This window comes from Stenella coeruleoalba (genome assembly GCF_951394435.1).
Source record: "Stenella coeruleoalba genome assembly, chromosome: 17".
NCBI classification, from domain to species: Eukaryota; Metazoa; Chordata; class Mammalia; order Artiodactyla; family Delphinidae; genus Stenella; species Stenella coeruleoalba.
Genome location: NC_137163.1, coordinates 63,456,886 through 63,528,974, shown reverse-complemented (window position 1 = coordinate 63,528,974; position 72,089 = coordinate 63,456,886). Strand labels below are relative to the sequence as shown.

The following is a 72,089-nucleotide window of genomic DNA, read 5'->3' as shown; positions in this document are numbered from 1 at the left end:
CTAGCCAGAGCAATTAGAAAGAAAAGGCATCTAGATTGGAAAGAAAAAAGTAAAACTGTCCCTGTTTTCAAATGGCATAATCTTATATATATCAAAAACTCTAGACTCCACAAAAAAATGTTAGAACTAATAAAGGAATTCAGGAAAGCTAAGGGATACAAAATTAAGAAACAAAAGTCACTTGCATTTCTATACACTAACAACAAACTATCTGAAAAGGATATTAGGAAAACAATCCAATTTATAATAGCATCGAAAAGAGTAAACTACTTAGGAATAAGCTTAACTAAGGGAGTAAAAGATTTGTATGCTGAAAAACTATAAAGCATTGATAAAAGAAATTAAAGAAGACGCATACAAATGGAAAGACATCCCATGCTCATGGATTGGAAAACTTAATATTGTCAAAATATCCACATTACCCAAAATGATCTACAGATTGAAATGTAATCCTTATCAAAATGCCAATGTAAAAGAATTTAAAATTTTACTAAAAACAATTTAAAAATTCATATGGAATATAAATCAATGAATTTAGAACACTCCATCACACCATACACAAAAATAAACTCAAAATGGCTTAAAGACGTAAATATAAGACATGACACCATAAAACTCCTAGAAGAGAACATTGGCAAAACATTCTCTGACATAAATTGTAGGAGTATTTTCTTAGATCAGTCTCCCAAGGCAATAGAAATAAAAGCAAAAGTAAACAAATGGGACCTAATCAAACTTATAAACTTTTGCACAGCAAGGGAAACCATAAACAAAACAAAAAGACAACCTACAGATTGGGAGAAAATATTTGCAAATGATGCAACCGACAAGGCTTAATTTCCAAAATACACAAACAGCTCATACAGCTCAACATCAAAAAAACAAACAATCTGATTAAAAACTGGGCAGAAGACCTAAATTAAAAACTGGGCAGAAGACATTTCTCCAAAGAAGACATACAGATGGCCAACAGGCACATGAAAAGATGCTCAACATCCCTAATTATTAGAGAAATGCAAATCAAAACTACAATGAGGTATCACCTCACACCAGTCAGAATGGCCATTGTAAAACATGTCTACAAATAATAAATGCTGGAGAGGGTATGGAGAAAAGGGAACCCTCCTACACACTGTTGGTGGGAATGTAAATTGGTGCAGCCACTATGGAAAACAGTATGGAGGCTCCTTAAAAAACTAAAAATAGAGGTACCATGTGATCCAGCAATCCCACTCGTGGGCATATATCCAGAGAAAACTCTAATTAGAGAAGATACAGGCACTGCAATGTTCATAGCAGCACTATATACAATAGCCAAGACATGGAAGCAACCTAAATGTCCATTGACAGATGAATGGATAAAGAAAATGTGGTAAATATATATACAAGGGAATATTACGCAACCATAAAAAAGAATGAAATAATGCCATTTGCAGCAACATGTATGGACCTAGAGATTATCATACTAAGTGAAGTAAGTCAGACAAAGACAAATATTATACCATATCACATATGTGGAATCTAAAAAAAAGTACAGATGAACTTATTTACAAAACAGAAACAGACTCACAGACATAAAAAACAAACATATGGTTACCAAAGGGGAAGAGGGGGGAGGGATAAGTTGGGAGTATGGGATTAACAGATGCCCACTACCATATATAAAATAGATAAACAACAAGGATTTACTGTATAGCACAGGGAACTATGTTCAATATCTTGTAATAAACTATAATGGAAATGAATTGAAAAAAAAGAATACAGATATATACATTTACATGTATAACTGAGTCACTCTGCTGTACACCTGAGACTAATGCAGTATTGTAAATCAACTATACCTCAATTTAAATAAATAAATAAATAAAAATTAATATGGATCCCAAAGGACCCCAGATAACCAAAATAATCTTGAAAAAGATGAAAGTTGGAGGCATCAAACTTTTTGATTTCAAAATATGTCACAAAGCTAAAATAATTAAAACAATATAATACTGGCATAAAGACAGACATATAGGTCAATGGAACAGAATAGACTCCAGAAATAAATCCATACATATACAGTAAACAGATTTTTGCCGAGAGTGCCAAGAATACACAATAGGGGAAGGATAGTCCCTTTAACAAATGGTGTTGGAAAAACTGGATATCCACATGCAAAAGAATGAAGTTAACCCTTATCTTACACCATACACAAAAATCAACTCAAAATGAATTAAAGACATAAACCTAAGACCTGAAAGTGTAAAACTCCTAAAAGAAAACACAGGGATTAAAGAAGGTGTGGCCAAGATGGTGAAGTAAGAAGATCCTGAGCTCAGCCCCTCCCACTGACACACCAAAATCACAACTATTTACAGAGCAACTATAGATGAGAAAGAGCAGAAGATTAGCAGAAAAAGATCTACAACTAAAGATATAAAGAAGGAACCACAAGGCAGGTAGGAGGGGCAGAGATGTGGTACAGTTGAGACCACATAACACCAGGTGGGCAACCCACAAATAGGAGGATAATTACAGTTTGCAGAGGTTCTCTCCAGGGAGTGAGGAATCTGAGCCCCACATTGGGATCCCCAGTGTGGAGGACCTACACTAGGAAGATGAGCTCCCAGAATGTTTGGCTTTGAAGGCCAGTAGGGCTTAAGTTCAGGAGAACCAGAGGGCTGGGGGAAATAGACACCACTCTTAAAAATCTACACAAAATCTCACACACCCAGGACCCAGGGCAGAAGCAGTAATTTGAAAGGAGCCTGGGTCAGACACACCTGCTTATCTTGGAGAACTTCTAGAGAGGCAGGAGTCCCCTGGAGCTCACCCTGGGGACATAACTGATGGGAGCCATTCAGGGACTCTCGTTCTACCACAAGGACAGTGGTGCTGGCAAGTGCCCTTTTGGAGTCCTTCCTCTAGTTCATTAGCACTGGGAACCAGCCCTGCCCATCAGCCTTTTGACATCACTACTGGGACGCCTCAGGCCAAGCAACTGGCCAGGCAGGGAGGCAACCTCACCCATCAGCAGGCTGGCTGCCTTAAGAACCCCTGAGCCCACAGCTGCCCCAGGACCTGGCTGCACACACCAGTGTACCAGCATCAGCCCTGGGACCAGCCTCACCCACCAGTGGGCAGGCAACAGCCCCAGGACCCCAGGGCCCTGGTCCAACTCACCAGCAGGCCAACACACCAACCCTGGGACATGCAAGGCCCTACAGCCAGAGACCCCAGGACCCAGCTCTGCCCACCAGTGGGCCAGAACTAGGCCTAGGACCCAGACTCACCCACCAGTGGGTGGGCACCAGCCCCAGGATTCTGTGGGCCCCAGCCTGGCCCACCAATAATTCTAAAATGTATATGGAAGCACAAAAGGTCCAAAATAGCCAAAACAATCTTGAGAAAGAACAACAAAGCTGGAGGTATCATGCTCTCTGACTTCAGATTATACTACAAAGCTACAGTAATCAAAGCAGTATGGTACTGGCACAAAAACAGACATATAGCTCAATGGACCAGAACATAGAGGCCAGAAATGAGCCCACACTTATATGGGAAATATGCTATAAACATGTAGGTGAAAAGCCCAGAAGGTTGCTTTTTTTTTTTTTTTTTTTGCGGTACGTGGGCCTCTCATTGCTGTTCCCTCTCCCATTGTGGAGCACAGTCTCCGGACACACAGGCTCTGCGGCCATGGCTCACAGGGCCAGCCGCTCCACGGCACGTGGGATCTTCCTGGACTGGGGCACGAACCCATGTCCCCTGCATCGGCAGGGGGACTCTCAACCACTGCGTCACCAGGGAAGCCCCAGAAGGCTGCTTTTTAAAAAGACGATTCTTACCTCTTCACATATCTCTATTCGCCTGGAGAACAGAAGGGGGAGCAGAAGAGCTAAAACCTTTCAGCCAGTTCTTGCCTCAGTTAGTATCACTATAGAGTGGACAAGCAGCCTTCTGGGCTTTTCGGCTACATGTTAATAGCATCCTGTCATTCTCTTCACAGCACTTATCATAGTTTATAATAATGTATTTATATGTCATTATTGTCTGTCTCTGACACAGGTATTTGAATAAAACTCCAACTCTATTTTGCCAGCTCTTTCGTTTTGCAAACAGAATCCCCTAGGATCTGTTCCCGACCTACCTTTGCAATCTTGTCACTAGACAGTTCCCCCTCTCCCATACTCTAATTCAGGGGTCAGCAAACTGTCCCCAGGTCAAATCCAGCCTGCTACCTGTTTTAGTAAGTACCTTCGCATTGGAACACAGAAACAAATGTCCATTTGTACATATTTCCTATAGCTTCCTTTGGCCTTCAAGAGCAGAGTTAAGTAGTTGCAAATGAGACTCAATGGCCCACAAAGTCTAAAATACTTACTGTACATATTTTACTAAAGTTTGCCAGCCCCGGCTCTAATTCATTCAACAAGCATCTATTGAGTACTTACTAGGTGTTATGCTAGATGAAATTTCTGAAATTTAAAATATATATGTTACAGGAATTCTACTTTCTTTTTCAATGGATCATACCCTGAGGTGCATGCACCCTACTTTAGAGGCCACAGCTATAAACAGTGGGAGCTGGTGAAGGACTAGACCTAAGATTTTAAAATATTGCTTTAACTTTGGCAATATGAGAAGACAGATGGGAATGAGAAGGCCAATTAGGAAACTACTACAATTGTTTAGGGGAATGGTAGTGAGGGCCCAAACCAAGGAAAAAGCAGACTGAGACACAAGCTGGGTAGAGTTTAATGTGGTAGCATCTAGAGGACCTGGGAACTGCATATGACTGGCACCATTCACGATGTTAAGAGTGAGGGATGAGGAACCAGCTTGAATGAGAAGCGAAATTCAGCTGTGGATAAAATGAGCTCAAGGTACATGTGGTCCAGAGGTGGGAGTGGGTTTAGCCAAGAGATACAGATTTAGTAGTCATCAGCATAGTTAAAGTTCTGAGAACAGACAAGGCTGTCCAGGGCTAGTGGAGGGTACAAGTGAAAAGTTAAGAATAAGAGCAAGTCCAAGGGCACCAGTATTTGAGGGACAGGCAAAGAATAGGTTGACCACAAAGGAGACGGAAAAGGAAAGGTTAAAGAGACAGAAGAACCAAGATGGGGTGCCGATAAAAATCAAAGGCAAAGAGAGTTTTAAGAAAAAGGAAGCAGTGAACAATTTCACTGGAGAACGATAATGTCTAAAGAGCTATATTTAAACACGAGAGACTCTTGAGCATGGGTATAGTATTTTGAGGATGAAGACAATTAAAAGAGAGACACTGAAAACACAGAAGTTGAAAATAATTGATTAAGCATTTTCCTGGGGGAGATGAAAGAGTAAGGATCAAGAACATCTGCTTTTTAAAATCCAAGATAAAAAATAAAATGTCGGGCTTCCCTGGTGGTGCAGTGGTTGAGAGTCCGCCTACCGATGCAGGGGACACGGGTTCGTGCCCCGGTCCGGGAGGATCCCACATGCCGCGGAGCTGCTGGGTCCAGGAGCCATGGCCACTGGGCCTGCGCGTCCGGAGCCTGTGCTCCGCAGCGGGAGAGACCACGGTGGTGAGAGGCCCGCGTACCGCAAAAAAAAAAAAAACAAAAAAAAAACGAGGGAGGGGATATGGAGACATATGTATGCATATGGCTGTTCGCTTTGTTGTGCAACAGAAACTAACACAGTATGGTGAAGTAATTATACTCCAATAAAGATCTATAAAAAAAATAAAATGTCATCGTTAAACAGTAGCAGACAGAATAAGAAAACAGAACCAAGAAAACAATAAATATATATTACTTTGTTAGGCTACAATAACAAGTACCACAGGGTGGCTTAAAAAACCAGAAATTTATTGTCTTATGTTTCTGGAGGCTAGAAGTTCAAAATCAAGGCATCGACAGGGTTGGTTCCTTCTAAGGACTGTGAGTGAAGGATCTGTTCCAGGCCTCTCTCCTTTGTTTGCAGATGACTCCCTTCCCCCTGTGTCTTCACACTGTCTTCCCTCTGTACATATTTCTGTGTCCAAATTTCCCCTATTTATAAGGACACTGGTCATACTATATTAGGGCCCACTCTAATGACTTCATATTAATTTGATTACCTCTGTAAAGACCCTATCTCCAAATAAGGTTACATTCCAAGGTTGGGGTTAGGGCTTCAACATATGAATTTGGGGGGTGGGGGCAGAGGGGTACAATTTAACACATAACACATCACAGCCAATATAAAATATGTGTTGGAGACAATTAAGAAAAAAAACCACTACTTAAACAAGCAGACATAGGGAATTCCCTGGCGGTCCAGTGGTTAGGATGCAGCACTTTCACTGCTAGGGCCCGAGTTCAATCCCTGGTTGGGGAACTAAGATCCTGCAAGCCATGTGGCACAGCCAAAAAAAAAACAAGAAACAAGCTGACATAAGAATGTATTCACTCCTACCAAACCAATTTCTAAAGAAAAAAAAAGAAAGGATAATATAGCTATAATTGGGACCTTCACAATTCTACAGTGCAGTAATGACTACTGATATTCATAGCAATGTGAAGGAAAGATTCTTAGAGGTCTTTATCAATGAGAAGGCTAAGTTCAGTAATATTTTAGTGTTACATGCATTTACTATACATGAATCCTTTAAAAATTGGAAATCCATGGTAGCTCCTGTATTATTATATTTTTTCTTAACAGCTTCATTGAGATATAAATCACATACCATACAATTCACCCATTTAAAGTGTACAATTCAATGGTTTTTAGTATATTCACAGATGTGTACAACCATCACGATTTTATTTTATTTTTTTGTTTTTTTTAACATCTTTATTGGAGTATAATTGCTTTACAATGGTGTGTTAGTTTCTGCTGTATAACAAAGTGAGTCAGCTATACATATACATATATCCCCATATCCCCTCCCTCTTGCATCTCCCTCCCACCCTCCCTATCCCACCCCTCTATAGCTCCTGTATTATTTAGCTTCAAATGACAGAAAATCCAAAACAAGTGGCTTAAACAAGAAGATTTTCCCTTAAATAAAAGCCTAGACAGACCCCCCTCTCCCACAACAGGGATGGTGCCAAGGTATCAGGGACCCAGGCTCCTTTTATCTTATGGCTCCACCACCCTGAACATACAGTATCTACCTTCAGAGTTCAAGATGGCTGTTTGAATAAATGAACATTCATATCAGTGCTGATGTGAACAAGTATTATCGTGTGGTAGAAAAAGATACAGATCTAACATCAATATGATAAGTTAAAAACCCCAAAGTCCTAAATATGAATTGGAAGTATCAGTATAAGACTTCTATCTTAAAAGAAAAAAAAAAAAAAGTGTTTCTTAGCTCTGTCCACTGAAACTAGTAACTAGATTGTGGGCCCATTCCTGACTTAAAAAAAAAATCCAAAACTAAAAACAGCTAGGGCCCCTTGAAGAAATACTTAATTCCATGTCTGTGGCAGGAAATGTACAAGATGAACCTAGTACATCTTTTCACTCCAGAAATCTAGGAATCTAAGATGACTACGATCATGGTAGTCACCAACTTGAAGAGAATCCAACTAACCAAAGCTAAGAGTATAAATATTAATAAGATATTAACTGTAATGAATTGAAATATATTAAACATGTATATGTTATATGAAATATACTTGGAAGGTATACAAATATATTAAATGTTTATAATGATACTTTAAGAAAACAACACCTCACTCATCATCTTCGGAGGGCACTAAAGAATCAACTTGATTTGAAACCCGGGTCATGTAATAGAGGAATCAAGCATTTATCCACATGAATGATGATAGGGAAGTTTCTCTTCACAGAGTATCCCAGCTACTAAATGAAGAAATGATAGTATTACAGTGTTATAGTCTTGCAAACCTTAATTAATTAACGGATCTTGGCAATTGTGATGGTTAATTTTATGTGCCAACTTGGTTAGGCTCTAGAACCCAGCTATTGAATTAAACACTAATCTAGGTGTTGCTGTGAAGGTATTTTGTAGATGTGGGGAAGACCTACAGCCAGTTGATTTTAAGTAAAGGAGATTACCCTCAAAAACCTAGGTGGACCTTGTCTCACCAGTTGAAAGGCTTTAAAACAAAACTGAGTTTTCCCTGAGGAAGGAAATTCTACCTCAAAACTGCAATATTAATTCCTGCCTGAGAGTTTCCAGCCAGTCTGACCCCATAATCCCATAAGCCAGTTCCTTGAAATCCCTCTCTCTGTATATATATATATATATATATATATATATATATATATATATATATATACACACACACACACACACACACACACACGTATATGTGTGTGTGTGTGTGTGTGTATGTGTGTGTATATATTTCCGGACAGATACAGCAATGTTTATCAAAGGCAGTTCTTGCCAAAACAAACAAACGTGACGCTGACCAAGATTTTAGATCAATTTAGAAAAAAATATAGAGCACAAAGGAACATATTAAATGGCATCACAGGGATGCAATCAGCAATAACAGATTGTGGAGTTTCGACTTGTGACAAATAATCTTGTTCTTTCAACCAATAAATTGTTATAAATAAATAGAGAGATGGGAGGGATAATATATAGATTAACAGAGACGAGACATAGCAAACAGTTGCAATGTATGGACTTCATTTGGATAAACTGTTAAAAAAAAAAAAAAGAAGATCCTTTATGAGACCATCATGGAAATCTGAGCACTGACTGGATCTTTGGTAACGTTAAGGGATCACAATTAATGTTTTAAGGTGTAACAGTGGGTTTTGTTTTGAAAATAGTGGTTTGTGTTTTTAAAAGAATTCTTATCTTTAAAGAGACGTACTGAAATATTTATGGATAAAATGATAAAATGTTTGCGATTTGCTTCAATACAACGGGTGTGAGAGGGTGATGGTGGTGGTGAGAGTAGAGATGAAAGAAGGTCAGCCGTGAGCTGCTAACTGTCACAGCTCAGGGGCTGGGACGCTGGATTTTATTATCCACCACCTTCTACCTTTGGATACGCTGGGCACTCTCCACGGTTAAAAACTACCAAACTGAGCTCCAGCTTACAGAGAGAAGGAAGGGAAGAGAGAGAGGTACTCTCCGTCTCTTTAAAGTCACTTCTTGGAAGTCATACAATTCTGCTTACATCCCATTGGTCAGAACGTAGTCACGTGGCCACAGCGAGCTGTAAAAGGAAGTGATAAAATATCTTCCATTCTGGGCATCACGTACCCAGCTGAAAAATCAGGGGTCCTTTTACTAGAAAGACGAGGGAACAGACGCTGTGAGAAAACTTTAGCAGTCCTGCCACACTGGCTAAGGCAAAATATCTATTTAAACATGTGAACATGTCTTTCCCTCCCTCCATGTCTGATAACATAATACAGGACCTATTTAATAATGGTCCAGCAGAATTTGAGCAAAAGGTATCAGAGTATGACAGATTTTGGGTCGTTATGTCACAACTCTTTAAAAACAGACAATAAGGGCTTCCCTGGTGGCACAGTGGTTGAGAGTCCGCCTGCCGATGCAGGGGACACGAGTTCGTGCCCCGGTCCGGGAGGATCCCACATGCCGCGGAGTCGCTGGGCCCGTGAGCCACGGCCGCTGAGCCTGCGCGTCCGGAGCCTGTGCTCCGCAACGGGAGAGGCCACAACAGTGAGAGGCCCGCGTACCGCAAAAAACAAAAACAAAAACAAAACAGGCAATAAGTCGTTGCTCTCCTAAAATATAAAATCAAGATGAAAACTTATCAGTTAACTATAGGTCAAATACTACTACAATAACCCACATTGTAACGATAGTCTCTGTTATAATAGAGAATTTTTCCAAGCCCAATAGAAAAATTTGAATAATCAGTACAGTAGAATCTATATTGATGGTAAATAGTGGCAAAGCCACAACATCCCCCTCCATTAATGTGGGCCACAGACTCTTCCAGGGACCCTGTCACATGATAAATTCATCCATTCATCAGACCTTTCCGAGCACTTAATATATGTAAGTAGATTTAAAGAATGATCTACTAAGCGTTCCTCTGGACTCTGCCCGCATGTACTACTGCCTCTTTCAATGATGCAACATCAACAACCCAGCTCATTAAGGACATGATACAACCACTTAATACAGCACCTGGAACGGAGTAGGCATCAAAAAGCCTTAGCTTTCACTGGACTATTCTTTTAAGATCAGCACTACTCAGCATTTTAAACATACTGCTTTTTTAAAAAATTAAGAATGTATTATATTTTATTTATTGATTGACTGGCCACACCACACAACATGCAGGATCTTAGTTCCCCAATCAGGGATCGAACCCATGCCCTGTGCTTTGGAAGCTCAGAGTCTTAACCACTGGACTGCCAGGGAAGTCCGTTAAGCATATTGCTTTTAAAAGCAGAATCCTTAGCCAAAATGTGTTTTGTTTTGTTTTGCTTTGCAGTACGCGGGCCTCTCACTGTTGTGGCCTCTCCCGTTGCGGAGCACAGGCTCCAGACGCGCCGGCTCAGCAGCCATGGCTCACGGACCCAGCCGCTCCGCGGAATGCGGGATCCTCCCGGACCGGACTGGGGCACGAACCCGTGTCCCCTGCATCGGCAGGCGGACTCTCAACCACTGCGCCACCAGGGAAGCCCCCAAAATGTTTTAAATGTAATAAAAGGTGGCTTCAACAGAAATCTGGTTAGATCTATCTTTAGTTTTGAAAGTACTAAGAAGGTAAGAGGTACCTGTTAACAGAGACTGAACACACTGAAGTAACACTAGCATGTTAATGAAAAGTTGCTGAGGTTAATATAGGAACTTTCATTAAGAACCTATAGTATCAAGAAAATCTTTAATTTCTTAGTGATGGAGAATAAAATTGTTCAGTGAAATGAAAAACAACTATTTAAAACCTCTGTTTTTAAAAACAGCCTGGGCTGGGAATTCCCTGGCAGTCCAGTGGTTAGGACTCTGGGCTCTCACTGCCTGAGGCCCCGGGGAAGATCGCACAAGGCTCGGAGTGCAGCCTAAGTAAATAAACAAACAGAGAGAGAAAAAAATAAAAACAGCCTCGGTCATTGCAGTAAAAATTCATTCTTATGGAAGAATTCCTGGAATTAGAATTGTCCATACTCCCACATCCACAAGCCAAAATCTAAAGATGAGGAAGGAGATAAGTGAAAGTCATTGGAAATTTAGTAAGGTAAGCATAGGTTTTCAGTCAGGTCTATACATCTGTATAAAAAGAATATCTTACTGCTGTCTGAATTCCAATTTTACTTGAAAATTAAGGACTGGTTCAACAGAAATCACTGACTTACAGACCAGTAAGAGACCTAATCTTCTAATTTTTGAATTAAACAACTGAGGTTTGGGAGGGTTAAATGCTTTACCTCTAATGTGTATATAACAAGGAACAAAAAAAATAACTATTAATTTTATCAAATTCTTGCTCTTTATTTTTTTAGGAGGGAGGACAGATGGACAAAGGAAAGCAATTTAAAAAGTATTAAGATTAAGCTCTAGCAAAATTAAAAATAAGAAGCATGCAAAATACTAGGGAAAGTAACTGCTAAAACTGTATGCAAAGTTCTTATCTGGACACAAGTATTTCCCATTTCCCAAAATTCATAAGCAGTTAATTAGCCCATTTGTGTTTAAATATTCAACTCACCGGAAGAGTTACTTAAGCATTCTCTAAGTTAAGAACACACTAGCCTGTGATTTAAGAAATGAAGAAATAGGGACTGCCCTGGGGGTGCAGTGGTTAAGAATCCACCTGCCAATGCAGGGGACATGGGTTCGATCCCTGGTCTGGGAAGATCCCACATGCCGCGAAGCAACTAAGCCCATGCACCACAACTACTGAGCCTGTGCTCTAGAGCCCGCGAGCCACAACTACTGAAGCCCGCGCGCCTAGAGCCCGTGCTCCGCAACAAGAGAAACCACTGCAATGAGAAGCCCGCGCACCACAACGAAGAGTAGCCCCTGCTCACCACAACTAGAGAAAGCCCGCGCGCAGCAACGAAGACCCAAAGCAGCCAAATTAAAAAAAAAAAAAAAGAAATGAAGAAATAAAGAATCAATAGCTTCTACAATATATCCACACCCACCTATACACCCTAAAGCCCTCTGCTCCTTCCCCATGCCTGTCACCCAATCCTGGATGGAAAAAACCCACTTATTTTCTTGTTAACCTTTCTGTGCCTCAGTCTCCCTACCTAGGGAATAATAATCTCTGCCTTACAGAGTTATTGTGGAGTTTAAAGGGAATTTAAGAAAAGCACCTAGCTAAATGCCCAGTACACTGCTCTAATCTCAAAGAAGAATCTTCAGTTCAGACCACAGTAAGGTATTTTTATACACAGAAACAAACGACAGCTGCTATTATTATCATAGTCATCATGACTGTTATTGTTATAGGACAAGAGTCAACTAATACCTGGGGTCCAGGAGGTACTGGTTGACTCAGTGCTGCTTCTTTCCCTGTCAGGGTAAATATGCAGCCCTAGATCTCTCCTGTTCTTACTCATACTGTCCCATTCTTGCCTTACAGTTTCCATTCCTTCCTCTCCTTGAATAATATTAAATTTTTTTCCAAGATGTCTATTATTTTTAGTTTTCCCATTTGCTGCATTCACCAAGTCTCCTTCCTTGTGGTTCCATTTCCTTATATGATTTGTAATCTTTGACTGCGAGCTCATCTTTAGAGAGATTGCTATCTACAGGAGTCCAGTGTTCCCTGAGCTGTCGAAACTGTGCTATACATCTCTCTGTATACTTCCCATTGGTCTCTGCCTGGCCCTGGGTTTCAGAGGTGTCAGGCCAGTTAATATGCCAATTTCTTAGACTGTGGTCCCTGAGTCATATAGTAAAGTGAATTCAGACCTCAGACTTGAGCTGGTGCGGGGTATGATGCTCTAATGTCTAGCAGCTGACTCTTTCCTACCATAGTTCAAGTGGATGGCAAGCTTCCTTACAGTCTCCCTAGGCCAATTAGGGGTATTTTTCTAGTTATCATCACTTTGTCAAGGTACTTGTGTCAGGTTGTATTTTCCAAAGAAGGATGCACCAATACATATCATCTCTGCAAGTTCTTCCTTCAATGTCACATTGACACTCTTCCAATCAAGAGGTGAGGTCTGTGTTCCTTTCTCTGAAACTAACTTCCTTAGTCAATAAAATGCAGTAGAATTGACACTGTGATGGTCAAGGCTAGGTCATAAAAGATGATACGATTTCCACTAGCTAGCTCTCTCAGGACACTCACCTTTGAAACCCGGCCACCATTTTGTGAGGAAGCTAAGTGATAGGAAGGGGCCACCGTAGAAAGGGTCCATCTGACATCCACAGCTGAGGTCTCAGTCCACAGCCAGGATCAGCCACCAGACACAGGAGTGAGTGAGCAGGTGACTCCAGCCCTGAGCCTTCAAATCTTCCATCTGAGGCCCCAGACATGGTGAAACAGAGCCAAGCTGTCCCTGCCGTTCACTGTCCAAATTCCTGCACTGTCCCACAGAATCCATGAGGACAATAAAGGGTTGTTTTGCACCACTAAGTTTTGGAGAAGTTTGTGATGCATCCATGGCAACTGGAACAGTACTCCTTTGTGACTCCCAGCTCTCAGCAGATGCTCAACGCTGCCTTCCTGTGTGAGCATTCCCTCATTTCTGCCACCTGGGGGTTTCCTCCTCTTGGTTCCTAGCTCAGCCACATGGCCATAAATTATCTTAATATACTTTACCCCGCATTTGAAATATATGGAAGCAGTATGGAATTTCTTCATGTCGCCTTCCTCTGCCACACTGACCAGAAGTTCCCAGAATAGCTCTTCAAACGATGACATAAAGAACTGAAGAATTTAATTTCTCTTGTATGTAAAGATACTTAAAAATCAATAGGAAAGTGGACCCCAAGATAATGTGTTTATTAAAGAACAGATAACTCATTACAGAAAAAAAGGTCAATAAAAGTTTGCCCTCACTAATACTCAAAAAAAAAAGCAAAATAATACAATGAGCTACAACTTTTGCCCTGAAAATAGCAAAACTTTTTTTCTCTACTACTGGACAGTGTAAGATGGTGTTCAAGGAAACAGCTACTCTCATAAGGTTTCAGTGGAAGTATTAGTATATTTCCAGAGAGCAACCTAGCAATACATATGTCCTTATAATTTTATATACTTTTGACTCAGCAATTTCACTTCCAGGAGTTTATCCTAAAGGAACAATCAATGATACATCCAAATATTTACCTTCAAGGATGTCAAATCCTACATTTTCTATAATAGAAAAGCAAAAAAGCTGAAAATAGCCCAACATCAAAGAGCAGATGGTAAGATTATCTTTATTTTTAGCTTTGATTAAACCAAAATAATCATCAAGTGAACATAAAGAAAGGCAAGTTGTAGATTCATTGAGAAAGCTAGTTATTTATATATTTGCAATGCCAGTCATTGTGCTAGGAGGTGAAATACAAAAATGATTAGGATGCAAAAGCGTACAGTCTACTGGGGGAACAAAGTAACCAAACAATTACACTTCACTATGATACATATTGATGATAAATCTGTGTTTAGATTTTGTGGGACAACAGGGCCTTTGCTGACCTAACCAGACTGGGGAAGAAGGAGAGTTTTGCTGTTGTTTATGGGCAAGGGTTGTTCAAGCCAAGTCCCACGGGTTTTGATAAATAGAAATGGACTGTGGCAGAGAAGACTGGATGCCCAAAATTCTGGTGCCTCCGGAGAATACAGTTGTTCCTAGAAAGTGGTTACCTCCTTGTGGTTGGAATGGGAGTGAATGCAACGTGTGACACTTTGTGCAAGAAACTTCAGAAGCAGGTCTGCTTTTTTTTTTTTTTTTTCTTTTTTTGAGGTCACGCAGCTTGTGGGATTTTAGTTCCCCGACCAGGGACTGAACCCAGGCCCTACGACAGTGAGAGTCAGGATGCTAACAACTGGACCGCCAGGAAATTCCCCCAGGCCTGCTTTCTCCATACTTCCTCCTTCCCATCCTGCTGGCCGCAGTTAGCCGAGAGTGAAGCTAATGAATGGCAGAGTCTGGGTCCTACTATCAATGGGAAGAAAGCTGCCTGCTGACCAGGAACACCTGCCTTGGAACTGTTATGTGAGCAAGAACTAAAGTTCTGTATCCTAAATCACTAAAATGTTGGGGACTGTTTGTCGTTATAGCTATCAATACCCTAATACATGCAATTTTTTATTCCCAAGGGTGAATATATTAGCTCACTTACTCAAATATATTCACTAAGCATATACTATCTGCAAGTCTATGTGCCATGTGCATGACAAATACAAAGGCGAACTAGAGATTCTGCCTTCACAGATTTTCCAGTCCAAAAGGAAGAACTGTAGCCACTCATACAACTATAGTATAAGGCAAAGTGTCACATTACAGCCTTAGGGGAGCTAGATGGACAGATATACAGTATCTCACATCTGAGGAATTCAAAGGAGGGAGATATAACTTTCACAAGGGGGTTCAAAAAAGACTCGGAAGAAACTAGAAAATGACATTTAGATAGAAATGTGGGTAGAGGCCCTGCTGGAAAAGGTAAAGATGTGAAAGTTGCCCTGGAGAGTGCAGGAGGGGTTCAGCACTGAGGCAGGACCACAGACACATTTGAACGCCAGCCAAAGTGGCTTGTACTTTCTTTTTTAGCAATGAGAAGGCATGAGGGTTTTCGAACAGAGGTGTGGCATATTCACAGTCATGCTTTAGGAAGATTAAGATGGCAGAGACTGGAGCCAGGTTAAGAGACTACATATAATAGTTCAGAGTGCTTAAATTAGAGTAGTAGAGAGAATTTGACAACACTGACAATTGATTGAATATTGGAGGTTCAGGAAAGGAAAAAAAGAGTCAAAGAGGACTGAGGCTGTGAACTAGGGTGACCAAAAGAATTATGGAACCATGAATTAAATTCAGAGAAAGTGCGAGTCTGGGGGCAGAGGGCAACAAGCAGCTCAGTTTTAGATAAAATTAGCCTAGGACATTCAGGTGGAGATATATAACCTGGATCTAAGCTATAGGAATATTGAAGACGATAGGTTTGGTTGGGAGATGAAGCTTTTAAGAGTTATCGATTTACTGGTGAGAATTAAGGCCAGAGATTGGATAAAGTTGGCAAAGGAGATTTTCCAGGGAGAAGAAAACCAGATTCCCTTAAAATATATGCAAGCCAGGAAGATAAAGAAAAGGCAGAAAAGTGACAGGAAAGGCAAATGATCCAGAGGAACCAGAATCGTAGGAAGAACCGGACCATGTCCAATTCTACAGGAGTTAGTAGAGAAAGGAACCACATATTAATAATACTGTAACACCAAACGCGTCATCTCATTTAATCCTCAAACAACCCAATGAAACACAATGCCCAGTCAATTACTGACCAGGAATTCAGATCCGACAAAGAACATAAGCATTGCAATTAAATGAACCAGGATTCTAATCTTGCCTCTGCACTTCAATAGCTGCATAACCATGGGGTCATGAAGAAAATAATAGTGCCTCTGACTCTCATAGGGTTAGTGAGGATTAAATTTTAAAATGCATGAAGGATTTTGTGGCTTTGAAAATTACCACAAAAATTAAAAATGCTACTTTTGAAGTTAAAAAAATAAAATAAATAAATAAAATGCATGCAGGGGCTTCCCTGGTGGTGCAGTGGTTAAGAATCCGCCTGCCAATGCAGGGGACACAGGTTCGAGCCCTGGTCCAGGAAGATTCCACATGCCGCGGAGCAACTAAGCCCGTGCACCACAACTACTGAGCCTGCGCTCTAGAGCCCGCGAGCCACAACTACTGAAGCCCACGCGCCTAGAGCCTGTGCTCCACAACAAGAGAGGCCACCATTATGAGAAGCCCGCGCACCGCAACGAAGAGTAGCCCCCGCTCGCCGCAACTAGAGAAAGCCTGTACGCAGCAACAAAGACACAACACAGCCAAAAATAAATAAATATTTATAAAAGAAAAATAAAATGCATGCAAAATGTTCAGCACAGTGCTGGGCATGTAATAAACACTCAATTAGTGGGAGATATTGATTTGTTTTCTAGATGATAATAAATACAGGTTTTTTTCACCACAGCCTGTTGATGGACATGTTAATCAGTAAAGACTTTTTGGAAGGCAAGATCCCACCAAAAGTTTTTAACGTACATACATCTGACCCAGCAATTCTGCTTCAAGGAATTCACTTTATAGAACTGTTCCCATGTGTAAGAATGCTCACTGTTGCATTGTTTGTAATAAGGAAAAATTGGAACCGATCTTCAGGAGAAATGGTTACATAAATTATGATACATCTATACCATATAATCATACATCTATGTGACACATCTATGAAATATTCAACGAAGACCTAAGTAAACTGCTGTGAAAGGTAGTCTCCACATCTTAAGTAAAAAAAGCAATTTCTCAAAAGAAACCATATATTCCACTGATGACCAAAAACAAATGAAAAGAGAATAAATACTAAATTAACTGTAAGAAGTGTTAGAAAGTAAAGAAAGGACTAGAAACTAAAGAGGGCTTTCACCTCTTAAGTCTATATACTCCTGCACCCGAGCCGCCCGGAGCCTCCCCGTCAGGTCCTCAGCCCCGGCCTCCCCGCCAGCTCCCCTCCAAGAGCATCACAAGGATCCTTGGGGCGACCCGTGTGCGTTACTAGAATAAATGCCCTTCTTGGGAGGGGGCCCAGCCAGCTGACTTCAGGGGCCCACCTCCCTTTCAAGCCTGACCCGGCCACCCTCCGTCCCCTCCACCCCCGGCACGCCCCCGGCCGGGGTTCCCCGGGACCGGTCGCAGTCACTGTCCCCGCAGCTCCGCCGTGGAGGGGAGGGGCTTCTTCTCCGGCTTGGCCCGCAGCGGCGGCGCCCAGGTCTGGGGCGGGGGCACCGGGCAGCGCGGGAGCCATTGGCGGCCCGGAGCTGAGCCGAACCACCGACCCAGACCTGCAGAACCGCTGGGCTGACTGCGGCGGCGGGGCGGGCGGCCACGCGCTCGCTCGGGCGCCGCTCTCGGGACGATCATGCTCGGCGGGCTGCAGCCCGACGACGCTCGGGAGCGCGGCGCACCCCCGCCCCGCCCCGCCCGGCGAGAGGCTGCTGCGGCCGCCACCCCGCCAGCCCGATGCGCGCCCGTTGCTACGCGCCCGAAGCTTCCAGGATGCCTTCCGGGCGGTCACCCGGCGCCGTCCCGCAGGACTCCGGGCGGCAAGTCAGGTTGCCGCGCCAGGATGGTGCCTGGGCGTTGGGGAGACCGCTAGGACTCACTGAACTACTGTAGGGGGCCGCCGCAGTCGGAGTCACGGCTGCAGGGGGTGGGGTGGCAGAAGGCTGCGGAAACGAGCCTCAGTCGTGACACCAGGTCAGTGCGGCACGAAAGTGGCGCCACCCACTGTAGACAGGGTGGGTAGTGGGCAGTTGGACAAGGTTGGTGAGGTTCGGTTCTCTGGGTTGCATTTTTAAGATTCAAACTAACCAGGCTCTCCAGAGTACTGCTGAGAGTGGACCAGCAGTACCTGACTAGAGCAATCTTCGGCAAGAGACGTAGCCTTCCCGAGTTCCCTCATCGTGCGCTCCCGGATTCCGCGTTCTACGCCTCCACTGTCGAGGTTCTTTGGTGAAAGTCTCGGCGCACGTATCCTCCCTAGCTGGGAAGCCTAGCGGCCTAAGACAGTAGTGGCTTAGCCTATGTATATATACTCTTGCCAAGTTGTTCCAAACCCTGTCTTCATTTCTTGACCCCTCCACTAGGGCTGCAAACTTGGGCTGTGGTTTCGGATCCCACAGAACTCCTGAAACTGCTCTCAGCACACCACTTTTGTTTTCATTAAGTTTGATACTAACATTTCCTAGCTCCTCTGGTTAAGAAAACCAACTCACATTAGACCTGGAACCTAATCACTTAGTTGTGTGACCCTGGGAGACGGGAAAGTTAGCCCCTCGTCTAAAAAATGGGGACAGTGGTATACTTCCCTAATAGAATAGGCTGCACATTAAAAAATCACATGGTTCCTTAAAAAACTACAAATAGAACTACCATATGACTCAGCAATCCCACTACTGGGCATATACCCTGAGAAAACCATAATTCAAAAAGAGTCAAGTACCAAAATGTTCATTGCAGCTCTATTTACAATAGCCCGGAGATGGAAACAACCTAAGTGTTCATCATCTGATGAACGGATAAAGAAGATGTGGCACATATATACAATGGAATATTACTCAGCCATAAAAAGAAACGAAATTGAGCTATTTGTAATGAGGTGGATAGACCTAGAGTCTGTCATACAGAGTGAAGTAAGTCAGAAAGAGAGAGACAAATACCGTATGCTAACACATATATATGCAATTTAAGAAAAAAAATGTCATGAAGAACCTAGGGGTAAAACAGGAATAAAGACACAGACCTACTCGAGAATGGACTTGAGGATATGGGGACGGGGAAGGGTGAGCTGTGACAAAGCGAGAGGAAGGCATGGACATATATACACTACCAAACGTAAGGTAGATAGCTAGTGGGAAGCGGCCGCATAGCACAGGGAGATCAGCTCGATGCTTTGTGACTGCCTGGAGGGCTCGGATAGGGAGGGTGGGAGGGAGGGAGACGCAAGCGGGAAGAGATATGGGAACATATGTATATATATAACTGATTCATTTTGTTGTGAAGCAGAAACTAACACACCATTGTAAAGCAATTATACTCCAATAAAGATGTTAAAAAAAAAAATCACATGGAGACTTTAAAGGGAAAAAGCCTGGGCCCATCCCCAAGCCAATTAAGAATTCAGTTCTGGAGTTGCACTCACAGTGGAGAACCACCCACCCAGGATAAGGTGGATTAAGTGTACACTAGCCCTCAATATATGACCAAATGTTTATTAAATCGGTCTGTTTTGAGTTTGCCGTCCCCTCCTCTTGGCTACCACACCCCTCACTGACACTTACCCAACTCTCTGCCTTGGCTCATGCTGTTCTACCAACAGGCGCCCAAATTCGACCTCCTCTGTGAAACTTCCTAATCCTCACAGCAGGAACCATCTCCTATATTCCTCTAACATATTTTCACATACTATTACCCCTACACGATAAAACTCATTTTCCCAAGTCCTCCTGAGTAAAACAATATCTATCTAATCTCCATAAGCTTCCACTCCTCCTCTCACCATTCCCCACCCAAACACCCAAGGACTAAAATGTGCTAACACTGGAGATGCAAAATTTTAAATGGCTATTGTCCATAAAAGGCTTGATTCACTCAATCAAAAAAGCAAAGGACCTGCAATGCACTAGGCATTGTTCTCTAACTGCTGGAATAGAGGAGGCTAAGACTCAAACCTGATACTCAAATCTTGAGTGGCTGGGAAAAGTAACAGATAACAAGTTAATGGAAAAATGATTTCTGATAGTAAAAGATACTATAAAAAAACAAAAAACAAGGTTACATGAAGAGATGTCAGAGATCTTTATCCAGAATGAAAAAGCCAAGTACACAGACCTCCTCAGGGCTGAGTGTTCCAGACACAAGATTTCAAGCGCCAAGACCGTACATTAGAAGCTTTTCATTTTTGAGGAACAAGAAAAAATATAGCTGAGAGCCATAAATTAGAGATCAAAGAACGGCCCTCTCAAATATCTCCCTGCCCTAATTTCTAGAACCTGTGAATATGCTACCTTATGTAGACTTTGCAGATGTACTTATATTCAGTATTAAGGAATTTGAGAGGGGGAATTATCCTGGATTATCTGGGTGGCCCAACGTAATCACAAAAGTCCATAAAAGAGGGAGGCAGGAGGATCAGAGCCAGAGATGATGGAAGGATGGAAACAGAGGTTACACTTTGAAGATGGAGAAGAGGCCACAAGCCAAGAATTGTAAGCAGCTTCTAGAAACTGGAAACTGCAAGGAAACGGATTCTCCCCTAGAGGCTTCGGAAGGCAGGAAGGCCTGATGACACCTTGATTTAGCACAGTGAAACTGATTTTGAACTTCTGACCTTCAAAGCTGTTAAACTTGTGTTTTAAGTCACCTAAGTTTGTGGTAATTTGTGACAGCAGTGATAGAAAACAAATACTTAGTGCCTACTATAAGTTATGTCAGGTACTGGGTAGGATGAATAAAAGCCCACCTTAAAAAGTTAACTGCTGAAGAGAAGGGAGCACTTGAATGAGGCACGTGTATGTTTCGGCTAGTTTGATACCAAACCTGTAAAGGAAAACAGCGGGAACAGAAAGTTGTCCATCTTCCCCTGCAGGTGGTCCCCAATGACACTTCAAGAATCTGTCCCATCCTAGACATCCTCGTGTAGCACTTATATTTGTGTTAAGTCTATCTTGCCCATTAACACAAGAAAGCAGAGGCTATTTTCCTTTGTACACCCCTGCTAAGTGCTCAAGTTACACAGCAGACAGCATTTACTAAGCACTTTGGGCCAGGCACTGCCCTAAGCATTTTCCATGACGTGACATATTTAATCTTCACTAAAATCCTATGAAAGTTAGGTACTATTATTTCCCCCATTTTGCTGGTAAGGAACCAGAGATGAAGTAATTTAATGGCTCAAACTATTAAGTGGAAGCTGGATATGAATTCATGCAGTTTGGCTCCAGAGCCAGCATTCTTAATCCAGTTTACCACAAAGGAAACTTCAAAGGTAAGCAAGACCAGGAAACACCGGCAACAACTAAACTAGGGTAGCTAGGGAAAGACCTAATAAAGCTGGAACTCTGAAGGGTACAAAAAGGCAATGTACTTATGTGAAGTGAATCTTTGTATAAGTAGAACCTGGGTGGCCCAGACTTTCATCAGAGGTTGGTTAGCCTTCTAGTGGATGTGGATATCTCCTGTAGAAAGTGACACCACTTTCAGGGGAGTTAAGTAAAATAAGATATTAAGGTGCATTTCAACAGGTTCTAATAGTTCACAAAATATTCTCATGTTCAGTTTTAATCCTTACAATCCTGTGAAGGCAAATGATTATCCCAATTTACTCCCTAGCAATCTGACAGCTGTAACTGTCACCTGACAGCATGCTTTTTTTGTTTATTCCCATTGCTTTAGTTATCTACCATATTCCCAGATGTCCTCCCCACTTCCAAACTCTCTCATACATCTCCCTATCCTCTGGTCCTCTAGCCACATTCGGAAACTATGTGGACAGTGAATTTCCAGGACTGAAAACAAACGTGTGCAGAGGACATGTACAGCCCAAACACTGTTTCTTTCCCCTCCATATACCTACAGATCTTCCTATCCCCCTCACCTGCTTCACCAGTATTTGCTATTTTGGGTAATGATGTGTCAACATCCATGGACTGCAAAAAATGTGCCACTCAATGCTGAGGGTGGGGGAGACGGGCTGTTTAGGGGCAGAAGGGTATAATGGAACTCTGTACTTTCCACTCAGCTTTGCTGTGAACCTAAAACTGCTCTTAAAAAGTTAATTCTTTTGAAAAAAACATTATTAAATACCACCATCCCATATATAGAATGCCATTTCTATTACTATTCCAAATCCTACATGCCTAGGTAGTTAGCAATATGCCACCTGATCAACTTTATTACAGTAATTACATGTTTTCTTCTGAGCCACTCCTACCGTTCAGAATACTGGTTGTGCAAAGACTCGTGGGCTATACTGTGTAGTTACCTACCAAAGCAGTAAAACAAAACAGGTAATTTCAAAACTTAAAGACTTTGAGGCTCCACCAAGAGATTAATGTATGATTTTGTTATACATCGATCCAACTGTTTACCAAGATATTAAATTTCTTGCAAAACACTATAGACATGTATACATGTAACATTGGTTTTATAAACTAATAACCTTGATTTCCCTCCAGGATTCACTGACCCTAAACTCACTAATCCAAATAGCTTCCAACATCCAAGAATTTAAATGTAGTTGTCTAGCAACTTTCAAATACTAAAGTGATGATTCTGGTGCAACAAAATCAAAAGAATAGGGCATCTATTTCATACGGCGTAATACCCTTGGCGCTATCAGTGAGAATCATAAACCCTTTTACTTTTATTTTATGTACTTCCTGTTACACTACACTTAAAACTTTCAGGTTTGCTAGCCTAGGTGAGATGATACATAAAAACATACAGGGAATGTTATTTATAAAAGCCTTTCTATTTCAAGTTTTTGCTCACTAGTATTCTCATGAGTTCTTTAGGTGCTCCAAATAAATTGCATCCATGGGCACATTTCATTTCTTCCTTCTTGATAGACACAATGCGTAGTGGAATTATTAGGAACTCACGTAAGTATGGGTAGAAGATGCAAAGCAAAAACATAAAAGTGAAATGCAAAAAGAAAATGACACATTTACTCACTACTTTATAGGCAAGCCAAAGCCTGAGAAAATGGAATTTCAGCAACGGATTTTTATTTGTAAACTGAACCTTTACTCATGCACAAAGGCCTGTGAAATGGGCTTTCTTAGAATAGACCCATTTTGGCCAACTCAAAAGTGAAAAATCAGGACTTCGTACAGGAAAATCTTCAATAAACCCCAGGAATGTTTTTCACAAGATACAAACTGGACCCTAAGTTTTACACGCAACAGGCTGTTGATGTGACTTAACTGTGTCACACCAAGATGTGCCACAATAGTTAGGGGACGGCTGAGAAAAGATAACAAAAAGTCACCAAGACAACAATACAGAGCAGAGAGCAGTCACTGTTTATTAACTGACCGGATTACAAAAATAATCATGGTAGATACCTGAAAGGAAGGGAAAAAAACCCATTAAACACCTTAATAACTAAGAATTAACATAAACCAGGAAGTTGTAAGAAACACCAATTCAGTTTCCACTATTAAGTAGGAAGGAAAAAAAGGCTTTTTCTTCCCTCCATAAATGTCCTCAAAAGGAGAAACCAAACCAACTGTGATCATATATGATGGTTGATCCCCCCCCCCCGCCCCACTAAATACTGCTTAGAACTCAAACCAAACCCTTACCACAATAGTCATTTTTCCTCCAGTATTAAGTAAACTTCTTTCAGGATGTAGCTGCTCACCTTAGTTCATCCTTCTTATAAGTCTGTTGATCTGGTCTTCCCTGTTGCCAGCATCTCCACCTTCTACAAAATGGGTAGTCTTTTTCTTCATTCCACCTCGTGGAGAAGACAATTTGAAGGGCCACAGGAAGTTGTTTGCTTCTTTGAAACGTTTTCCAACAGTATAGATCTCATGAATCAGATCCTCCATGCAGATAATACCGTATTTGCCTGAACATAAATCATCAAGATGATTTAAAGTTACTAAAACTGTTTATTTCGAGACTATTAAATTTTTAAGGCATTAAGATAGGCTGTGACATAAAGAATTAGAAGTAAATCAAGAGTAAAGTAACAAAGAAGGAAATACATGACTTTATTTACAAAGATACAGCTCAAGCCAACGAAATCATACCTCCATTTTTCATAAATATTGTAGGGAATAAAGGAAGATGCATAATAGTGAGAAAAATCAGGCCACAAGATGCCAAAAAATATCATTTTGTCTGATACAATAACTTTTATAATTAATAATAGTAACTTTTCCCCAAAGAGGTAGAACCTACCAAGAGATCGAGCAATCAACACGTTATCCGTCAGGGCAATTCTCTTCTTGTTGATTTTGCCATAACCACGCTTGTAGATCAATTCATTTACTGACTTCAGGTTTGGGTACCTAAATATGGAAATACAGATATAAATGACCCAATAAGACTATCACTGTCAAAACACCTGCCAGTTTACCAAACAGAAATCAAAGACACCTACCCCCATGCAATGTATGGTTCCACAATTCTCAGCATGTTAATTGAAGCCTTGTTGAGCTTCACAAAGGTGCCATTGAAAATCTGACGGAGGCGAAGAAGCTGCAACACCTTTCGAACCTTTGGGCTCACACCATTGATACTGCAATGAAAAAATACAAAAAATTCATTTAGCTTTTATCAGAATTTTTACTAGTAAAAGACAAGAAACTAATTATTACAATTTTGGGCAACACGTGTCACACCTAAATAAGAAGCCTCGCATGTTACAAAGACCACTTTTCCCTTTAGTTAGCTGTATTCTATTACCTCTGCCAGCTTGCCTCCCCTGCAAGTAAACTGTCTTTTGACACATACCTTTCACGTTTACAACTTTCCCTAACACTCTTATTACTGCTAGTTTTGCATACATCTTTGTCACAGCACTTATGAGGCTCCAATTTAACTGCTTTTGAAGGTAACCTCCAGGACACTGAACTCAAGTGCTCAATTCGAGAATGGATAGATGCTTAGGGCACAGGGCTTACAATCACTAAATTACTCTCCTCACCACCCAAATATTTTCATTCCAATGTTTTACAACCAAGGTCCCCACAAGTACTGTGAAATTTTACTGGGATTGTGTAGCTTTCCCTTGAAAACCAGAATGCAGTAAAAACTGAACTTACCCTCTGATCCTGATGACAAATGCCAATTTGGGTTCCGCGGGTACGTAGAAGTTGCCAGCTTTTCTTGCCATCCTAGCCATTCGAATCTCAGTTCTGTACATCTGCCGGTACTCCTTGTGATAGTGCTTAGCTTTTTCATAGATGAGCTTCCTCCTTGCCTTTCGAAGCTGAAAACCAACATCAGTTGTTCATCTGCTTTTTAGCTCCCAAACACAACTAGCAGTATCAGTTCTTTCCAAGAAAACCCTTCCCTTGAAGCTTTCTCACTACAGTATGCGTTAACATTGCAAGAGGGAGATAACTAACTTCACTTGGAAAGGTCGTTCTAAGTTAACCATGCTCACTGGTACAGCAGCTGAAGTAAACAAGCCTTGTTAAAAACATTCACCTCATTTTCAATCGTAGGGCCTTTTAACTTGGTGCCTCAAAAAAGTTTACTTACCATCTTCTGGGCAAATTTCTTTCTCAGGCGCTTGATCCTAAGCTCTGCGAAATTCTTTCGCTTTTTCTTAAGGGTTTCTGGCACAGCAGGAACCTTCTTTTTCTTCTCCCTAACATTAGCAGACAGAGCGTTAATTCAGAAAGCTCACAGCACTGCAGCACTCCCATTCTGTACTGAGCGCTCTCTTACTACTATCACCACTGACTTCAAACGTACCTTTCTTTAACCGCTGTAGCGTGCTATGATGTAAGAGGCAGATTTTAGAAAATTCCTATGCCAGTAATCTTTACCTTTAACACGGACCACTTTCTTTAAACGAGTCACAAAAATAACATATTCACATTTAATCTACCATCACTCCCGGGGTCCCACGACAACAAAAATGCCGAGAGCAAACCGTGCAGAGTAAAAGGCTGCCGCAAGACACTGATCCCTAGACTATTAGTGAGTGTGAGTCTAAGAGAACTTAAGAGTCTCAAGAGAAAAAAAAAACAAAAAACCTCAAACAAACCCCCAACGACAACCCTGGTTCAAGCCTCAAGCTCCATATGCTGTAAGCAGAGACCTGACGGCAGGGACGCTTCGGACAAATGCCAGCTAAGGAAAAAGAACCCCATTCAGAGATTCTGAGCCTCCTTCAAAAGACGAGAGACTGGACAACCTGTCGGTTCCGCACATATTCAGCTCTCACATCTCGTTCCCGGTAACTCCAAAACCTCGCCCCAAGGCCTCCTGAAGCCCATTTCAGCCTAAGACCACCAGGAGTTTCACACAACTTCACAAACACACAGGTAAGTCGACAAAGAGACAGGTTACAGATGGGACGAGAGAGAGTAAGACAAAAGCCTCTGGTTTCGGGGATGGAGGAGGATTCTCGAAAGGACGAGGAGAGACTTACTCAGCACCTTCCATGGTTCCAGCCGGGAAAGAGGAAGTTCGCGCATGCGCGCTGTTCCACTTAAAGACGGCGAGCGTGAAGCCCCAAGACTCATAGGTGTCCCAGGATAAGCCAGAAAAAAACTCAGAACTGAGAACTCGTATTGCAGAAGCAGAATTAAGAACTGCCTGATTCAGCCTCTTACGATCAAGTTTCAAGTAAAATCTGTATGGGAAAAATTAATGCATTGGTTAGACTCTTTAACCAATATGATGAGAGCAAAGAGTGCCGATACCTTGACTACTCGGGGTCCTAATCCCTGGGCTGCGTTGACAGGATACGGCTCGAATTCTACCCAGTAATATATACAAATGACGCGCGACCGGGGCGCGAACTACAAATCCCGGCATGCATCACTTTCACGGCCCGCCTGGCGGGAGGGCAACGCTTGACCGGGTCGGTAGGGAACCACGGCGGTGGTGAATCCAGCCGGGGAAATTGAGAGCCTTTGAGCCTACGTTCCAAAGCCTACGATTCGAAGTTGCTGCCGGCTTTTGACCGCCTTCTCGGCTCCTTGCCAACCCCAGTAGAAAACCGGCACGCCCGTTGCCGCGCTGCCGAGGTCCTTCTCTTCGTTCCTCCAGCCTGCAGGGCTGTCTTCCGCAGCGCCTGATCGCAGGCGGGGCCACCCAGAGCCCCCTGGTTAACGAAAGTGACGAGACGGGGACAAGCGAGGAGCGGACGGCCAAAAGAAGATGGCCAGGGCACTGCCGACCGTCCGGTCTGGCAGGCGGAGGCCGGGACACCCCACGGCAGGGGGCGTGAACCGCGAAGGGAGGTGCGAGGAGGGCTGGAGGCTGCGGCCACGGCCATGTGAGAGGGGCTGCCCGCCGCGGTTCGGCGGACGGCAAGCGGGCGGCGAGCGGGCGGGGGGCTGGGCCGGGGGCGGGGTGCGCCCGGGGGCGGGGAGGGCCGAGCCGAGGGAGGGCCGATGCCGCCGCCGGCTCGTCCCGGTCGCGGGTTATATAGCGCGGAGTGTGGAGCCTTCTCAGAGGCGGTCGGGAGCGCTCCGACTTGCAAGCGGCGCTGCGCTTCGGAGCCCGGTGCCCGAGTGACAGCCGCGGGGAGTGCAGGGCAGGGGGACACGAGACCGCGGAGGCAGCTGCAAGACGTTGGGGAGCGCTCTCCTGCACCGAGCGAGTCGCCCCTTCCTGGCGTTCCCGCTGCCCCGCACCCCACTCTTCTACCCTCTCGCAACTTGGATCAAGTTGACAACTCCCGCGGCGGCCGGCCGGCCCGTGCCGTCTCCGCTGCGCGCCCCTCCCCCGGAGTGAGAGGGAGCCGCCGCGCCGGCTCCGGGGACGCTCGGGCGGCGGCGGCGGCGGCTTGGCCATGAGAGCAGCGCGCGTCGCCTAACTCGCGGCTGTCACCGCCGCTGCAGCGGGACCGGCCTGCGGCGCGGGCGCTCCGGGACAGGCGGGCGGCAGCCGGCAGGAGGCGCCGAGCCGGGCGGCTGCCGCGGCGGGCACAGCCCGGGGCCACCGCGCCGAGCCCGGGCGGGAGTGGCCCCGCGCAAGCGGGGAGCGGCGCTGCGCACTCCATCCCGGCGGGCACCTCGGGGGCGGGCGCGGGGCGCAGCCTTCTGGTCCCAGCAGCTCTGACAAGCGCCCCCGGGCATCTCGGGGGCTGCGGGGCGCGGGGTGGGCGCGGACGCGGGCGCTGGGCTCGTGCGGGGCCCCGGACGTCGCGATGAACATCGTGGTGGAGTTCTTCGTGGTCACTTTTAAAGTGCTCTGGGCGTTCGTGCTGGCCGCGGCGCGCTGGCTGGTGCGGCCCAAGGAAAAGAGCGTGGCTGGCCAGGTGTGCCTCATTACGGGCGCCGGCAGCGGCCTGGGCCGCCTCTTCGCGCTCGAGTTCGCCCGGCGCCGGGCCCTGCTGGTGCTCTGGGACATCAACACTCAGAGCAACGAGGAGACGGCGGGCATGGTGCGCCACATCTACCGCGACCTGGAGGCGGCGGACGCCGCGGCGCTGCAAGGTAACTGGGACCTGCACCCGAGCATTGTTGGGTCAAGCCTCTTCCCACCCCCGCGCCCTACCCTGGAGGGCCCCGAAACCCCACTGTCACGGTCAACCCTGCTCTCGAGGAAGAGAACCCCCCACCCCCACCCCAGCCCGGTCCTCTGCGAGTAGAATTTGTCCCCTAATAAAGGAACACGATCACCTCTGTATTAGGAGGGAGAAAGTGCGCCAAAGCCTTGTCTTAACGGAGGTCCTGTCCCTTGGAGCACGACTGTGGGGTTTCCCAAGCCCTCGGAGGCTAAGGAAGGCGAGGGAACTTGTTACCACCGGTTTGAATCCTAAAGAAATGTCTCAGTCTCGTTTGCGAACGGGAAACTAGTGTCTTTGGGAAGTTGTTCTCAGACTCTACTGATGCATGTGTATATGTTACTGCGGTCTGAACCGCTGAGACTAGGGCAGCATTGATGATTTCACTATAACTTTAGCCACGGGAAAATAATTAACATTGTTTCACCAGAGACAAGTCAGTACTTTAGTTACATACTCAGCCTGATTGAAAGGTAACCTCCTCTCTTAAGGGAAAACGCTTGAAGGATTCAAGCCCTATTGTAAAATTCATTCCATGTTTTTGATAACCTTAGGAAATCTGCATTTCTGGATATTTATTAACTAACCTGAATCTGAGGTTTTTTTTTTAAAGCCAAAGCGGAGACCATAATTGACCATAAGTTTGGGTCTGGGAGATTTGGTAATGGCTCTTGCATTTTTGACAATTTTTTCATTTCCAGGGAAAACATTGAACTATATCTGGAAGATTAACTTGGGCACCACTCCTCCCCCATGTTGATCATTTGTCACCAAAATTATTGGCACTTGCCTTTTAGGTCAGAAAACTAGTATGTTTTCACCATTGGTAAGAGGGTAGCAAATAGAGATTTTTGTGCTCCCTGCCTAAACCTAAAAGGGAACAGTCGTTTTCCAGGGAAGGTTTTTTTGGTTTTTAAATTGAGTTCTTATATGGTAAAATTGCATATTTACCTGTAAACTTGGTTTATACAAGAATGCTTCTTTGGGGAGTTCAGCTACTCCAGTTAGACCAAACCAGTGTGAGTCCCACTTTTTTATCAGAAACTTGGTTGATTTCTTGGCTTTGGATGAATTCAGATCATTAATTACAATTTTGATTTGTGAACCTTGAGATGAGTTTCCATTTTGAGGGTGCACATACTAAAGAGTAAGAGCTGTTTCTGGCCACTGTTCCCCCAAAAAGAGGAGTGTGTAGTGCATGTGTTTGGGAGGAGGGGGTGTTACTCTCTGGGCTGAGATCAGTTCATTCCAGGTGTCTTTAGCTCCGGGAAGCCGATCCCATGAGGTCTGACTTGTATTGGGCTTGTCACAATTACATGATTTTCCCCTAAGCAGAGTTATCCAGTAAATTGCTGTAATTCCCAAAGACTTTTGGGGGAGGAAGGCAGCTGTAAGCTCCGTCATTGGCAAGGCTTACGGTGTTAGAAATTTGAAGCTCACTGTAGTGATTTTTGTTTTGTGTGATCTTTGTCCTACTGATGGCCACGTGACTCATGTTTTGCACCCCCCCCCCAATCCCTTCTCTGTTCCATTTTTTTTTCTTCATCTGGACTTCTGAGGACAGCTGGGAATGGTGAGGAAGAAATTCTGCCCCACTGTAACCTGCAGGTTTTTACCTACACCTGTGATGTGGGAAAGAGAGAGAATGTCTACCTGACAGCGGAGAGGGTCCGCAAGGAGGTTGGCGAGGTCTCAGTCCTGGTCAATAATGCTGGCGTGGTCTCTGGGCATCACCTTCTGGAATGTCCTGATGAGCTCATTGAGAGAACCATGATGGTCAATTGCCACGCACACTTCTGGGTAAATATAAACATGCTTGTTTTTATTACTGGGCCCTACTCAGCAGGAAGGCTGGGAGGGAGTGAGACTTCGGGACCAGCCTGAAAGCCACCTGCACTCTTTCACCACAAAGCTTACTTCCACTTCACTCCTCCCCCGGTGAATTACAACGTATACCGGTTACTATTAAATCGTTGTTTTCTTTTTTTTTTCCCCTCCAATTCAGTATTTCTGGAGAGAGTAGAGGACTGAACATTTTGAACTAGTTTGGAAGATTGCCATAAAAATAACAAGAGGGAGCATAAAACCCTGGGTTTGTTTATTTTACTTTCTGTTGAGTTTGTAAAACTTTGGTTGTTCTTATGAATTCCTAAAGTCAGAGTTTAGGCTTCCAAATTACTGCTCAGCCACATTTTAGAAAGTGCCAGGGATTCTGAGATCAGCATTTGTGGTCCCATGGGAGTGGTCAGGCCACCCTGGCAGTTCCTTTACCATCCATTGACTGTCCGCAGGGTCTGTGACATTGTCCTGTTGGGGTATATCTCAGCACTTTCTCAGCTTAGAGGATGCGTCTCTTTGGAGAACAGAAGTCACCCTGATAGGACCACAGAGTCCCTATGTAGAGGGCAGGGGTGTTGTGAGACCTGGCAAACCGGGGACATGCACCATGTCGGCTTTTAATCATCAGAGCTATTACATCATCTAAATAGATGAGAGGGGAGGGCCTTCTGCTCTGGGGGCAAAACTAACCCCAGTTTTGCAACTAAATTTATCTTCAGTAATGGTAGGTGTGAAGTTCTCCCCTATAACTGTACACTCTTGACCCACTTTCTGCTTTTCTTCCCCCATAGTATTTCTCCTTTTCTTTTGTAGGCAGGTAGGATCCAATAAAGAAAGGGTAAGGAAATAGGTTTGTTGTTTTTCTTTTTTTTTCTCTCCCATAGGCGGCTTAGCCTTCTAACAGAACACAACAAAGAACTGTTTCTCCTAAATAGGTCACATTAAACCTCATTAATTTTTTAGCAACTGTTTTAAAAACTTAATCTAGCTATAGAAGTACTTATTCAAATGTTGCTCCTTGAACATTAAACCATTTCTCTGCCCCTGGAAGAAGCTTATTTTAATGTTGTATTTTTAAACGTGAGCTTTATTTAATTCATTTCCAGAGCTCTAGAAATGAACATTTAAATGACATGAGCTAACTCATATCTATGTTTTAAACGCATAGGAGGTTACCAAATACAGTTTGGAGGGCTTTGAGTGTGCTTGTGTGTGTGTGCACCGGGGGTGGGGAACTGAATATAAGTCCTTGCTGCCGTGGGGTCCACAGGAACAGGCGGCAAGTGACAAAGGAGTGGATCAGGTGAGTAAAAGCCAGCACAACAGAATAAACTTGGCAATGCAGTGTATCAAGAATCTTGTGTGTTTATAATTCTGAGAAAAACAAACAGCCACCACTTGAAATAAAAGATGCACATAAATTGCAAGTAGACTGTAGTTTTCATATTTAAAGCCTGGTAAGGATGAGGCTGCCAGAGAAACACCAGCTGATTTCAGTCACGTTGTCATCCTTAAACAGATATCCAGCCGTCGGTCAGCTAGTTATGAACCACCAACACCAGGATTGTTTTTTTCCAATAACCTTTGACTGAGATGATGTATGGTTTCCAAAATATGAACTTTTACCTACACAAAATACTCTGAAGTTTAACCATCTTGCCTACCTTCTCTGCATGAATATTTTGCTGAATTGTACAATTTCAAACATAACCAGATTTTTTTCTTTTAATTTATTTTTGGCTGCATTAGGTCTTCGTTGCTGCGAGCGGGCTTTCTCTAGTTGCGGCGAGTGGCGGGCTACTCTCTTTGTTGCGGTGCGTGGGCTTCTTATCGTGGTTCTCTTGTTGCGGAGCGCGGGCTCTAGGTGCGTGGGCTTCAGTAGTTGTGGCACGTGGGCTCAGTAGTTGTGGCTCGTGGGCTCTAGAGTGCAAGCTCAGTGGTTGTGGCACACGGGCCTAGTTGCTCCTCAGCATGTGGGATCTTCCTGGACCTGGGATCAAACCTGTGTCCCCTGCATTGGCAGGTGGATTCTTAACCACTGTGCCACCAGGGAAGTCCCAAACATAACGAGATTTTTAAAGAAACTCCATACAATTGCTCTTACAAGCAGTTAGGTACTTGTAAGAGAAAAGAAGCTTCTTTTTGCTAGACATCCTATAAAAAGAGAGCTAATTAGAGTGTATTAAGCATAGAAAATCCATTGCTTTCGCTTTGAAGATGCACATCAGTTGATATACTTCGAAGTAGAAAATTAAATCAAATTTCCAACGAAATAAACTACTGTGGACCTGAATCTCTATACCAAGGAGGAACATACCACCTTCTCAGAGTCCTTACTTTGCTTAGAGATGTTGCTTAACGTCTCTTAACATCAATTTAGAGAGTTCTTGGAAGCTTTGACAGTAATGACGTCACTTCATATTAAAATCTGGGAGGCTCCTGAATTCTCCAGCTGTTTTTCCCCTAAGCATCTAAACTTAAGAATTTATTTTCTAAATTGAGTCAAAAAATTCATTTTAGAGTTGGAATTTCTGGCTTCTTGCCAAGACTTACAGACCTTTTAAGAAGAGCTCTAGCAACCAAAATTTAAAAGAAGACTTACTATAATTTTATAGTGATTTATTTTGTGTGTTTTGAGGGGCGAGGTTTAAGTGGTACAAGTTACCACCTGAATTCAGTTTCCCTTCCAGTAGTCCCCTTAGGTGAAAATGTTCACGGTAACTGTTCCCAGATGTATTGGCATGTGCTTTTTCCCTTCCAGAAAAAATAACCAGCATGTCTTTTTGCTGCATCTGGGTGGGGAAAAGAAGTTGCCCCGTACATTTTAAAGAGTGGATCAGCTGAGCAAAGACTTGTTCATCATTTGAGCAGATCATCTTTAACCAGCCTTTTAAGTAGCAGTTGGTGTCTGTGTTCATAACATAATAAAGAGCGTGTTGATCCTGACCCAGAGGTAAAGTCATAGGCAGCGAACTAGAAACCATGCGGACGTTCACTGAAGAGCTATGCGGGCTCCTCCTTTGAACCATGCCTCGTGCCACTCCCCCAGCCTGGAAGGCCCACTTCTCCGCTCCGCATATCTTTTGAGGCCTGGCTCAAGTTCTTCATGTAACCTCCATCCCCACTCCAGCCCTTTTCTGGCATTTTTGCTTATCAGAGCCGCAGGGATCCTTAGAGACCATCTTGTGCAACCCGTTGTTTTCTGGCGAAGCTGCCGTTCAATGACTTGCCTCTTCTTTCCCTTGATCTCTCGCAGTGTTTGTTGTCTCCCCCATCCTCTGCGCATAGTATGTGCTCTTTGGTGTAACTTCTGATTCGTTGTGCCCTGAGATCCCCAAGTAGATGGCAAGCTGGCTGTAGGCAGTTTGTTATGGCCGTCTGTTTGTTTTCCCCTGCCAGGAACAAAACTCTACTCCTAGTCACTCAGTAAATGTTTGATAGTATAGGCTAAGCTTCCGCTTAAATATTTAGAAGGTAACCTATTCAGAGAATGCTCACATGGGTCTGGCTTCTGAAGTTTCAAAGGGTAAGCCTTATGTTGGACTAATTCAAGCTGCATAAGATTGACGGGATCTCAAAGTGAGGCTGTCTCACATTCGTTATTGTGTCTGTCTCCTTTTGTTTCCCTCCACAACTTTTCCATTCTCCCTGCCCTACCTGTAAGCTTGCTTTTTACTGTAGTATATTGACTCTGCTCATTGGTGCGAGGCTAGCGACTTTGAGAAGGCAATCTGAATCAGCTCAATTTGACTATATGGCAGTCATTCATATTTGCCAGTGGCCGAGCCTCAAGGAGAGGATTCCTGCTGCAGTTCTTTCCTTGCTTCTTAACCTCGAACCTATTTGCATACACGTTAGAAGCTTTTGCAGTACTTGGCATTATTCTGCACAGCCCCCCAGTCTGCTGTGATACTTTACCATCCAGTGTTCTATCACCGGCAGCTCTCCTAGGAACCTTCCCTTGGTCACCAGTCAAGAAGTGATAGATTTGAGGTAGGTTCTAATCAGCATAATCTGTTGTGCAACATTCGCAGTTAGGACAAGAACGTGAGAATGTGTACAGTACAGTGCACTTGAATGTTGGCATAAGCCAGAGAAACAGTCCACTCAGGTTCTCTCTGTACCTGGGTGAGACGCAAAAGCTTGAAAATGCCTCTCTAGTGTCCTTTGAAATATGGAGAGTTGGCCTCTATATAGCAACTGCAAACATGTTTCGCCCAAAACATTAAGTATTGCTTCATTTGTTGTTTTTTAAGAGGAATCTTAAAAAAAAAAAAAATCATTGCTTGCCATTTCTAAAAGACAAAGTTTATCTGTAGATCCTTTTTGACCAAAGAGCTGCACTTGGCATTTATACGAGAGCAGCAAATTGATCCCCGATTAACCAAAAGGGGGAAGCAAAAGCATTTAACTCCAGGCCTTTTATGTTCTGAAGAAGTTTTGCATGGTAAAGGAAAGGACTAAATCTGTCAAATCGCTAGTCGGTAATTTACTTCTATTGATATGATAGTCAGACAAGATAATTGGTAGTTAATTAATAGACCACTTAACTTAAAAGGTTTCACAGTTTTAAAATACTAATTACTGAATTAGGCATTTATCTATATCCAAGTGTCTAAAGTCTATTTAGTTAAAATCCATCCAGGAAAAGTAAAAGCCCACCAGCTAGATCTGAGTAATGTAGCACTTAAAGACATTAGTGCTGTGGTTGTACCTAATATCTCATGAATGGTCCCTAATCATTAATGCTTAAGTTCTTACGTGATTTACTGGTTTTTAATCTCAAATACTATATTCCTCTGATCTCTGGTTAGAGAAATCTAGTTGTGGTCAAGGCTTCTTAGATTTAGAATTTTAAAAAAAAAACCTTTCTATTCTTATAAAATTATTTGACTGATACTTCCTACTCCGAAGCATAATATTAAGAATTCTATGGAGTATTGTTTTCCCTACTAAAAACTTGAAATTCGTGGTGTATTTTCAAGTCTGTACTAGAGCTGGCTTTTGTTATTAAATGAATTCACATGCATAAAAATCAAATGTTTGAGCTTCAGAAATAAACTTTTTGTGTCTTGAACCAAACTGTAAATTGACATAGGGTCAGCATACTTTATCTTATTAATTCTCACGGTCACAGTTAAAAACCGAGTAAAACATCTCTTTAGATAGCAACTGCGTGGATACTTGGAGCTCTATACCTATCAGGGTCATTTCACAGCCTTCTTTCCTAACGTAAAATAAGATCACATGCTCACTGAGCTTTAAGTTTCTATATTTGATATATTACATGCTGGACCCAAATCTAGGGCTACTAGAAATAAACATCTATGACATGATAAACTGTCACTTTACATAACTGGTGTGAGCAGGGAACCATCCTATAAAAATCTTCCCCACACCTTTGATAAATGTTGTAATCTGTGTCCGGTTATCTGAGTTGTTTAGAAAATATTGCTAAGTAACCAGTGTCATATGAAAAAATAGCAGGGGCTTGCTTAATCGCCACATCCAATGTGTGACGTGACCTTTCTACAGAACGTGAGCCTGTTGACCATCTCTTTGAAACGCTGGTGCTCTAGCTTCCATGATAAGCCCCCTTTCTCCTGCTTCTCTTCCTGTCTTCCCAATCCTCTTAGCCTCCCTACCTCCGAGATACGATGGTGGTTTAGTACGGCACGCGCAGACCTCTTCTCATTGTGCACCTCTAGTTGAGTAATCTGTTTACTTCGGTGGCTTCAACTGGGATTTCTAAGAGTTCCCAAGTTCATACAACTGTCTCAGCTCTTCCACGCATTCCCTAAAACCAGCAAGCCTCAAAACTGAACGAATTCCTCTTCGCCCCTTCTTGAACTCCCTGGTGTGGCCAGTACCAGGCTTGGAAACATCAGCAGTGTCTTTAATTCTCCATCCCGCACACATTCATGGGTCACCAAATCCTGACTGATCTGTTGCTATCATGTACTTTGATCCCCTCCTTTCCGTTCCCGCCTCCTCCTCCGTGCTTCTTTCACCTCTTGCCTGGCCTCTACAAAGAATCTCTGAACTTCTCTCCAGTTTCCAGCCTTTGCTCTCCAACCCAGGGTGATCTAAGCAGACTTGAGTTTGTTAGATGCCTGCTTAAAGATGATGCTGACTAGAACCTACCCCAAGCCCTGTGTGACCATATTGTCCACAGCGTGAAGTCCAGGCTTGTGAGCATGGCAGCTTAGGCCTTCCAGCGCTGCTTTCCACCTGCCTTCCAAGCTCATCACCTATTACACCCCCTGGCAGACTGTAAACACCAGGCAGGCTGGACACCACGCTGGGCCTGAAGGGGCCCGGCACACTCAGCTCTTCTGCCATTTGGGTCCTGTCTTACTGGGGAGACAAAAGTTGAATAGTTCAGACAAAATGTATCACTACTCCTGAGAAAGAAAAGCGAATACATTCAAAATCTTTTCACGTTGACTTCATAGTGTCTTTATATACTAAGGGGGCAGTCCTTGTAGAATAGTGTCAAGTTCCTGGTTCAGGGAATGGACCTCTCTTGTTTGATTATGTGCTGTTTATCTAGATTCCTGGAAGCAAACTTGGTATTCTTTTCTCCCTCATTATTTCTACATCCAGGGCTTTATCCAGTGTCTGCCCAGGTAGAAATTAATCTATACGGCACGTCAAAGTGGAAGCATCCGTTAGTCTGCGCTAAGGCTAACCCTGCTGGGACAGCTGTTTCAGAAAGACTGAGTGGAGAATGCCCGGTAGAGCCCTCAGCCACTGGATCCGATGCGTGATCGGGTCACTGCGGCCCCAGGAGGGCTACAGACCCTACGGTTAAATGCGTCACTGCTCACATTCTCAACTTATTCTCTTTCTTTTCGTTTGTTTTTACCCTAACCATTTTTCAGATTTTTCAAGATCTTTGGCAAATTCTAGTGAATTGACTTGAGTAACTTGAACATACCTAAGATGTGACAATCAGAAAACACTTTCCAAGCAGTTTAATAACCTCACTGGGAAGGTGGAATGATTTTTTTAAAGTAGGAAACCCCTTTTTATTTAGGTTTTTTTCTTGAGTTGAGGAATATTAATAGCAGATTCATCTAAAATTTCTGTTGTAGTTCTTTCAGAAACTAAAATTAAAGCCTATTTCAATTAAGATAAGTAGGCAAGTTGCCTCTGTCTAACCCCACTGTCTGCCTGCGTGGCTGGATGCAGAGGGGACGTGTGCGGTTTGCTAGCTTGTGTTGGAGCGCTCAGGGAAGGAAGCTCCTGACCTTGGCGCAGCTACAGACACTGCACTTGGAAAAGTGCGCTCGAGCCTGTGTGAAGTCCTAAATCCCCGGGATGGTTTTGGACCCCCAAGTTGTACTATGCTGAAATTCCACTAGGGGGTGTGCTGGCAGGGTGGATTTGTATCTTATTTCCTTCCGCACACAGCCAGTAATTGTCCCAAGATAAAGGGCCTTTTGTCGTTGATCTTTGGAGTATGACAAACTGATAGTCCTTAAGAAACAGGGACCTATTCCCTGCCTCAACTGAATGGGTTAAATCCAATGTTTTGAGCCTGTTACTCTAGGAATCAGATTAAAATGTGTGAATCTCTCTTGGTTTAATTAGTTGATTTCTTATCTCAGAAGTTACTATCGTAGTTAGCTATTCAAAGAACTAACCCCTTCTTATAGTTCTATTTACTGAGCTAAAAACTCCTTTTAGGCGGAGACCCCTTGTAAGCATAACCAGAAAATAACTTGGAGGATGGAGTCCTTTACTTCATTCTTTGAAAATATATGGTAGACAGATAAAGCATACAGCTGACCTAACCCTGTTCAGACACCATTGTTTAGAGTAGAGGTTGTCAGAGTACGGCCTTAGGACCTAATCTCATTTACCCTGACACACATGGCCAACCGCTTCCCATCACCTGGACCTCTGGGTTTACGCAGGCTTATACCATCACAGCACTGGCAGGCGTGCCTTCCAACAGAAGGATGCCAACATCTCTTACTTGCTCTTACCCAGCGTGGCCCGTTCTTGAGTTTCTTTTTCTTTTTTACTTTATTTGTCAATTCCCTCAAAACTCAAGTTCACACCTGTCAGGGACCATTTTCCTAAATGCTCTGAAGCTAAAATTAAGTGAACCACAGGGAAAAAAAAGAATATCCTCTCATAATGATGATAAAACTTTCAACACCGCAGCAAGTGCTGCTAGAATATTTAACAAGGAAGGGCAATTACTGCTGCAACCTTGAGTGCTGTCAAATGAGCCCAACTGACAAGCCACTTACAGTGAATTCACATTCGGAAACACAACGTGACTTGGTCTGTGAAACTTTCAAAGATCGTGCAAAGATGTGTGAAAGGTGACAACGGTGTTAACATCGTGAACATTGGCGTTTTGGGGGTTTGGGGAAACCACAGTGTTTCTCATTTGCTGCTTGCATAAAAATGTGAATTTCTTGCCTTTCCTTCAAATGGCTTAGTACTGGAATTTCTGAATATTAACACGGTTCAGCTTCTTAGTGTTATTCTAAACAATGGGGCTCAAAATAACACTTCCAAATCAGTGTAACTGGGAAAATATTTGTGGTGTAACTTATGTAAGCACATGGGTATTTTGAGGACAAGTGCAACTTAAAATTCAAAGCCTGAATTTTTTTCCCACCTGCAAATTGTAATTAACATACTGCCCCCTGCTGATTTCTCAAGGATTTTTTTTTTTTAATGGGGATAGTTCTACAATCTCTTGGGAAAGAGAAACATCAGGTGTAATAAATTATTTTTAAATAGTTCTGTACTAACTTTTAGTATTTTTACATTTGCTGGACTCTTCTCCGTCAAGCAGTGTAACTTGTATTTTTTAAGCGTTGATTTTCTGACCCCAGTAGAACTAAAGAAAAGGATTCGAGAAGTGGTGTTACTGGAAAGTGTCGGTTGTTTCCCAGCATCTCCCAGGATTCCGGAGGAAGGGGGCAGGCAGCTGAAGCGGCTGTTAGCCCTGTGTTTGTGAGGCTGCTTCTAGTGGTCAGGTCCTGGGTTTTTGCCGGAAGTGTGGTCTGACACTACGTGGAGGGCAGGGAGGCTTGCGAGCCGTACATAGTAAGAACCGGGAATTGCAGGAACTTGAAGAAACGACATAACCAAAAATAGATAGCACTTCTCACCCAAATAGCCTGCCTATAAATATATGCTTAATTAGCCTTGGGTACGTTTACTCTACTTTTACATAGCACTTAAATTTTACAAAGCCCTTTCATAAACACTTCTCTCTCATTTGCTCCTCACGGCAACTCTGAATTAAGTAGAGACAATATCCCCATTTTTATGGATGAGGAAACAAACCGAGAGAGGTTATGGGACTTGCCTAAGGTCACCACTGGGGAAGGAAGAAGCTAGGACCCAGACCCTCAGCCTAGGACTTAGTTTAGAAGCTCTACAAATACTTATCTGGGCTACATGTTCAAAGCTCCTGGTAGATTCTCCTAGGAGTCACTTATGCTTGTGCCCTGTGGTATAATGTAAGAATCCACCTTCAAATGTTGATTTTTTTTTTTATTAGCATGGTTAGTTTAGCAATGACTAATTAACCCTAGCTTAATATCCCCGGAAAGTTTGCTTCATAAATTAGACAAACATGTAAAATTCTAAAGACCCAATACCACACTAGAATTTTATTACCAAAGCCCAATTCATGTGTTCTTCTCTCCCTTTTCTGTAATTTTCCATGGTCTGTGTCTGAGATGGTTACTGCATTGACAAGAGTGTGGTGTATCCTTGGTCACTCAGCTTCCTTCTCTTCCTAGTTTGCATGTCAACATTGACAGGACAGACATAAAAAGTAATGAATAAAAAGGGCTCTTCTACAAAGACTGGCTGAACAAAGTTCTATAAATACTTGGAACTGAAATGGCAATAACAGTGTGGTTTTAGTTTAGACTTTTGTTTGTTTTAAGCTTATCTCCTGGAAAATATAAAACCTTTATTCTGTTACATAATATTCTTTTGAGAGCAGAATTCCAGGTAACTGTGTGAGATTTGCTTTGGAAATGCTAATCATGGATTCTCAAAATTGTGCAGTTTTGGCCAGCTGATGGTGTCCAAACTTGTGGCCCAAGTGTCTGACTTTTAAAGGGGTAACTTTTTCCTAGGTAGGGTTTTCTCACAGGCTTACCAAAGCGTGAAAGCTTCAGAAAGGTAAATGTGGAAAATTTAAAAGGTAAATAAATGCTGAGGCTAAAAGGGTCTAAATTCCGTGTCTTGAAAGCTAAGCCCTCAAAGCCTCTGTGAGTAAGGGGGAAGGATTTTGAAATCTTCTAGGTCTCTTTTTGAGAGCTTGTTCTAATGGGGTCAGGGGTGTCTTAGTCCATTTGGGCAGCTCTAGCAGATTACCATGGACTGAGTGGCTTATAAACTACAGGAATTTATTGCTCACAGTTCTGGAGGCTGAAAGTCGAAGGTCAAGGCTCCGGGAGATGTGGTGTCTGGTGAGGACCAACTCCCTGGTTAGTAGACAGCCGTCTTTGCTGTAACCTCACACGGTGGAAGGGGGTGAGGGATCTCTCTGGGGTCTCTTTTATAAGGGCACTTATCCCACTCATGAGGGCTCCAGCCTCCTGACCTAACAACACCACATTGGGCATTAGGTTTCAACATGAATTTTGGAGGGACACAAACATTCAAACCACAGCAGAGGGGCTTGCTAGTGCTAAAAATGGATCCAAGGCAAATATACATACAGTCAGTCTGTAAACTCCCATAGTTGCCCATACAAAGCTCCCAGGGATCTTGGCATCAATTTGAACTGGCATTTGTCTGATAAACATTACTGGGGAAAGGATGTGGGAAGTGGAGAATGGGGCCTCTCAACCCCTAATAAATACTGTGGTTCAGAGAACACAGGTAGGATAGAGGGCAGAGAAGTTAGTCTGCCTTTACTTGCTGAATTTCTAGGAGAAATTGATCTGAAGCCACTTGAGGTTTAGCGTAGACGTGACCTGGCTCAGGCTACAACCTTAGGCTCAGCCTGCGGTCCAGAATGGCAGCAACAGCATCACCCCATCAGGCTGCATGTTAGAAAAGCAAGCTCTCAGGCCCTCTCCTCTCCCAGACCTACTGGATCAGAGTCTGCATTTGATTCAGATCCCAGGTAATTCTTGTGCACATCAAAGTGTGAGGAGGAATGGCTCTTGAGCACATATTTCCCTTCCCACTTTCTCAAGATTCTCTGCTTTTTTTTTAATTTTATTTTATTCCCTGAGCTAATTAGCCCTTTAGGGATTTTGTAGACTAGGAAAATACTACACCATGCACTCTAGGGTCCGCCTTGTCTAGGTGGTGTTTTTGTTTTTTTATTTGGGTTCCAGGCCATTGTTAAAGGAGGAGCCCAGGTGCTCTCTTGCTCACTATCCCCCTTGGTTGCTGTGCCCAGGATGGAGTTTCCAAAGCCATAAACATCACGGTACAGAGTCAAGGCTATGCACTGAAGAGATATGTTCTTGCTGCCCAGGACCAAACAGCTGTCTGGAAATAGGTTGCAGGAGGGCAGAGACCTTGCCTCTCGTGCACCCCGCTTCTCTGCTCCTAGCCCCTGCAGACTGTCAGCATTATCTCCCTTCAGTGGTATTTCTGAATTCAGTGGTAGAGTGGTGGTTTGAAGGTATTGGCATGTAAACTACAATGGGCTTTTGAGCCCATATTTAAGACGTGAAATTTTTTTAAGCCTAGAATGTCTTGCAAAGCTAGAAAATGTCATTACGATATGAGACTTAGAGCTTAGAAAAAATCATCACGGGACTATATGGAACTTGATTTGCTAATGTTCACGTTCCTTCTAAAGAGTGGTTCTCATGGGGCTCTTTTCCCCTCAGGGGCATTTGGCCACATCTGAAGACATTTCCCCTTGTCAGAACTGGTGGGGTTATTACTGGCATCTAGAGGGTAGAGTCTGGGGATGCTGCTAAACACTGTACAACGCACAGGACAGTCCCCACAATGGAAAATTACCCAGCACAAAATGTCCATGGGGCTGAGGCTGAGATGCCCTCTTCTAGAACACTGGCTCTCAAACGTGGCTGCATAGTCAAGTCACCTGGGGAGTGTTGCCTTCCGCGGCCAGATTCCCTCCCGGGTATGCCTGGGCCTCAGAAGGAACACCTCCCCCGGATAATTCCAGTGTGTAGCATCGTTTGAGAACTGATTTCTAGAAAAGGTGGCTTTTTACAATCCTTAAGTGTCTTTAAGAGGTTTGCAAAGTTTTTGTTTGTTTGTTTTGTTTTTTTAACAATGCCTAGCACAATACAGGTATCTCATAGACCCCCTTACACAGTGAGTAAGTTCTAAGTTGTTACAGTGCGTGCCTAAGAATAAAGTGAGTTTTCAGGAGTAACCTCTTGATTTTATGTATCTGGAGTTTAGGTAAAGATGTAATTTTCTATAAAGCCTCCACAGTAAGCACCCTGGAAAGCAGAGAAGAATTTGAACCCTTTGCACGGATGAAATACGAAGGGTGACGGAAGGGGATCACGGCGGCCTTGCTGGGCTGTGGCCTTTGGGTTGGGCGCGGGCTGGGTCCTGCCACTTCAGATGGCCTAAGCAGGGGCTGAGCTCACATGCACGTGGTTATGCCTCATGGAAGTAGTTGCCAGTCACTCGAGCAGAACCGAAGCCTCTGCCCTGTGGAAGGTCTGTTTTCATTACAGTTTCGGCGATGTGATTTGAGTTCGGAGCAAAGCAGAGGGATTAATGACAACCTGTTGTTTAGCAGGCTATTTGGCTGCAATTTTGTGGGCTATTTTCACTATTCTGTAAAGAGTTACTAAATCGGGTCAGGGGCTTGGGGAACACTCCTTTGATCATCTAGGACTCAGCCAGGGGGAGGGTCAGGGAAAGCAGCCTTTCAGAACCAGTGTGCAGCATTCATCGTTCCTTTTAAAACATCGAGCTTCCATGGACTCAAGTAAAAGACAGAAAAACGATGATTGTAGTTTTTTTTAACATGTAAGAGGCATGGATTCACATTGCATTATTTGAAAAGGCACAGCCATGACAACATATAAGTGTTGAATGAATAGATATTTTTACTGCTCACCAGATGCCGGCAACTGCACTAATGGAGTTGATACCTTATTGAGTCATTTATGAAAGTCTTAGGCAGCTAATACCTCTGTGTTACGACTTGTGTATCGAACACGTGGTAAGAAAGAACGAATTATTTGATATAAGCTGTCGTAACATTTTTGAGCTGAGAAACCTCGGAGATCTCCTTTTTGTCTCACAAATGAGTTAAGCCAAGAGAGGTCAAGTAACGAGGAAGGTTAAGTGATTGACAGTCAGGACCATGTGGTTTCTGGACCCTGAAGGCCAGTGTACTTTCCAGACAGATTGAGTTTTAAGTCCCCTCCTTCCTGGTATTTCTGCACAGGGAACTCTGAAGTGTCAGGGAGTGTTGATATCTGAGTTGCTGCCTTGGGGTAGATTCATCCCATGTTTTAACAGTGGGAAGGCAAGTTAATGAAGCATTTATTTTTGCTGAATAACTAATGGCGTCATCATCTAGGTGTTCATTTGAAAAGCCTCGCTCTTTTATCAGCTCCTTGGTTGCAGGGCAACTGTAGGCGTGTACTCGTGCATGTGCGTTAAGTATTAACTGCTGATGCCCCTAAATGTTAAACCAATCCCTGTGGCCTCAAAATAATAACAAAAAGGACAGTAGATGTAACATTGATATGAATTTGACGTTTATGACAAATTCTTCTCTATAGCTAAAGAGAGAACATTTTGTGTCCAGCAGGTAGAGATTTTCATGAACATTTTAAGTCTGAGAGTCGTTCCAGGTTTCAGTACCTTGGGGCTCTGTTGCACAATTTGTCTGGAGACCTTTCTTGTCTCTACAAACACACCCACATAGGAAAGAAAAAAAAAAAGCTGTCATCGAATTACATGAATTTCAGAATTTGTGCTGTCAACTGCAACGAAAGTATTTAAAGTCAGTTTATTGCTAACAAATACAGATTTGGGTTTTACTCCCTAGTTGAAGACAGTTTTGTAATGAAAAATGTCAAGTTACACTTTCTGTGGTCAAAGTGAAGTTTCTGGAGTTTGGTGCTCAGTACGTTGATGAAGCAGATACCTGTAAATCTACTGGATTAAGAATACTTAGCCATGGGTTCCTTTCCCAGATTAGCTTGGGAGTATGTCACCCTTTCTTTAATCTTTGAGCACACTAATGATTAACCCTATTAAATCGCCTTTTAAGCCCAGTTCCCTGTATTTTCAGCACCTTCAATAGTTTGTACTCTTGAATCATCGTTTTCCAGGAGAAGTGACTGAATTTTCATAGAAGAGTGCCACCAGATGTCATTTTAGCCTTGTAAATAAGCAGTATGTTCCTCTGTGATCCCGACAAAGATAAGTTACTCTCACAGCGGCAGGCGGAAACAGCAAAACACCGAGGAGAGTCGCTGAACCATTTGGAGGGGTACCATAGGGATGTCCAGTTAAACGTTCTTTGTTCAATGGAGCCTTGATCGTATTTTTTCCAGATCATATATATTGCTGCTATTTGGAGACTCTGAAAATCCTTAAACATAAATACATCAGAAAACTGTACTGTACATGTGCTCATGGTGTTAAGCCTTTTCCCATTGTAATATGATTTTTGGTCCCCTTTAGAAATGAAAGTTTTCTGTTTCTTGGACATTCAACTGAGAGAAACACTTCAAAATGATTCTTTTAAAAAGATACCTTTTCTTGAATTGACCACAGGACAGTCATGCCAATGCACAAAAATAGAGTTTGAGGCCTTTTCCTAACTGTGAGGAATTAGCTTTGCTTTTCCCTTAGTATCCGTTATCCTTGAATAGCTTGCAAATATGGAAAACATTCTGAGTGTTTTACCTATACCTTTAAAGTGTCGTCAATCTTGCAATTTCAAAAGTCGGCCTTTGCCGGATACCACATTTCTTCGCGTTCTCTTTTGTTTAACTTTAGGTTAATTTGTCCTGACAGTGCAGCTGCGGGCTCTGCGTTGCAGTCTGTCATTAAGAGCACCAAGAAGGATCTGGAGGGTTGGAACTGTTGGGAGTTAATTTGGCGTAAACCTAACATTCAAAGATTTCTCAAGATATGACATGTCATGTCTGTGTCCAGTCACACTTCTGTTTAAGAAGTTCTTGTTTATATTATAAATATGACCTTTACAGTTATCTTTCAAAGTGCCCAGTGCTTTGAAGAGGAACCCCGAGGAGCTATGGAGATATTAAACTTGTGAAGCATGTTTCATAGGAATGTCAGTGTCTGTCTGAATATCCTCTTCCTTCATCCCTTCCTTCCTTCCTTTCTTTTTTTTCTTTTTAGTCACTTAGCAACCCTGTCAGCCTGGCAGCTTATGGTATTGGATATGGTCTTGTGATAAAATTAATCACAGGTAATCAAAGGTCTATCAGCATACTTTTTAGCCAGGATCCATTACTGAAAGAGTTTTCTCTTTTGCAGATAAAATAATCCCTGGGTCCCTTCCAATTCTAAATTGTCTCACTGAACATACAAATTGGTTGCTGACTCTGAGACTCCCCCGCCCCCAGGTCAAGAGTCAACCACATTTTCCTCGTGACGATCTAGATGTCCTCCCCTGTGTCTCAGACATTTGAATAAGAGGACAGAGCTCAGAGTGCGGTTCTCTGACTTAGACTAAACATCTAGCTAACCTTGCCACCCACTGTTGGCACCAGCTAACTCTGGTGACTGATCAAATGTACTTCCTTTAGCCATCCCTTTGCCAGCTGGTAACTCCCGATCTGGATAATTCGTCCTTACAGTAAGAGAACACAACGGTCCCGGTGTCCGGCGGAGCTGCCCCTCTCAGATTCACTGTCGGCAGCACGTGCGTGAATTTACACTCAAGCCATTCGGGTGTGTGCCGCAGCTTTGCTCGTTCTTCTAACGCGTCTCAGACAAAGATCACGAACCTGAGCTTGAACTGACTGGTGTCATGGCAACTAGCACTTCACCTCTTGCTGGTCCCCATTTCATACGTGCTACAATATTTGTGCACATTAATAATTCATCACAGAGCGCCAGAGTTCTTTGTGCTGCCAAACGGTGTCAAGGACAGACTGTGCTGTGCTCGCTCAGATGTCACCCACCAGACTGTTGAGGGCAAGAGTAATTAGAAAAGAAAACTCGTCGGGTTACTCGGGAAAGTTCCCGAGAGCGCGATGCTTTCTCACCACCCATTTACAGCACTTTTTCTCATAACGTAAGGACTAGACTTCGTGTTGATCAAAGTTCATTTGGTAATGTGCCCCAGACACAAGGCAGGGCTTTGGTTGTGGAAAGAAGGCCCGGGCGGTAATTGCTCGCCTCCACTCAGGCAGCAAAGGAAATGATTAACAGCCTCAGTGCTCGGTCACATGGATCAGGCTCCAGCCTGAGCCCTGCAAGCTCGGGTTTAAAAGGAAACCTGAGTGTCCCCGGTATGAACGCTCTTCCCCCAGGCTTGCCTTCACCCGGCATCCAGTAGGAGCTGAGTGGTGGCCACCAGCTTTGGAAGACAACCAGTCTGGGTCCCAAGGCCTCCCGGCCCTTGGATGGCTTTCCTCCCCTCCCAGTTTCCCCAGCACCTTGTCTGGTGTTTCCGACATTGCTAGTAGTTGTAATAACTGTAGCAGTAGACGTGTAAGTGGTGAGCCTTTCTAAATAAAGAGCATAGACCTTTGTCTCGGCATGTAGAAAGCACAGTGGCGCGCTGGTTTTGTTTCTACAGAAGGTCCCGGATGAGGCAGGAGGCACAGATTTTATAAGAAGTGTTGACCTGCCACAGCCCTTTTTTAAAAAAATCAACCCCTTCCTCTTAAAAGAAAGCTTCATACTAAAACAGACAGACCTGTGCCACACTTTACTAGCAGCTTAAAGTGAAGCCTATTTCCCTAAAAAATATGTTTACAACCCACAGTTGGAAAAGACTTTAGCCACATAGCTATATTTGGATTCTTTTGTTTCTCTCTTTTTTCTTATTTCCTTTAAGTGCAAAACCAGTAGCTTAAATGTCCCTCCAAACTACTTTGGTGGGGGGGTGAAGGGAGGGAAGCAGGCCCAAATCACAGGTTTTTTTTGTTTTTTTGTTTGTTTGTTTTTTCTTTTTTTTTTTTGCGGTATGCGGGCCTCTCACTGTTGCGGCCTCTCCCGTTGTGGACGACAGGCTCCGGATGCGCAGGCTCAGCGGCCATGGCTCACGGGCCCCGCCGCTCCGCAGCATGTGGGATCCTCCCGGACCGGGGCATGAACCCGTGTCCCCGGCATCGGCAGGCGGACTCTCAACCACTGCACCACCAGGGAAGCCCCCCAAATCACAGTTTTTAGCATATGTAGCTATAGCACCCTGCTTTTGTAAAGGATAAACTAAAACTTATATATTTGATGTACTGATGTAACACAGTTACATGCTGGTGAGGATAAATTCTGCTTAGAGACGGGAATGAGACCTGCTGCCATGTTACCTGTCATCGCTTGGCCAGATCATAATACAAGACCTGCATGTAGTAGGTGTTCAGGAAATACTTGTTGAATGAATAAGCTAATTCTGCCAGGTCAGGAGGGGACATGAATCCGCTTCAGAACTTTGCAAGAAATTAAACTTAAAAACAGTGAGGAGGGACTTCCCCGGCGGTCCTGTGGTTGAGACTTTGCCTTCCAATGCAGGGGGTGCGGGTTTGATCCCTGGTCCGGGGGCTAAGATCCCACGTGCCTTGCAGCCAAAAGACCAAAACATAAAACAGAAGCAATATTGTAACAAATTCAATGAAGGCTTAAAAAAATAAAATCAAAACAGTGAGGAATTTGGTAATCTTCTGTCACCTACCTTCATATGTGCTGGGGATCTGGATTAGTCATTTAACACCTGCAGGCACCAACATGGAACACGAACATGGAGAAGTCATTAGAGCCCGCCCACTGGGTGTCTGGGTTTCTAGTCAGGCCTGGCCACCGGGTAGAGTTAGTGTGGAAACAGGCTGGGAACGAGCACGGTCAGCGATCCGGATTTGTCAGGTAACCAAGTAGAAAATTCCTACTGGTATTCTGTACTGTGTGTAATTTCTTAGGATGTACTCTTGAGTCCTTCTACTTACTTAACTTAAAAATAAGACCTTCATACTAAATCTATCCCTGTCTTTCAAGACTAGAGCAAACTTTTAAAACTTAGACATGGTCTCTGGATAATGTCAAGACTAAATTTTATACCTTTTAGCTAATTGAGGAACAATTAATTATAATCAGATATCTAAAATAAGACTTATAGGCCTGATTACTTAAGGATGTGTTTTGTAGTTTAGATTGGAATAGATAAGCTTCCTTGTGATGTTACTATATTGGAATTCTATCCCCATATATAAGCTCTAAAGCCTGAAGTTTCCAGGTGCTGTAGACTGAAAGGACAAAACAAAACAAAGCACCGCAGAACATAATTATATGTTACAGTGAATGATACTGATTATATGTCTTAAAGAAATACGGACAAAGTCAAGGTGAATAGGATAATATTCGATAAAGGCTTAATACCATAACTACCTGTGATAGAGAATTATTGAGAGACTCTGGTGACATAATTAACATAAAGCACTTTGAAAAGCATGAGAGGCCATGTACATATGTGATGAATATTACACTTTGAATTATATAGCAGGGCATCGGGGTAGATTGTCAGAGAAGAGTTGAGATCATGGGTAAAACCTTACAGGTGAGAATAAGCGTGACACAGGTAACAGCAGTGAGGAGGCCCAGACACATGGATATAAGTGGGGACCAGGGGGTTATGTGATGATCAGGAGTCAGACTGGGGAAGACCTTGGGGTATTTCACAAAGATTCATCTGGCAACTGAACGCATCATGGATTGGGACATGGAAAAATTTCAAAACTAATGGAATGACTGTTTGATCTTGCACATGCAGAAGCTATCAAAACAGATAAGCTATGTATGCAAAAATTCAGCGATCTGTTAGCCGGGAAATCCTCTGAGAAGGGAATGCAACTCTCCTTTAAGTCCACTGGTCAGTGTTTGGGTTTCTTTAACTTCATAAATCATGGGAAGCTGTGTTGGCAGTGGGCTGTAACTCAGCAGTGGACAGATTGCTCTTTGCTGCTTTCTTTTAAGAAGCAGGTTATAAAACTGTTGGGAGCCTGGTGGAGTAGTTAATGGATCATGTTAAGCAATTTGAAGTAATTAAAAAAAAAAAAATACAACCTTGCATCTGGAAGGCAAGAAAGCTAGAGAGAAAAGAGAAGTTCAGTGAATGAGAAATCGACGCCGCCTTTTGGGTCCACTGCCCTGGAGCTTCTGCCACGTGCTCTGCCCCCTGAGTGGCCAGTCACCTGCCTCCGTGGGGAAGTCACCCCCCAGTATACCCCACAGTGGAGTGTGGTCATTCAAATGCTATAAATTGTCACAGCAGAGTTAGTGTTAGGACACATTTTTCATTAAAATGATTCTGTACCTTACCCTCCTTTTTTTACACCTAAAATACTTTACCTCCTGTGAGCATACTTGGATAATACAGCTTGGATGCTGGAAGATGCTTCTGGAATATCTCTTCATTCATGGGTCTGTTGCTGTGTAGACACAGCCATGAGGTAAACAGTACACGAGGCTTCTATTCGTGGGTAAGCGGGAGGTCCCTCACAGACCATGAGAGGCTGCACTGAAGTGTCAGAGCATGAAAAGATCTCTGACCTGGGAGTAGTTTAGATTAGCAGATAACTATCACTTGAAAGGTGATAAAGAGCCTTCTCCTAATGGCTTTCTTTTCATCTCTGGACATTGTCCCCGAAAGCTCTTGTGTTACAGTCTTGTTGGTCACGGCTTATAACAGGCCTGCCATGCCGATGATACGGTGCTAAGTGAACCAGACGCCTAAAGGATCTTCTCTTTTTGATAAATGTAAAATATTTTCAAACAGATTGGGAAATGTAACGTGTGGGTAAAACTTTGTTTCGTGATCTTGGGTTTGTGGGGTTTCTGTTTGTTTTTTGTTGCTGTTGTTTTTTAGGTGAAACCCATAACGTCAGTTCTAAAGCTTGAATCTTCCTTTTCTTTCAGACCACTAAGGCTTTTCTTCCTACCATGCTGGAGATTAATCATGGTCATATTGTGACCGTTGCAAGTTCCCTGGGATTGTTCAGTACTGCTGGAGTTGAGGTTTGTCATGATAAAGCATGTCCTTCTTTCAGTCGGTTTATCTCGAGAAGAATACACCAAAGTCCTAGGAAGGGTACCTGCTGCCCGCATGTTCCTGAAAGGCCATGGAAGCACGCTACCTGTGTGCTGCCTGTGGAATGCTCCCCAGCAACCCACGTGGCTCTACGTCTTCTGCCATAAAGTCACTTCTACTAGTTTGACAAAGCAGCAGCAGCAGCAGAAGTGGGTGGGCCCGTCCTCAGTATGGCCCCATTTTCATTAGCAGTTGTGCTTGACAATAGTGGGAAGGTGCAGGGTCAGGATGAAACTGGAGGGCAGTGGCAGTGCCACAGGGAACAGATAAATGAGGCCAAAGGTTGACATTCTGTTTTGGTCCACTTGCCAAAAGCGAGCTGTCTTGCGTTAGCTCATCAGATGAGATGCTTAGGGCTGATGCCAGGTGTCTGCATCCTAAGTCTGTAGAACTGGGCTTAATCAGACCCTGTTCTTCACCAAATTCAAGTTACAAAGCGTGTGTACGTATATTGCTCTGCGTGCTGTTCATCCCACGGGTGCCTGTAGCGGAAAACTGAAAACAGCATCCCATGCAAATATGCAAAAGGATGCAGAAGAGACAGCTTCTACATTCTACGTTTCAATTCCTAATTTTAAAGTTGGGTAATGGAGAAGAACTTTCTTCCTATACCGTGAGTCCTTGGGTTAAGTTCTAGTTTAACTTTACAAGGTAGAGTTATCATTTCCATTTTCACTTGGCCCTAAAAAGAAAATGGGATCATAACAGCTTATAACCCCAGCTAAACTCGCCTTTGTTCTCCTAGCATTAATTTAAACAAACTGGTTTTTCAGTCTCCTTTACTGAACAAGAGACCATTTGTAAATTTTCCAGACACTTCAAAGCGAGCCTCTCTCCATTTTTAACTCCAGCTCGTTCGCTTTCATAGAGTCCTTTGTGGTAACTTCCCCAAAGTAACCTGATACTTCGTTGATGTGGCAGAAAGTGTTCATCTGTTTCTGCTGTTACTTTGAAAATATTATTTCTGCACCAAACCACATCAGATATCTGTCTTTTAAAATGCTCTCCTTTTCTTTGCTTAGTCACCTGTAACCTTTTATATCAAACATGTAACCGGAGTAACGGGACCAGGGCAGCTTGGGATGGGTCAGGGATGTGGACACGTACTGAGGATTTCTGCTCTTTCCCCTCTGCCTCAGGATTACTGCGCCAGTAAATTTGGAGTCGTGGGTTTTCATGAATCCCTGAGCCATGAGTTAAAGGCTGCGGAGAAGGATGGAATTAAAACCACGCTGGTTTGCCCTTACCTTGTAGACACTGGCATGTTCAGGGGCTGCCGAATCAGGTCAGTAAGGACGCGCCTTAATACTGACAAGAAGCGGTTCTAACAAATCCTCTTTCCATCTTGGGAGAATATGTGGAATCAGTCAGATCTCCAGCCGTAACCCACCTCGCACTTCAGTATCTGTCGTTTGGCAGCTCACTTGTAGCTTTCGTTGGTCAAGGTCTGTAAAGTTGAGGCGTGTACGATTGATAAGCAAGGACTGGTATTAGCTCACAGAAGGTAGCCTATGAGCATCAGTGGGAAACGGCTTCTCTGCACCTTCAAGGAGCAAATACTCAGGATTTTCCTTAGAAGCTACTTCTTTAGGAGTGATTTTCTTTCTTTAATATTAACGTTAGTACATAAATGCGACTTTGGTTTGGATACGAAACAATGTCACTGCCATAGAAGAGGGTGGTCTTTCTTCCAAAAAGACCCTTGAATGAGACACCCCAGGTTTGGGAACTTCCTTTTTGCAGAGAGTGTATGTAGCTAGATTCACTCTGACAGAATGAGAAGAAACGTTGAGATTTTCTAAACATGAAATGAAATACCACCACACTTTGGAGGGAGGAGGCGTGTGGGAATAGCCATGTCAAGTCACATCTGACTTGAGCTAAGCGGAGCAAACAAAGCCGTGACTCATCAAGAGGACACTTGTAAAGACATGCTGACTGTGAGATCTCTGCTTGGACGAATCTGACAGGCAAAGCGAGAGAACCAAACGAGTTCCCCATGGGTCAGGGCCGATATGGACACATCCTGAGCCTGGCCACGCTCTGAGCAGGTGGAGGTGATTTGAGTCATTTCCATCTCAGGCTGACTCCAAGTCTGGACCAGGAACGGACTCAGCCCTGCCTCTTTTCCCGCGTGTGGGCGGGGTGTGTGTTGCTTTGCTTTTTGCCTCTTACGGATGGACCGGACGCTGGGGGTCTGAGGAGCTTAGACTGTTTAGCATCCTGTTTAGCATCACAGCAGGTGTCCAGCGCTGCGGAGGGGCGCGAGGGGGGGGGGACGATGAAAAGTCAAAAGAATAAATTGTATTAAGTTATTTCAGTGGGTGCCTGGATGAATTCAGCTGAAGGTAGGGTGTCTCTGTGCACTTCATTTCAGAGACCCCCGGAGAAAATGCCACGGCTTCCCCTCTCCAGGCACCCGGGAAAGCACACAGCTGACTTATACGTCACTCCGAAAGGTTATGTTGGTGTTTACACACCATCATTTGAACTACACTTAATACTTAAAAGTTTGGCATCTTGTTTGGGTTTAGTGTCTGTTATGCCAGACACCCTCTCCTTTTTCAATTGAAAGAAAAAAAAAAGTAATTGGAAATACATTTCAAGGCATGTTGAAAACACGACTTTCTCACTTTACAGAAAAGCAGACCAATTCTGCTTTTTTTTTAACTTGTTTTCCAGACTATGCAAATAAAATGTGTGCATAGTAGGAAAATTTAGAAAATACAGAAAAAGCACAACGAGGTAAACAAAACGAATTCCAAATTCTGTTGCTCAGATAACGTCATCCTTCGTGTTTTGATGTGTATTTCCAGTCTTCCCTATTTTGTGTTCATTCTTAATTTCGTCTTTTGAATTTGTAACTCTCAGGAAAGAAATTGAGCCTTTCCTGCCCCCTCTGAAGCCCGATTACTGCGTGAAGCAGGCTATGAAGGCCATCCTCACGGACCAGCCCATGATCTGCACCCCCCGCCTCATGTACATCGTGACTTTCATGAAGAGGTAAGTGTGAGGGGGCTCCCTCCTCGGCAGGTCTTCCCCAGTCCGCCCCGTAACGTAAGGAACACACCACGCCTCACGGGGGCTCACTGTGACTTTTCCTTTTCAGCATCCTCCCTTTCGAAGCAGTTGTGTGTATGTATCGGTTCCTAGGAGCGGACAAGTGTATGTACCCCTTTATCGCTCAGAGAAAACAAGCCACAAACAATAACGAAGCAAAAAACGGAATCTAAGGATCTTTTTTGTATGGAATATCACTTCTACCAGAAGACGATCAAGATATCTCATTCCGACCCACATCAGCATGACTGATACTCTCTGGATTCTAAATCCGCATTGACTTTTTTTTTTTCAAATCAACTTTTTAAAAAAATAAAGTGTAAATTAACCGACTAGAGTGCTTGGAAAATGTGATCAGCGTAAATGAGCTTAAGCTGTTGCCAGTGGGGTCCTTTTCCGGCAGAACCCTAAAACCAGTTTTATCTTTTAGACAAGCGCTGTGTGATGTCTCCAGGCTACCATTATTTTTTCTGAATGAGCAGGGAGTCTCGAGATGATAACGACAGTGTGTTTCATGTGTGTGGTTTTTCTTAATTCCCATAGAGTTTATTAATTCTTGTAATTAATCTCTAGCCAATCGACACCCTTGCAACTTCAAGGACTGATAGTGCTATATTTTCTCATGTTTTCGAAGTTTCAGTTTTGCAAAGCCTGTGTGGCTCTTTCATTGTGTTTGTATGTACAGCTCTTTGAAAATGGCATTTTGAAATCTCTATCAATTGGAAGTAGATGATGATGTCTGATTGTTACAGTAAAGGTGATCAGGTCTCTTTGTTAAAGTCATAACGACTACAGTGTTGGTCGAATTTTAAAATGAGTCTCTGAGATCTTTCCTTGAGTATCTCTTCCCCTGGAGACCTATTGATCCAAAAAAAGATCATACATTTTCTACCTATGAATTTTGCTGCATACAGAAAGTGCCCTTTCCTCAGGAAGTTGCTGTGTTTCATTTCTTTGGATGGACTTTGATCTAGAATACATAGCAGCTCTGCAAAGAAACAGTTTCTAAAAATGGGAACTTCTGCATTTAAAAACGTCCCCATTTTTGTGCCAACTATGATTAGCAAGGGGGAAAAAATCTTATACTGTGGAGTACATATGGAAGGGTGTAAAGATTCTTTTGAAAGTTTTATTCACATTGTAGAACAGCAAATGACATTTTTACAGTATTTTTTTGTAAAGCAAACTATTTTGTGCCTTGAATTTGGTAAATGTGTATTAGTGAAACGTTGTAAAAGTGAACTTCTACCTCTGTATCTAAATGTATACCATCCACTTGTAAATTACTATAAACTATTATGTGATTGCTTTTTTTTTTTTTAGAATGTCCTGTTTAAATAGTGACCAATGTTTTAGGCTATTAAAATAAGCCATCTTTTACTAATTAATTGGGAAATTTTATAAAGGACTGATTAAATTTAAAGAAAACTTACCTACAAATGACTGTGTGATTATTAGTTACCAGCATTGTTGCAGGGACATTGTGTTCTTTTTTTCCTCCGTGCCATATCACACCTCAAAGAGAGAGGTTTGAACGGGATAGTGTTCAGGAACAGACATTGATAGCTTTGGTTGCCCTACACTCAAATTTCCAATGTTACCATCTTCTTAGATTAGAGACTTTATCAGGAGCTTGTTGATAGTGAAAGTGAGAGGATAGAAAGAATCCCAATACCTGTGTGCTGTCTGGCTGCACCACAGTTCAAATCTGCACTGTATCCACATACAGGATAGTGCTGGCTCACTGCTAGTGTCCCCAACACTGGTCTTAACGAACAGCTTCATTCTGTGTTTGAATTTCTTTTTATAAATGACAACTAAACCTGAAGCCATTATAACACCTGAGGCACTGGCCGCCTCTTATTTTCCATTTTGGATTTTAAGAACAGTTGACCCTTGAACAACACGGGGGTTAGAGCCCCGACTTCCGTGTAGTCAAAAATCCATGTGTAACTTATAGTCAGCCCTCCGTATCCGTGGTTCCTCCTTAACCGCAATTCCCCATCAGCTGATTCAACCAACCTTGGATTGTGTAGTACTGCAGTATTCACTACTGAAAAAAATTCATGTACACGTGGACCTGTGCATTTCAAACCTGTGTTGTTCAAGGGTCAACTGTACTTTGAAGTAACCTCATAACAATGTGGGGTGGAGACTTATTTTCAGGGGTTCTCTGGGTCTGCCCATCAGTAAACCCCTAGCACCCTCCAACCATCCTACAGAGATCCGTTCTACTCTAACAACCCACTTAACAATCTTAAGACGAAGGAAAGTCGTCTTTACATTTAATTTTATTCTCATGTGTTATAACTTAAACCTATTTCTATTCTTGTTTGTTACTGCCCTTATAAGGTTGTCCATCTCTAAATTCAATAAACCAAATTCATTTAACTTTTTGGTAGAAGTCTTCAATTCCCATGTCCCAGCCTTAGTTGAATTACCTCTGTGGCTCTCCCTTGAATGTTGTCCAAATTCTCTTTCCCATCTTTAGCCGTGGAGTTTGGAAGGGGACCCAGTTAATGCAAATTTAGGACTGCAGGATTCCTACGTGTTATGTAGCTTCATACCAGTCTCCTGTTCTTAGCCTAAAGCTGTATTGATGATGTAGTTTTCCCCAAACATGAACTCTCTTCTAGTCAAGACTGCACACTTGTGTTGATCATTTAAGTAATTACCAGTGTTCCTTTTCTTGCTGATTATTCATCGAGACCCCCGACCCCACCTTGAGATTAATGCTGACTTTGAATATGTTCCCTTTTTCTGTCAGTTGGCCCTTTTAGGCGATATTCAGGACCACTGGGCTCAAGGCTGACCCCCTAAAGAGGCCACTTCTGTTCCCCAGCTAGAACTGGCTCTGTCTCATCTTGGGGCCCAGGAATCAAAAGTTTTGAAGGCAGCAAAGATAAATTCCAACTATTGTTTTCCCCCTTGATCTACCAGGTCTGTTGCTTTGTCACAAAAGATTAGATTAGCTTGACAGGATTGAACTACATAAAGCCAGGCTGGTGTTTTTTTGTTTTTTTTCTTTAAAGTATCCTGTTTCCTTGAAAGGCTATAGCTTTCAAATTTTTTCCCAAGTTGAAAAAAAAAAGTCACATGTATTTTTCAAAGTTTTCTTTTCCAACTGGCAGAAATAATTCGAAATTGGTATTGACTTGAATCTTGGAAATTTGCTTTTGCCTCCAACAAAACATAAAATTAGTGAGGGTTGGGGGAGGAGGGCAGTTCCTTCTGTGTCAAATTTATTGCCTGTGTCTGATTAAAAAGAGGAGAGGACTTCCCTTGTGACGCAGTGGTTAAGAATCCGCCTAACAATGCAGGGGACAAGGGTTCGAGCCCTGGTCCGGGAGGATCCCACACGCCGCAGAGCAACTGAGCCCGTGCGCCACAACTACTGAGCCCATGCACCGCAGCTACTGAAGCCCACGAGCCTAGAGCCCGTGCTCCACAACAAGAGAAGCCACCGCAACGAGAAGCCCGTGCACCGCAACAAAGAGTAGCCCCTGCTCACCGCAACTAGAGAAAGCCCGCACGCAGCAACAAAGACCCAATGCAGCCAAAAAATAAATAAATAAAAATTTTTAAAAAGGAGGAGAGAAAGCAAGGCTGTGATGGGCCAGAAGTGGCTGGGACATGGGGCCAGGGAGCATGGAGTCAGCCTTTGCCCACACTCAGTTTGATACACTAGGCATCTACGGGGCCCAGGGACTCAAGTAGCGTGCAAGTCACAAGTTCAAATACAAGTACCTTTCTGTGCATATACCACAGGTGAAGCCTCAGAAGTGTGATGAGGTTTCAGCAAGGTGGGGAGGCAACTGAGATAAGCCTTGAAGGTTGGTGATGAAACAGATGGAGATGAGGATGAGAGCTTGGGCATTGCAAAGAACGGATTATCAGGAAAGGCCCAGGGACTTCCCTGGCGGTCCAGTGGTTAAAACTCCATGCTTCCACTGCAGGGGGCACAGGTTCGATCCCTGGTCGGGGAACTAAGATCCCACATGCGGCGCGGTGTGGCGGGAAGAAAAAAAAGAGGGAAGGCCCAGAGGTTGAAAAAGGACGATGATAGTCATCGTGCCTGAAACAGAACACGCGAAGGGAATGCCATGCCTCCCTGACAAAAGGCCCGTTTTGAAAAGAGCCTTCATTCCAGGAGGAGGAATGGGTGCTTCACGTGATGAAGAAGCGGGGCGCCCTGGGAGGTTTCTTAGCAGGAAAGCGACAGGAGCACAGAGTTGCGAAGTTAAGAGCACCGATCAAGCTGCCGTAAGAATTTTGAGTCGCCGCGAGCCAGAGAGCGGTCAGGAGGGAAGCTCTTGCAGCTAAGCAGTGACAGGCCTGTGAGCCAGCCTGGCGGTGAGACAGGAAAAGAAGACAGTGAGAATTTAGGAGGGAGAAGAACCCTGCAAGGCCGAACAGGTGATTGCCCATGAGATCTAACTTAAGCTTGAGTGACTGAAGCCTCACTCGTCCCGGGCCAGGTCGTTAAGGGTTTTGTTTTTTGTTTTTTTTTAACTTAAAGTTTTTTAATTGAAGTATAGTTGATGTACAGTGTTGTGTTAGTTTCAGGCGTACAGCACAGTGATTCAGTTATACATACCTATATATATTCTTTTTCATGTTCTTTTCCATTATAGTTTATTACAAGATAGTGAATATAGGACCTAGAGATTATCATACTAAGTGAAGTAAGTCAGGCAGAGAGAGCCAGGTCGTTTCTAAGGGAGCCGCAGAACGAACAGTGACTGTAAGAAACGTTGCATTCGAGGTGATGATCGATCCCCGGCAGACACGGGGACATTAGACCTGGCCCTCAGGAGAGAGGTGGGTGCTAGGATTCTGGACTCAAGGAAACGGGGAGCGGGGACGTGCAGAATGCGAAGGTCCAGTGCTCAAAACCTGGGGAACAGGAGGGAGCAGCTGAAGGGAAATTCATAACGGGTGACGTCTCAGCGAAGTTCGGAGGGGAACTTCCTCCTCCCGAGGAAAAACCAGACTAGAAACAATTGTCTCCTCTGGCTGGGCCTAATCTTCAGTCTGAGTCACATTTAAGAGACCTCAGTCTGGCCCAAGAAAAAGAGCCTGTGTGGCCAGCCCTGGGGCAGAGGCCCAAAAGGTGAAGGGTAGTGTCAGCAGAGAGCCCAAGGGGTCTATCTACCCGGGCACCCGGGTTCCTAGTAACTGAAGCCATTGTTAAAATAACCAAAGTAGAATTTCTTCCTAAGTGAAGCCTGGAGACGTCAACATTTGACAGTGTTTTTTGCTTGGCCTCAGAAGCATGGCTTGCTTAGATGTTGGAGGCCATGCTTCATGAGAACCTGGGGAAAACCAAATGCTTCTCAAGCATCACCAGATGGATACACGTTAGCTCAGATGAACTCCTTCTGATGTGCCAGAAAGATGGGACAGAACCAGCTTCTATCAGTCTGCTCAGCGAGACAGGCTCCTATCTGGTTCCCGCAAGCACTAAACCCCCAGCCGAGAACTGCTCCGGGCAGATCCCCAGGTCAAGAGGGACATCCAAGCACTCCCCAGCTCTCCCAGGAAACGGCAAGGCAGAGCCGTGTGGGACCACCGTCCTAGGTACTATTTATTATGACCCTTCCTGGGCCTCACAGTTCCTACAATACAATAACACTTAACACATTTTCCCTACGCTCTCTTTGGGCAAGCATTGAGAATGTACGGTCATGAATCCTACTCGCTAGGTAATTATTTCTCATTTAACTTGCTCCGTTTCTGTAGAGTATTTCCAAGATGTCTTCCAGGAGCTTCTAACAAGCTTTTCAGCTGTCAAGTGTTGAAACCTTTCTAACCACTAGCCAAAAGCAAGAGAATTGATTAGCAAGAAAAACAAAGCATCTTCAGCCCAGACTCTAAGTTTGAGGTTTTCCTGTCCAGGTGATTTAAACCATGCTGCAGGGAGAGATGTGTGGTCATAGCAGCCATGAAAAATGCCCCCTTGCCTTGCCCACGCGTCCTGGGTGGTCCACCTGGACTGCACTTGGGAGGTCTCCCCTCCCCCGCAGAGGAGGAGCCTGGCCCCTCCCTCCCAGCCCTCTGCTGTCACCCCAGCTAGCCTGGCTCTGTGCGTAGGGCGTGCGAGGTCCAGGAGGCCAATGGGCATGTTGGGATCCTGGCCCCAACACAGGCACACAGCATCCTGAAGCCATAGATTTCCCATCTGACCCCAACATTTTGGGTCAAAATGTGTCCCTCCCCTCCCGAAAAGATAATGTCCTGAAGTCCTAACCCCCAGATCCTGTAAATGTGACGGTATTTGGAAATAGGGACTTCACAGATGTAGTCATGATAAGGTCATATTGCATGGGGGGTGGGGGACCCTAAGCCCAATCACTGGAGTCCTTAAAAGAAAGATGGAAATGGGCAGGGAATAAACCATGTGATGACAGAGGCAAAGAGGGGAGGGATGCAGCTACAAGCCAGGGAGTGTCAAGGATTGCCGGCAAGGACAGCAGCTAGGCAGAGGCCAGGAGCAGACTCTCCCTCAGAGCCTCCAAAAAGGAATCAACCCTGTCGACACCTTGATTTCTGATTTTTAGCCTCTGGAACTGTGAGAGAATACATTTATCAAAAAACTATATATAGGGCTTCCCTGGTGGCACAGTGGTTGAGAGTCCACCTGCCGATGCAGTGGACACGGGTTCATGCCCCGGTCCGGGAAGATCCCACGTGCCGCAGAGCGGCTGGGCCCGTGAGCCATGGCCGCTGAGCCTGCGCGTCCGGAGCCTGTGCTCCACAACGGGAGAGGCCACAGCAGTGAGAGGCCCGCGTACCACAAAAAACCCCCCAAAAAACTATATATAGCCTCTTTTATCCTATGATTTAATATAGAATATAAACCTCGTGATCACAAATGCACAAAAAATCACTTTGTATATGTATTATTTTCACCGCATTGTATATTTTTTCATTTGATACACAAAGAAATGTACTCATCAGGTTTATTCTTTTAACACGTGAACTATATTCAAATTTACTCTGGCTCCTAAGATTAAAAAAAAAAAAAGCGTCCAGTTTGTGATACTCTGTTAAGGCAGTCCTAGGAGAGGAACGCAGAGTCTGCTGACGCAGGGCCTCAGCTCAAACCCAGCTCTGCCCCTCCCTAGCCATTTATCCTCAGCCTTTTTCTTAACTTCTGGAAGTCTCAGTCTCCTCATGTATAAACTGGGAATAATGGCAGTACCTATCTCAAGAGTATTGTAAGGAATATTCAAGAGGACACACATAAAGCACTCGGTACTGTGCCTACTGTCAATTATAAATGCTGAAGAAAAGGCATTAGGTTGAATTATATGAACTCGCTGTGACTCAATTAGTTTTGACCTACATACAGCAAAAGGCAATTTCATAGGGTCCAGCCTAACAGTAATGATAGTGATGGTGGTGGTGGTGAGAACAGAGACCTTGTTTATAATACCGTTTGGTTTTTCCAACAACAGTTCTCACTCTCTGACCCCAACCGGGTGTCCTACAGTTCAATTTCAGTGCTGACACCATTCAGCATTAGCACAGACCCCACAGGTTAAGGGCTCAGTCTCCCAGGACTGCACCCACTTCAGATGCCAGCTGCAAGTGGGGGCCCCAGACTACCCACACATCTGTCCAGCTGACTCCAAATTTGGGGGTTCCCACAGTGCCGCCTCAGGTTTGCTAATCCTCTAGAACAACTCAGAACGTGGGTAAACCCTGTACTTAAGATGACAGTTCATTATAAAGGGTACGAATCAACAGCCAGATGAAGAGATACACAGATCAAGGAGGGGACGGGGCAGGTGGCATAGGGCTTCCGTGCCCTCTCCAGACACATTACCCTCCCAGCGCCTCACTGTGGGCACCCACCTGAAGACTCTCCAAATCTCATAGTTCAAGAATTTTTATGGTGCTTTGAAGAATTCCCTGGCAGTCCAGTGGTTAGGACTCTATCCTTCCACTGCATGGGGCACGGGTTCTATCCTGGTCAGGGAACTATAAGATCCCTCAAGATGCGAGGCGTGGCCAAAGGAAAAAATACTTTTTTATGATGGTTTTATTACGTAAGCAAGATTGACTACATCATGGGCCACTGATGAATGAACCCAATCTCTATCCCCTCTTCCTACCCTAGAGGTTGGAAGTGGGAGGTGACAGATGGTAGTTGAAAATTCCAATCCTCTAAGCAAGGCCAGGCCCCTCCTTGAAACTATCTAAATGCCAACCTCTGTCACCTCATTAGCAGAAACTCAGGTTTGGTTGAAAGGGGCTTGTTATGAATAACAAAAGACACTTCCTTCACTCTTGAAATTCCAAGGGTTTTAGGAACTCTATGCCAGGAACTGGGGGCAAAGGACAAATATACATATTATCTTTTTGTTCTACCACAAATTGTTTTGCAATTATTTGTACATCTGAGGACAAGAGTCCTGTTTATTCTTCTCAACCATCCTAGTCCTTGCACCTCAAATAGAGCCAAGCATACAGTTAGATGCTCAATCAATGTTGACCTGAATGACCTTTGTGCTTTACACATATTACCTGGTGGCCATCTCATCTGTGAAATAAAAAGGAACTTTCCCAAGTCTTCTGTGCACTAAAGGAATTTTTTTTCTGCTCTGTTGCTTCTAAAGGCACTATAAGGACAAAGGAATTTTCTATTCACATGCCCTTGTTGACGTTATTCCAATCAACCTCACCGGTATGCAAAGCACCTACAGATGCTGGCCCTTCCAACCCCTCTGGGTATCTCACCAGTCTTGGAAAGTCAAGAGAGAAAAACAAAAGTTAGCCACGTTTTGAAAAAGACAAGCATTGACACAGACACAGAGAAGTTGAATCGGACTCCTAATACACCATTTCTTCTGGCTTGAAGTGACAATGGAAAGCTTATCCTTTGAGGAAAAGAAGAAGAAGAAGAAAAAAAAAAAGAATAACTAGAAGCTTCTATCGTCCAGACGCTGCCTTTCATTTTCTACTTGCTTTGCTGTGACTTCGGCAATGGCATTGTCAGATTTTCTGGGCTTTACAGCAGGATGGATGCTAAAGGATCTTTGCAACATCCCCGGGAGGGGACCTAAAGATGCTTTTCTCATGACAGCCTCTGGAGCCCAACCCACTGCCCTCAACATTCCTGAAGCAGAGGGAGGCCCTCCAGCACTGCGATCAGGGAAACTCGGAACCTGGCCAGGGAGTGAAGAAATGAATCCGGCTGTCACGGAAAGAACTAGATGGAGCAAAACCTGTGGCCCTGGGGGAGATTCCCTAACCACAGTTCCTCCAGCTGCTCCGACTTCCTGCTCCACCACCACCTGGAGTCTGTCCCTGAAGACCTTCCCGCAGCCAGCTGAAAGCCCAGGAACCATTCCTCCTCACCTGCTCCAGATGCAACACAGCACATTCTGGAGAAGACAGACTGGCCCAATTCCCCTATCTGGGACAGAGCTTTGGGGAATGAGTTCCATTCGCACCTCTAGGTTTTAGCTCAATGAGCCACAGAATAAAAAGTGTGTGCAATTTGGGTACTTCTGGCCTATTCTCAATGAATAAATGTCCATTTGAAATGATTTGTCTTAGAAGAGAAGAAGTAGTATTTTATGGATGGATGAAAAAACTCGAGTAACTTCAAAGATCAGTTAAGTGTCACCTAAAGAGGAAACAGTGAAGTTACGACGGACTAGAGAAAAATGCACACAACTGCGGATCCCCCAGGCCAGTCTACTTGGCTCCTCTGGCAGTGGAGGCTCATAGGCTGAGATAGATTCTTTAATCAGCCTTAGGGTTTCTAGTATTTTCTCATTGCATCAGACCCCTAAAATCAGATTCATCTGCAGTCGAACCAGTTACAATTTGGGAGGCAGGAAGATGAAAAAGGAAAGGAGAAGAAAAAGTTTCTGTGTCCAACTTCAACAGACAGCTATTTAAAGAACACACTTCAGTCTTAGAAGAGCAGCTGTTTCAAAAGACAGAACCCTTGTGTGCTGTTGGTAGGAATGTAAAATGGTGCGGCCACTATGGAAGACATACGGTGGTCCCTCAGAAAATTAAAAATAGAATTTTCATGTAATCCAGCAATTCTACTTCTGGGTCTATATCCAAAACAATTAAAAGCAGGGTCCTAAAGAGGTATTTGTAACCCATGTTCGTAGCATCACTTATTCACGATAGCCAAAAGGTGGAGGACACCCACACGTCCACTGACAGATGAATGGATAAACAAAATGTGGTACAGACATACAATGAAATAGTATTCAGTCTTGGAAAGAAAAGAAATCCCGAGACATACTACAACAGGGATGAACCTTGAGATCATGGTGCTAAGTGAAATCAATCAGTCACAAAAGGACAAATACTGTATGATTCCACTCAAATGAGGTACCTAGGGTAGTCAAATTCATAGCAACAGGAAAGTAGAATGGCGGTTGTCAGGGGCTGGTTGAGGGGCCAGGAGTGGGGACGGGAAATGGGGAATTATTGTTTAATGGGTACAGAGTTTCAGTTTTGCAAGATGGAAAAGTTGTAGAGATTGATTGCACCACAATGTGAATATACTTAACCCTATGGAAGTGTAAACTTCAAATGGTCAAAATGGTAAATTGTACGTGTATTTTACTATGATTAAAAACAAAACAAACAAACCAACAAACAAAAAAACCACTTGAATGGCCTGGCCTTTGGGGCCACTATTGAGAAGGCAACATTCCATCCATAAGTAGCCATAGCAGATGGTCTCCTTACCTGACGTCCTCCTTACCTGTGACAAGACAGGGCGAACACTCTCTCGGCGTTTCAAATCACAGGGCGAACGCTACAAGCTGATGCCACATGCTGGACGCTTAGGATGCAGAGGTGACCAGGACACACATCCTCAGGGGATCGAAGGCCGGACACTCAGATGGAGTGATTTCCCTAGGAGCATTGCAAAAACTGTTGCCACGTGTACTTTCTAAATGACCAGCACTGCTGCTGGCTCTGGCTTTCTGCGGCTTCTCCAGCTCCCAGGCTGCACCCCACTCATAATGTCAAGCACGCCCACGGGAAATACAGCACCATTTCCCCACAAGTCTCCTGAGATGCTCCTAGAAAAGCGCTCCACTGCCAGAGACTGTTCCCAGCGCACCGTGAACACCCCTCAGTCCTGAGGGGTAGCCGCTTCTCAGCCACCCTGGGAATTGGGCTGCTGTTTACACCTCTGTGTGTTTGATCCTGGCTGGACCAGTGCTCTCCGTGCATCAGGCTTGAATCTTGGTTTCCTCTGAGTGTTTGGCAACCAGTAGGCCTTCAGGGCACATGAGCTATTGCTTTGCACACTTGTTTTCCTTTCCAAACTGAGGAAAGAGTTTACCCAGTTGGGAGCCAGTTCTCTGACTGGCCTGGGGTGGGAAGTAATGGGAGCCACAACGACTTTTCCCAAGAGTTCACCTCAGTTGGAAATGACCTGAGGCAGGACCAGAAACCACGAGGCTAAGGCCCTGGTGGGGAACCGACAGCCCGCAGGCAGCCTACAGAGCCAGCCGTGGGCTCAGACGATCCGAGTGAGGACCCCAAGGGCAGGGGGCAGGCCACCAGTTGTCCCAGGCTCTGCAGAGTGGTCCAGGTGCTAACGTAGATGTCACCTAATAGGAAACAGGACACCTCTGGGCTCCAAGGTCTTCAGGCCAACTTTTCTCAGCCACACTCACGCACCTGAGTAATAGAGGCCACACCACAAACTGGTACAACTGCTCTGTCGCTGCATCTAGGGGTTAGTTCCTGGCAGGTCGCTGCTGAGGTTCTGGGCCCTTAAAATCCTCAGATGAAACTTCCCGTTCACGTTGTTGTTGTTACTCTGCAGCTTTCTCTGGTCAATTCTTAATTGTGCATCATCTCATTCATGCATCCGACCTACACCTGTTTTCCCCCGCCTCCATTCCCAACATTCTCCTGGATTTACCGTCTCCCTAGGGCTCTTTAAGCTTTGGCCACAGGCCATTCCTACTATTTTCCCACTTCCAACATGGGGTCCCAGGCTTACTCCTTCCACAGGGCCCCAAAATTGCTCCACCAGAAGTGCAGTCTCCCTCCCTCTGCTGAACTCTGAGTGCCAGGTCTGTGCTAGGGGAACTCACTGTTCCCATCTCTGCTAAAAGCAATGAAAAGGCAGGGATCTTGGGGCTTCCCTGGTGGCACAGTGGTTGAGAGCCTGCCTGCCGATGCAGGGTACATGGGTTCGTGCCCCGGTCCGGGAAGATCCCACATGCCGCGGAGCAGCTGGGCCCGTGAGCCATGGACGCTGAGCCTGCGCGTCTGGAGCCTGGGCTCCGGAACGGGAGAGGCCACAACAGTGAGAGGCCCGCCTACCGCAAAAAAAAAAAAAAAAAAAAAAAAAAGTCAGGGATCTTACCATATTCATCTTTGCATTTCTCCTCCCAAATGCCATTACCCGTGTGTTGTACACAATTTGTGCTCAGAAAATGTTTATGGAAGGGCTTCCCTGGCAGTCCAGTGGTTAAGACTCCACGCTTCTACGGCAGGGGGAATGGGTTCGATCTCTGATCGGGGAAAGAAATTCCGCATGCCGCGCGGCGCAGCCAAAAAAAAAGTTTGGAAAGAATACATGCAACTCAATAGTAAAAAACCAAACAGCCCAATTAAAACATGAGCAAAGAACTTGAATAGACATTTCTCCAAAGAAAATCTACAGATGACCAAACAAGCACATGAGAAGATGTTCAATGTCATTAGTCATTAGAGAAACGCCAATCAAAACTGTAAGAAGATACCACTCCACATCCCCTATTATAATTATCATAATAATTAAAAAACAACAACAACAACAGAAAATGAATGTTGGCGAGGATGTGAGAAAACTGGTACACTCGTACATTGCTGGTGAGAATGTCAAATTGTGCCGCTGCTAGGGAAAACAGTTTGGAAGATCCTCAAAAAGTTAAACACAGAACTACCATATGACCCATCAACTCCACTCCTAGGTATAGACCACCAAGAATTAGAAATAGGTATTTAAACAAAAGCTTGCACATGAATGTTCATCACAGCACTATTCACAACAGTCACAAGGTGGAAACAATATACATTTCGATCAACAGATGAATGTGCTGTACGTGTTACGACATGAATGAGCCTTGAAAACATTACGCTAAGTGAAAGAAGCCGGTCACAAAAGATGACACATTACTGTGTCATTCCATTGTATGAAACGTCCAGAACAGGCAAATCTGTAGGGACAGGAAGTAGATCGGTAGTCGCTTACAACTGGAATGGAGATGGGGGTTGGGGAGGGATGGCTGAAATGTATGGAGTTTTTCTTTGGGGTGATAAAAATACTCTAAAATGGATTGTGATGATGGTTGCACGACTCTGTGTATAGACCCAAAACCATTGAATTGTACACTTTATTTATTTGTTTCGGCCCTGCCTCACAGCTTTGCGCGATCTTAATTCCCCAATCAGGGATTGAACCAGGGCCATGGCAGCGAAGGTGCCAAGTCCTAACCACTGCACTGCCAGGGAATTGCTTGAATTGTACACTTTAATTTATTTTATTTTTTTGCGGTACGCGGGCCTCTCACTGCTGTGGCCTCTCCCGTTGCGGAGCACAGGCTCCAGACGCGCAGGCTCAGCGGCCATGGCTCACGGGCCCAGCCGCTCCACGGCATGTGGGATCCTCCCGGACCGGGGCACGAACCTGTGTCCCCTGCATCGGTAGGCGGACTCTCAGCCACTGCGCCACCAGGGAAGCCCTGAATTGTACACTTTAAATGAGTGAATTGTATGGTATGTAAATTATATTTCAATGAAGCTCTTTTTTTAAAAGAATAAATAAATGTATTTAATAAAATTTTACCATTCAAGTTTTCGGATTCCTGTCTTTGAATACTCATGCCATATGCTGAAGACAACATGCCATCATTTAAAATTTGCCAGGGCCCAATTTGAATTCCACAAGTCAAGAAGCTAACATTCTTGAGGGAGTTCTTGGGCCAAGTAAGGAGACCAGATGCCAGCATTAATGGCTTTTGTACATTAAGATAGAAGAGAAGTGATTGAAATTCTAATACCACTTTGTTTCTTTGTGAAAAAAAAAAAAAAGGCCCCAGTCAGTGAGGAGGAGAGTCATAAAACCAATAAGTATAAAAAAGTGATGTTGTTCACTGATTAGAATTCCATCAAAGTCGTTGCACTTCCCCAGGAAACACTGAGCGTCTAGTGTGTTTAGAATCCTGGCTTTTAGAGAGGAGAGGAAGCTACCACAAATCTGGAGGCAGTGTGTCCAGATTTGCAGTGCTTATTCCACACAGGTGACTCCAACCTGGAATTGATAACCAAACAAAACTCACTGGCTAGAGATGAAGACCTTTCCATACAGGTACCACGCCTTCAGAGCCAAGGATACCCCAGAACCTCATCTACGACTCCGGGTCAATTATGGGCAATCAGGAGAGAGAAGCTTTGCTGGAGGGGGAAGTGCAGGGGTGATAAAAAAAAAGATAGGCAGACAACAGGGTGGCCGTGGCGGATGGAACCTCCTCCAGGATATTTATAGAATAACAAAACAAAATTCATCCTTTGGGGCTTCCCTGGTGGTGCAGTGGTCGGGAGTCTGCCTGCCAATGCAGGGGACACGGGTTCAAGCCCTGGTCTGGGAATATCCCACATGCCGCGGAGCAACTAGGCCCGTGAGCCACAACTACTGAGCCTGCGCGTCTGGAGCCTGTGCTCCGCAACAAAAGAGGCCACGACAGTGAGAGGCCTGCGCACCACGATGAAGAGTGGCCCCCGCTTGCCGCAACTAGAGAAAGCCCTCGCACAGAAACAAAGACCCAACACAGCCAAAAATAAATAAATAAAATTTTTAAAAAAAAACAGTTAAAAAAAAGTTCATCCTTTGTATGGTTGTTGAAGCTATTAGTTCCTTCCCACCCTTGTGTCTGTCCCCCACCTTAAAACAGCTGGGCTGTCCCTTGCTCTTGGCCACAGGAGAAGAAAACCTCACAGTCAAGGATCTGTAATCAGATCTCATTGTTAATCAGGGAAATGGGATTTAAAACCACAAAGAGATATCATTTCATGCCTAACACTATTGGCAAAAGAGAAACAAGTCTAAAGTACATTGTCCAGGGTGTGGAGCAACAGGAACTCATAATTGCTGGAGAGAGTGTACAAGCTTTGACATCTCCAGAAAAATTCAAGTGGCACAGACAGCAGGACCCTACAACCCCACCCTAGATAAAAAGTCTAGAGAAATCCTCACACACATGCACGAGAGGATGTGAGTAAGAACGACCAGTGTATTACGTTTGTATAAACAGACTGAAAATGACCAAAAGGTCCATCAGGAGAAGAACGGATACATTGTGATATGTTCATTCAATGGATTATTGTAAAGCAGTGAAAAAAGGAATGAACTATTGCTATATGCATCAACATGTATAAGTCTCAAAATGTGTTGTTGAATACAAGAAGTACATTGCAGAAAGATGCACTATGTTATTTATTTACAGTTCAAAAATATGTAAAACTATTTTATTTTTTTAAAATAGCAGAATTATTCACATCCTACCAATTTTTAAAATATTTATTTATTTATTTGGCTGCATCGGGTCTCAGTTGCAGCACACGAGATCTCTCGTTGTGGCACACGGGCTCCAGGGCACACAGGCTCTGCAGCTGTGGCGCGTGGCAAAACTATTTCATGCTTAGTTATGCATGCATATAGTAAATATAAGTATAAAAGTATACACAAAATGCTAAGCACCAATTTCCAGATAGTGCTATCCTCAGGGGAGAGAGGAGGATCAGATGAGCACTGAGTATGCAAAGGCTTCAACTGTACAATGTTCTTCACATTTTTCCTATATATATACATACATATATATGTATCTCTGAAGGAAATATGGAAAAACGCTAAACTCTAACATACTGGGTAGTAAGTGTGTATGCTGGTATTCTTTTTTTTTTTTTTTGGCTGGGTTGGGTCTTCGTTGCTGCACACAGGCTTTCTCTAGTTGCCATGAGTGGGGGCTACTCTTCGTTGTGGTGCATGGGCTTCTCATTGTGGTGGCTTCTCTTGTTGTGGAGCACGGCCTCTAGGCGCACGGGCTCAGTAGTTGTGGCGCATGGGCTTAGTTGCTCCACAGCATGTGGGATCTTCCTGGACCAGGGCTTGAACCCATGTCCCCTGCATCAGCAGGCGGATTCTTAACCGCTGCGCCACCAGGGAAGCCCTATGCTAGCATTCTTTATATTAACTTTTATTCTTTTTTTGCATGCTTGAAATACTTCATAGTTTCCTAAAAGTCAAAAGATAAAGAAAAGAAATCCGGGAATCTCTTTCTGCATTTGTCTTCAAAAAATTTAGGAATTTAAAACATTCCTTAGAGGAAAGAAGAGATGTACACAAGGTATTTGGGATCAGGGGGTTTAAGATGAGTTAAGTGATCCCACTCACCTTTTTTTTTTTTTGTCCGTGCCATGGGGCAGGCAGGATTTTAGTTCCCCAACCTGGGGTCAAACCCTTGCCCCCTGCAGTGGAAGCTGCAGAGTCTTAACAACTGGATGGCCAGGGAAGTCCCCCACTCACCTTTACACCATGGAAATACTCCTAGGGCTGAGGGACTCACAGGGGAAACATGGTCAAGAGGCCATGAAAGAGAATATAGATTCTGTGGTCCATAGATAAAGAGCCTTCCGTCCCTCCCTCATACAGAGACGTGAGGAGGTGACAAGGGCCAGGACAGTTTTTGGGGATTTGAGTTAGAAAAGACCTGTGCCCTATCCCAGGGACGTGGTTGGGCAGTCTGCTACCTTAGTGTGTCACAGAGACAGTACAGTAAGTGGGTTCAGAGCCCCAACAGGACTTTTGTGATCCCGAGTGTGGAGCTACACAAAGCCACTAGGGAAACAGAACCCAAATGTGTATCATTAAATAGCCATGAGAGCTGTGGTCCTACTAGACAGGAAGAATATATGGGAGTGGGGGGATTCTGAACAGAACTGGGCAATAAATAAATAAGATAAAGCAACCTTGGTGCAGAGAGTTGCAGACTCGGACCAGACGGGAGACTTGGGCTATATATACCTTCAACGCCAGAGATTCCAAACCCCTCTACAAGGCAAGGGTTCAACTCAACCTGTCTGTGGATCATGAGGAAAACTGGAGTCTGTGAACACAGCAAAATCTCTGTTTGCTGTAACACCTCAGTCCGCTGAGATGGAAACTACAACTTGCTTGGTTCAACTTTACTGTTTCCTCCATGAGTAAGTGTCTTTTGACCTTGGAAAGGGTTCAAATTAAGTATTAATACTTTTCGATTGGATTTTGCAATGATTTGTGTATATTGGGCATTTTGAGTGTTTGTAATGTTTAAGAGGAGCTGGCATTAAGGAGTCTAGTATATTATCTTCATGATTGCAATTTAAAATGTATAACTGAGTAATTGTTTAGATTTGTGATTTTACTAGGTTTATAAACAATATTGGAATGTTTATGAGAACTTGAGATGCACTGGATTTTTAAGTTTAATTTATTATACTTAATAGGATTGTTTTAGTATTGGAGAATGTTCTGATTTTTAGGTATTTGAAGTGTTTATAAATAAAACCAAATATGCTACATTTATAAATCTGATTTAAAATATATAAGGGGATTTAATTAACAAAATGTAAAAAGCCCCTTTAAGAATGATTGTTAAAATTTACTGGATTTGTAAATAAAATAATGAGAGCTGTCAGTTGAACTTAAAAGCTTAAGGAAAATTAGGGGGTTTTCCTCAGAGTATTATTTAAATAAATTGAGTAGAATTTTTTTTAAAGTAACCACAAATAGTGTCTCTTCTACACACAGAGCTCCCCTCCAGGACATTACACAAGTCACTGGCCATCACACTACAGAAGTGGCAGAGGGGTTGCCCAGGGACCCATGTGTGGGAAGGGAGGACAGGCAGGGGCACCACTACGGGTCATGTCTGGGGCCAGATGTTCCTCTCCCTGATCCCTGCCACTGTGTAAACAAAGAAGTTCCATGGAATTTTTTTCCACCTTTTTATTATGAAAATTTTCAAACATACAAAAAATTGAAAAACATACAGTACAATGAACACCCATACACCT

At 43.8% G+C, this 72,089-nt stretch overlaps 2 protein-coding genes across 2 annotated transcripts; one reads left to right on the top strand and one right to left on the bottom strand.

Moving 5' to 3' along the window:
* Nucleotides 1-23,648: 23,648 nt before the first annotated feature.
* Nucleotides 23,649-26,807, bottom strand: RPL7 (ribosomal protein L7; the record flags this gene model as incomplete). Its single annotated transcript, XM_079901581.1, is given in 8 exon segments — nucleotides 23,649-23,711; nucleotides 24,011-24,220; nucleotides 24,556-24,665; nucleotides 24,758-24,895; nucleotides 25,422-25,588; nucleotides 25,864-25,972; nucleotides 26,762-26,792; nucleotides 26,795-26,807. Coding segments are annotated over 7 exon segments (777 nt in total). The 3' UTR covers nucleotides 23,649-23,711; nucleotide 24,011.
* A 1,680-nt stretch (nucleotides 26,808-28,487) lies between these two features.
* On the top strand, nucleotides 28,488-55,637 carry RDH10 (retinol dehydrogenase 10). Its single transcript, XM_079901764.1, has 6 exons — nucleotides 28,488-28,778; nucleotides 30,414-30,649; nucleotides 50,756-50,854; nucleotides 52,067-52,212; nucleotides 53,799-53,930; nucleotides 54,037-55,637. The coding sequence occupies exons 1-6, from the start codon at nucleotides 28,490-28,492 to the stop codon at nucleotides 54,158-54,160; spliced, it is 1,026 nt and encodes a 341-aa protein (XP_079757890.1). The 5' UTR covers nucleotides 28,488-28,489; the 3' UTR covers nucleotides 54,161-55,637.
* The last annotated feature ends 16,452 nt before the right edge of the window (nucleotides 55,638-72,089 follow it).

Excerpts from the sequence above, each read along its gene's own strand:
- RDH10 (XM_079901764.1), top strand. The coding sequence starts at position 28,490 with ATGAACATCGTGGTGGAGTTCTTCGTGGTCACTTTTAAAGTGCTCTGG. Across the intron at positions 28,779-30,413 it reads GGACGCCGCGGCGCTGCAAG|CTGGGAATGGTGAGGAAGAA; the intron begins GTAACTGGGACC and ends TTCTGAGGACAG. Across the intron at positions 50,855-52,066 it reads TCAGTACTGCTGGAGTTGAG|GATTACTGCGCCAGTAAATT; the intron begins GTTTGTCATGAT and ends CCTCTGCCTCAG.